Source organism: Adiantum capillus-veneris, chromosome 15, assembly GCF_014529385.1.
Source record: "Adiantum capillus-veneris isolate H3 chromosome 15, ASM1452938v2, whole genome shotgun sequence".
Lineage (NCBI taxonomy): Eukaryota > Viridiplantae > Streptophyta > Polypodiopsida > Polypodiales > Pteridaceae > Adiantum > Adiantum capillus-veneris.
The window spans coordinates 26,554,019-26,626,107 of NC_140945.1; the positions used below are offsets into that span (position 1 = coordinate 26,554,019).

The 72,089-nt window shown below is 44.8% G+C and overlaps 1 protein-coding gene across 1 annotated transcript; it reads left to right on the forward strand.

The window, feature by feature from the left end:
- The first annotated feature begins 10,225 nt into the window (after nt 1–10,225).
- Nucleotides 10,226–49,724, forward strand: LOC147440417 (uncharacterized). The gene is made up of 12 exons (XM_086530154.1): nt 10,226–10,529; nt 10,662–10,838; nt 22,036–22,149; nt 22,259–22,363; nt 22,896–23,008; nt 23,084–23,190; nt 23,295–23,507; nt 48,614–48,666; nt 48,767–48,870; nt 48,947–48,992; nt 49,056–49,069; nt 49,190–49,724. Exons 1-12 carry the CDS (start codon nt 10,384–10,386, stop codon nt 49,447–49,449), a joined length of 1,452 nt encoding a protein of 483 aa, XP_086386280.1. The 5' UTR covers nt 10,226–10,383; the 3' UTR covers nt 49,450–49,724.
- Nucleotides 49,725–72,089: the final 22,365 nt, after the last annotated feature.

The following is a 72,089-nucleotide window of genomic DNA, read 5'->3' on the forward strand; positions in this document are numbered from 1 at the left end:
GCATAGTGAGTTCTTATTAGGTTTTTACAAAAGAATATGTGTACATACCTGGTGGCCCGCCCACTTACCTGGGCGACCACATTGGGCTTTATACCCCAACAACCTCCCACTTAAAGTCCAATGTGGTACTTTAAGTGTGAGAGAAGCTACTATACAAGCTAATATACAAGAGATGTAGAGAAGTGATGTACTACCCTACACCTAACTGCTTGCGAAAATGCGCAAAGCTCTCTGAGGGAAGTCCTTTTGTAAGTAGATCAGCAGGATTTTCTGTGGTGTGAACTTTGACAAGCTGAAGTTGCTTATCCTCGAGCATTTCCCTGATGAAATGATACTTCACATCCACATGCTTTGTCTTTGAGTGATAAACTGGATTGCGAGCCAATTGTATAGCACTTTGACTATCACAATATAACACAGGCATCTCTTCTTTGATTCCCAAATCTGTTACTAGTCGATTAAGCCAAATTGATTATTTGCATGCCTCTAATGCTGCAACATATTCAGCCTCTGTAGTAGACTGAGTAACACAATCTTGTAATCTAGAACGCCATGATACTGCTCCACCAGCCAATGTAAAGACATACCCTGATGTAGACCTTCGGTTGTCTAAGTCACCTGCATAATCTGAGTCTGTAAAACCCTTTACACTTAGCTCCTGACTCCCATAGCATATACGCATACTCTTTGTAGATTTCAGGTATCTCAATATTCCTTTCACTGCCTCCCAATGTTTCTTGCCTGGGTTTGACATGTATCGACTTACTACTCCCACTGCAAATGCAATGTCTGGGTGAGTAGCAATCATTGCATACATCAAACTACCCACTGCAGACGCATATGGAATCTTATCCATTTCAGCCTGTTCTTCCTCAGACACAGGACAATCTTGTTTGCTAAGTTTCACATATGGTGGCAATGGAACACTCAATGCCTTTCCCTTCTCCATATTGAAACGTTGCAAAACCTTGTCAATATACTCTGTTTGAGATAACCAAATCAACTTCTTTGATCTGTCTCTCTCAATGTGCATACCAAGTATATGACTTGCCTCACCCATGTCTTTCATGTCAAACGATTTTGCCATCTTTGACTTCAAAGCTGAAATTTCTTCCAAGTGCTTGCCAGCAATCAACATGTCATCCACATACAAAATAAGGATCAGCCAACTGCCATCCTTAGCCTTCTTTGTATATAGATAGTGATCGAACTCACTACGTTTGTAGCCTTGAGAAAGCATAAACTTGTGGAATTTATGGTACCATGCCCTCGGTGATTGTTTTAAGACATAAAAACTCTTTAACAATTGGCATACCCAATCTTCCTTGCCTTTCTCAACAAACCCTTCTGGCTGCTGCATGTAAATTTCCACATCTAAATCACCATGCAAGAACGCTGTCTTGACATCCATTTGGTGCAACACCAAATCTAATATGGTAACCAATGCAAGAAAGCATCTCAATGTAGTCATTTTGACCACCGGAGAGAAGACTTCATCAAAGTCAATGCCTTGTTCTTGCTTAAAGCCCTTGGCAACAAGCCTTGCTTTGTACTTTGGCTGACTATCATGAGCGGTGATCTTATACCTGTAAACCCATTTACAAAGTAGAGCCTTTTTGCCCTGTGGTAATTTAACTAGCTTCCATGTCTTGTTTTTATGCAGAGCTGTCATCTCTGACTGCATGGCCAATTGCCAATTCCCGGAGTCCTTCATTTGCCCTGCTTCCTTGTAACATGAAGGCTCATTGCAATCAGTCAACATGACATAGTTCATAGATGGAACAAACCTATCAAGAGGTCGCGTGACACGTCCAGATCTACGCACAATAGGTGGCTCAGGCTCGGCCACAACCTGTGGTTCCACTCTATCCTGTCCTTGCTCCTCTTGAGCCCTGACATTTTGTCTTGCACGTGCAGGTCCATCTTCTTGGAAGACAACTCTTCTAATCTCCTCAACCCTCTCTGGTTTAGAATGATATTTGGATTCATTAAAGTGAACATCATTGCTGCAGACAACCTTTCTAGATTCAGGATCCCAAAGTCTGTACCCCATCTCACCAGAATTACCATAGCCTAGAAAGATGCACTTTCTACTCTTTGGCTCAAGTTTGTTCCTAAATTCCTTTGGAACATGAGTATATGCCTCACAGCCAAAGACTCTGAGATGCTTGTATGAAGGCATTTTGCCTGACCATACCATCTCTGGCACTGAATCCTTCTGCAAAACCTTGCTAGGAGATCTATTTACAAGATGAACAGCTATTGATACAGCTTCAGCCCAAAACCCATTTGGCAGCTGTGCATTAGACAACATACTTCTGACCTTCTCTTGTATGGTCCTATTCATCCTCTCAGCAACACCATTTTGAGGAGGATTGTAAGGAGCAGTAAGTTCACGTTTTATACCTTTTGACTCACAAAAGTCCTGAAAGGCCTTTGAAATATACTCTCCACCATTGTCAGTGCGTAAGCATTTAAGCTTCTTGCCACTCTAATTCTCCACAAGTGTCACAAACGTTTTGAAAACACTAAACGCTTCATCCTTGTGCTTGAGAAAGTAAACCCATACTTTCCTCGAGTAATCATCTATAAATGTCATAAAGTAAGAAGCTCCCCCTAGAGATAGGTTAGGCATAGGTCCACACAAATCACTATGAACAAGTGCCAACTGTGTATCTCTTCTACTGCTTCTATGCTTATGTGGCTGTTGTGTTTGCTTACCATACAGACAATGTTCACAGAATTCAAAATCATTAAATGAAAAGCCAGACAAATAACCAGAACGAGACAAGATTTCCATTCCCTTCTTGGACATATGTCCTAACCGGCTATGCCACAAAGAAACGTTCGGCTGCTCGGTTACATTGATTACATTTTTAGAGACATTTGATACATAAATCATGTAAAGTCCTCCAGACTTTACTCCATGTGCTACTGTCATAGAACCCTTGGATATCTTCCACATGTTCTGTCCAAAAGTGGTGACGTAGCCAGCATCATCAAGTAAACCTGTGCTGGTCAAGCTCTTTGTAATTGCAGGAACATGTCTCACATTCTTCAGCGTGAAAGAAGAGCCATTCTGAAACTTCAATTGAACATCTCCAACACCTAAGATCTCACATGTCTGCCCATTGCCTAGCCGAACATGATCTTTAGTGGTCACATAAGAGGTAAACCACTCCTTGTTTGGAGACACATGAAGTGATGCCCCTGAGTCTATAATCTAGTCACTCAGTGCATTTCCATCATATGCTGTCAGAAGAGCTGAGTCCATTGTATTCTTCAAGAAGTAGATGTCTCCTGACACTAGACTGTCATCTTCTGCAACAGTGTTTGCCACATTTATTTCTTGAATCTTCACTGAGGACTTGTTCTTCTCACCATGGTCTTCAGCTTTCTCTTTGCCTTTTTCTGCTTTCCATTCTCTGCAGTCTCTTTTCATGTGACCCTTCTTGCCACAATGGTAGCATTCTATGTCACTCTTGCCTTTAGCACTGTGGGACTTGCTATGAGACTGATTCCTCTTTCCACCTTTGTACTTTTCTTTGGTCCTTCCCCTGACAACTAAGGCTGTTCCTTTGCCTTTGTCCATTGTCTTTCTATTGGTTTCTTCAGTAAGCAGACTTCCTTCTACACCTGCTATGTTCAAACCATCTGGAGGTGCAGAATTACTCAAAGCTGTGCGAAAAGTGTCCCAACTTTTCGGCAATGTGATCAACAGGAACATAGCTCTAACAGGTTCATCAAACTTGACACCTTGAGCTGACAACTGACTATAGATTGTGTTGAATTCATTCAGATGATTGGACATAGGTGTCCCTTCTTTCATCTTCAAGTCAACAAGCTTCTTAAGCCAGTATACCTGTGAAGCTGCACTCTGCTTCTCATAAAGATCACTCAGCTTTAACCATGCTTGATAAGCCGACATCTCGTCTGCTACATTGAAGTAAACGCTTTCTGCCAAAGTCAACATAATGGTAGAAAGTGCCAATTCATCCATTTCGCTCCATTCATCTTCGTCCATATCTTATGGTTTTATCCCCTTGAGCTTTATAGGTTTTATCTGCTTCTTTTTTACCAACACGTGCCAAATCTACTTCTTCCACAATGGGAAATTGGTTCCATCTAGCTACTTGATATTGTAAAGAGCAGTGTCCTGTGATCCAGCCATAGCTACGCTTCACAGTAGTTTACTTTTCTGGGAGAAATTCGGCAGAGTTTCCCCTGTAAACTGACCTCTGAACCAATATCAACCTGTCAAATGAACCAAGAAAGCTTCAGATTCTGCAGAAATTTTGGCAGAGTCTCCTTTGTAAAATGGCTCTGGTGTACTAAAAACAGACCAAAAAACAGCTCAAAAAACACTGTCTCTCTGACACTGTAAGCTGCGGGTAAACCTGTCCTGCACCTGTACTGTCTCTCACTGTCCTGTCACTGTCCTGTAAGCATAGACTGTGACAATGCCTCAACGGCAGTAAAGCAAAGATGCAATCCCAACTGTCTAACTCACAGTCAATACATCCTAGCTGCCTATCTAAGGGTGCTTGAGGAATCGCTCCAAGACCTGTATCACCGAAAGGATCTCAACATTCGAGAATCCCCCAGCTCAATAAAACCTCACTCGACCCTCAACAAAGACTGCAGTAAATCTGACAGTACATAGACTTCCCACAAAGTCATACATCCACAAATTTCCCACTGTATGCTGTAACCGCTGTGGCGGTTGTTTGCTGCGTGACTCACAACCAGCAAACCCTCAACAAACATACATCATCTCTGACAATACATCCCATGTGGAAGTACCTGCAATGTCAAGATGAAATCTGGAATATCAAGCAGCAAACACAAGCTACCTGATGAACTAGTGGATGCCGCCTACAGTCTGTGTGTAGATGCGCCTGTGTCGTATGTGACACGCCTCCAAGAACTGTGAGTCGTCCTTCGATGTGTAGACATCCACAAATCAACACTCTGGGAGTGTCGATATCCTCAGCACCTGCAGTCGTAGGCTGAAAACCCCAAATTTGCAGAGTCAGATCTGCACCCGCTGAGACCACGTAGTCGAAAATGGCCTGCGCAGACCTTTGTCGAAGCCGAACGGTGGCCGAGATGACCTCAGAATGAAATTCTGACAACACCTAGCCCGGTCGGGTTCCCGCGCCTCAAGCTCAGCCCTAGCTTAGCCCTAGCTTACCTAAGGTCAAAGGCCTTTTACACACATTATTGGAGGTCTTCAATGAAGCTAACCCTAAGGTCTTATGCTCCATTTGTTAGCCTTGCTCTTTGATAGACCATCTCTCATTTGGGCCCCTTTACCATTGGCCCCGTGTTGAGATAGATCTATAAGCACATGTCTATATCTTAACACTTGTTCCCGTTTATTCTCCCACATTAAGTGATCAATTTAATATGAGAAAATCATTTGGGTTGGTTAGATATTAGATTTTATGACATGATGTGTGTGAACACACTTAGGACTGCCGAGACATTTTTCCCCTCACTAGGAGGTTTATTTCCCCGTGCATTGTATATACGCCCATCACTCTAGGGATAGCTCATCTTTCCATTGCACACTAAGTAATAAACTCTCTGTTGTGTGCCTTGAGCTTCTTTCTTCTTCTCCAAGCTGTGTGTGTTTTCCTGCAACCCTAATTCCAACAACTAATGCACCATAAGAGATCCGACAAAACCCTCTTTACTACCTAACACTTAGAGTTTGGAGCTAAAATTCCCACCAAAGACTAATCAAGACAAGGATCACCTGGCTGAATTACCCTTAACTACAAAAACCGGAAGATGGGCCACTCAACAAGGACTATATGGCGAAAACCCTAACAAGCACCATATGGATCTAAACGAGGATCCCCGATCTTGCCTACACAACGCTAGTGAAGATAGCTTGAATGCTTCTCACATGCCTAGAGACATTTTACATAGCTAAACAGACAAATGCACCACGGATGTCCTTCCTCAAAAATAGCAAGGGTTCATGTTATGATCACTTAGCACAAGTGACATATGAAATTCTTTATGTGTTCTATGTCGGAGTCATGTTCCTACCCTCCTCTTTCATGCAAGCCTTTGAAGAGGCCTTTTACACTGGGTTTTTTACATTGAGAACATGATTACTAGCGCTTGTGTTGAAGAAGCTCAATGCCAAATTTGTAGGTTACTTAGCCATTCAGTTTACAGAACCTTATCACAAATGAGATCATGCTAAAAAAAGACAAGAAGCTCTACATCAAGTATCAAGAAGCCTTGGAACAATTTTAAAGAAGGAGCTCACCATTTGAGTGCAAGTCACGAGACGACATGACCTAGGAGGGTAAGAATGTTAACAACAAAGATAACAAATACAACCTAACGGAAGATCAATAAGCATTTTTTATAATACTCCATGTAATGTTTCACTAATTTATGATATCATCAATTTGCACCCAACTTATGTAATTTTGATTATTTTGGATGTAATTATGAGGCATTGTAATTAAGTCAAGGCTACAAGCTTCCAAATTGTAATGCTCATTTTTTGATGTAAATTTTGTACCAAGTGTGAGTCACTTATGGCCATATACCAAAATTTAAAACTTTGACCCGTGTACAAAGGTCACTTTTGTAACCTTTTTGGATAAGTTTTTTCAATGAGAAAACGGTATTGAGTGTATGACGCTGTGTCTGTGTATCTCTATCTACTCTTTATTCCCTCAACAATTGTCGCATTTTGATTCTGATTGCTTCTACACGTTGTCAGGTGAAGGCTCTTCAAGTAGATGTAAGTCTTTAGCACTATTTCATAAGTTTGTTGACGAGCACCTACAAACTAGTTGATGCTATATCTTGAGCTTTTGGTATTAGATTGACGAGCCGTTAGCTGCATAGGATAGCTCTCTTCATTCCTAAGCTGTAGGGTTTTTTAAATGATGATTTTGAGCTATCAAAATTAGTGTTAGAGTCTAATATTGTTTTTCCATTTGCTCATTGTTTGGATGACTTGAGACCATATGATTGGCGTCCTAGTCCTCTTAATCATTCATATGAGTTTGGATGTAATTATGAGCCATTGATAATCAAGTCGAGGCTACAAGCTGCCAGATTGTAATGCTCATTTTTTAATGTCAATTTTGTACCAAGCTCGACTTATGTAATTTTGCTTATTTTGGATGTAATTACGAGCCATTGTTAATTAAGACGAGGCAACAAGCTTCCAAATTGTAATGCTCATTTTTTTATGTCAATTTTGTGCCAAGTGTGAGCCACTTATGGCTGTATACCAAAATTTCAAACTTTGACCCATTTCTAAAGGTCACTTTTGTAACCTTTTTGGATAAGTTTTTTTAATGAGAAAACTGTATTGAGGGTACGATGCTATGCTTGTGTATCTGTGAGTTATATCTACTCTTTACTCCCTCAACAATTGTTGCATTTCAATTCGGATTGCTTCTACAAGTTGCCAAGTGAAGGCTCTTCAAGTAGGCGTAAGTCTTTCGCACTATTTCATAAGTTTGTTCATAGGGCCTACAAGCTGTTTGATCATGTTATATCTTGAGCTTTAGGTATTAGATTGACGAACCGTTAGCTACATAGGATAGCTCTCTTCATTCCTAAGCTGTAGGGTTTTTTAAATGATGATTTTGATCTATCAAAATTAGAGGTAGAGTCTAATATTTTTTTAGCAGGTGCTCATTGTTTGGATGAATTGAGACCATAAGATTGGCCATCCTAGTCCTCTTAATCATTCCTATAAATTTGGTTGCATTTAGATAATGTTTGGCCATTGAAATGGTAGAGATTGACTAGCAGTATGAGATTAGCCTTTGGTGATTTGGGACCAACTAAGTGAGAGTATTAGATGGTAGCTTGCATTGATATTGTTTTCCAGGGATCTAACACATCCTTGTTGCCTGCATGCCCTAACTGGGTCTACTATGTCCCTCATATTGAAAATTAATATGAGGTTCTCGTTAATCCTACAAGAAGATTAGAATAGGTTGGGAAGCCGTTTAACAACACTATATTCTTTAGTACACTTTTCACAACCACATTAGCGTGTGTCCCCATAGGTTTAAAAGGTGAGAACTTGCTCTCCCCCCCCCGGCTCCCCTCCTCTCTCTCTCTCTCTCTCTCTCTCTCTCTCTCTCTCTCTCTCTCTCTCTCTCAAACCAGAAAATCTAAAATTGCATTTAACTAGTAGATAAGTTGCTCAGTAGGGGGGGTGATCCAACCATCCCCCTAAAAGTGTTGTGGTCCTTCATCTTGTCAAAGGAAAGCCCATAATATATTTGAATGCTAATTTGTCATTGCATACTATCTTTTAGTGTATTGCTTGTAGAAAGCAATCCATTTTCTGGAGGTCCTTCCAAACTCTTTCTAGATACACTTTTGAGGGCTCTATGGGGAGGATCTTGAAGCTTTGAATGCTCAACTATCAACGCTTTTATTTGAAGAGCTAAAAAAAACCTAGGTTTAGTATTATCCCACCTACAAAATATGAAATTACCTAGTATTTGTTAATTTGAAGGCGAGAAAACCTACAAAATCTAGAGAAATTTAGTGTAAATCTTTTTGTTGATTTTTTTCTAGAAAGGTTTATTGGCATTGCCTCCTTGTAAGTAATGATATAGGTGTGGTGCCTAACAAATCTTGTACACATTTTTTAGGATTTCTTTTAGGCTATTTTTAAGGCTTTGTAAAAATATAGCTTATCTCTCTCTCTCTCTCTCTCTCTCTCTCTCTCTCTCTCTCTCTCACATATGCTCTGCCAATCAAAGCAGTCAAGAGTAGCTTTCTAAAAACTTTCCGAATTCCTCACTTCATAGCCTTCTCTTGACTGTACTTCCCGAGGTCTTCTTTCTTCGTGCTCCCTACACCCTTAGCATTCTTCAACTGATCCTTAATGTTGGCCCAACCTCCCTCTGTAGAGCATCAGCCACCAACACCTCTTTGAGCTCCCTCTCAACCGATGCACGGGTTGCTCCTCGAAGCCCTTCATTCGCTGTGCCCGACCAGCTTGCCCTCCCTTTGCACTACTCAAGCTGCCCCTCTCTATTTCTCTATGGTTCTTACACGTTGGCCACCCTTCTCCAGGTGCAAGCTGCAGTCTCTCTATTTCTCTCTAGTAGCTTCTCCCCCTCGCGAGCTCGTCGTGCAGCCTCACCTCCTAGCTAGTTATCATGAGCTCCCTTCACATCTTACAGGTTGACCACCCCTTCTCCAGATGCTCTCTATTTCTGAATCCATCTCCTTCTTCTCTTCTTTTCTGGCAAGCTCGTGGCTTTGATCTCTCTCTCTCTCTCTCTCTCTCTCTCTCTAACAAAGCAGGATGTGCCGCCATCTGCACGTTAGGGTCGGCCTTATTTTGAGCATTGTTTCTAGTATAAGTTTCCTAGTTAAAAAGGAAGATAATAGGTTATGTTTTGGTTGGACGTTAATCTTCAAGGTCAAAGCTTGGACATCATCGCTTGGACATCAGCTATGCCATTTAAATAGCCCCTCAAATTTAAATGTAGGCTCCCGCTCGAATCGTGAGGCCATTGGAGAGTGCAAACAAATTCAAAGACGTGTACTCCCCCCGCCCTCCTCACGGTCGGCTTTTCAACCCATGACCTCCGCTTTGAGAGCCTGATGCCTTAACCAAGCGCCTGCGTGAGTTTCATTGATCCCATAGCCATTTCACATGTATATAAGGTAAACCAGCATAGGAAAAAGTTAAACTCGGATCATCCGATGGGCCAAGACATTGCGAGAAATGTGCGCTACTTGTCTACCGTCGATCCCACCTCTCTATCTTCATTGGAGACCCTAGTGCTGAGGCTTTCCTCAAGACTAAAGAACACGAGGTCTTCAATGAAGACCTCGTCATGGGATACATGGCGATCACCTACGTGCGCAAAACACGAGGTAGGCTCGGCTGTCCGATTTTATATGGACGTGTCCGAGTTTACTTTTGCTGTCTTAGTTTACTTTTCCCCGTAGGAGTTATGTTGTGTAGTTTATTTCTCGCCTTGGTGACAATGAAATGCACGCGCGTGCGTGGTTAGCTCACCAAGCTGTTATGGCCGAGGTTGTGGGTTTAGACAACGGAGAGGGCGTTGACTTGAGGTTTTCGCTGGACGTCGATCTTCCTCGAGATTCCCGAGTGCCATGCCCGCCGTCCATCCCATGATGGGGCCTTCATTGAAGACCCCCTGCCCTTTAGTCACGTGGTGAGGCTTTAGCGCTGCTGAGAATGTCTTTGTTTTGATGATAATGATAATGGTAATCCACTGCTAACTCTAACGAGGATGACTGTCCTCCCATTGGAGCAAAGTGCGCTGCAAGATACGCGACAGCTAATCTGTCGAGTACGGCGATTGAGGCCATTTCGTCAATGAAGCTCACCCGCAAATGATCGCCATGGCCAGCTTGTGGAGCACTGCATTCTCATCAATCCCCACTCTTAGCAACTCAGTGCGCTTTACCAGTTTTGCTCCTTCCATCTCCTTCTGCATTCTTTTACCTTGCCGTCTCCCTCAGCCCTCATACATAGTCAGGTAGCTCATTGCAAAGCTCGCATTTTTTCTGTCAGTAAATGCTTGGGAAAGAAAGTCCAATCAGGTTCTAGCTCTTTCTTTTCCGACATATGTAAATTCTCTGAATCTATGCTTTTTTGTGTCTCCGAGTAGATGCCTGAAAGCCAATGTGGATACTACATTTGTAGAGTCGCTTGCAGGCATTGATGCTAGCTTCACCGAGACAAAGAAAGCAGCTGCAGATGTTGGGAGAGGTTCCGACCTGGTGGCATTCTACTCAGATCACTACGAGGTGCCTGTAAATGTAGAAAAGGAGGCTTCACTTGATAAGTACTTACCTCTCTCTTCGTTGTGTATGAAAGCTATATTTTGTCAAGTTTGTGTTAAGGGCATTTTGCAAATGTACACCCCCATTTAGTTTTTCTGCCTGTGTAAGTGCAAGTAGCCCACGATTTTTGTAATTAGATTTAACAGGGCCATAGTTTATGGACTACGAGTTACATGTTAAGAGGTGCAACAGAAAAAGAGAGAGAGAGAGAGAGAGAGAGAGAGAGAGAGAGAGAGAGAGAGAGAGAGATGAAAAGTTGGCGAGCCCAAATTTAGAGAGAGAGATAGATGGATGAAAAGTTGGCAAGCCCAAATTCTAATAACTGTAGATGGCAATCTCTGCGAAAGAAACAAGATAAAGGTCATTGAGATCCCTAAGCCACATATATAGTGACTATCTTTAGATGCACTGGCTCCAAAGATTGGCATCCCTTTCAGTATTACTTTATTACTGCTTCGCAAAGGTATAACTCCCGAGGGTCCGACGCTCTCTGAGATTTTGCGCCTAGATGCTCTTTGAATAGTGGCCTCCTGGGAACTTATAAATGTACAAGGGATGCCCAAGAGCAGAGCCCCACAAGCACCAGTTGTAAAAGCTCTCATCCCCAAAGCTTCTGCGCTCGCGTAAATCTGCCAACAGCTATTGACACAAATCGCAGAAATCCGTATAGCAGTGCCACGTGGCATGTCAACGCAATTTGCAGAAATCAGCGAAGCTTTTGCACTTTTTAGGTTTTAAGCCCCTCAGTCGGTGCTCCATAAGTTGGTAGAGGTTAGGTTTCTATTTTATAACCCTAACCCTTTCTTTTAGGCCCCTCGGCTACACTTTCTAGGTTTAGTTTCTCTATTTGCCAGTGTCCACGTTTTGGAAAGTCACTTTGAAGGACTAGATTGAGCTGTGTTGTTGTGTTTTGCCGAAAGAGATTCGACAGTAATGTCTGCTATAGAAGTCTAACTCCATTCAGAGACCTATGGGACATGCCAAGCAAGGTTTCGGTATGCATGCTGGCTCATTGACCTATCCTACGGATAAGGCAGTGTCCACCTCAATGGGGCAAGACTCTTCAAAAGAACCAAGGAAACCGGATAAAAGTTCATCAATAAATCCCAAAAAAGTCAAGGAATTAGCTGATAGTGCATCCGAGGCTTCTAATGAAGCAAGGGAATCTACTGATGGTTCATCAAAGAAATCCAAAGATTCAGATTGAGGTGCCAATGGACAGGGGAGGCCAATGGGGCTACCAACAGGTCACAAGGCATAGGAAAAGAATAGAAAGGTAAGCTAGGTCCACTGGATAATTTGGTCAAGGACACTTTTTGGCTCTCGATGCAAAGTGGATGGGGGAGGAGAACATGCAAATTTTTTCAGTTTTGAGTTGTACCTAAGCTTTTGGATTATCAGTAGTGTCTATGAATAATAAAGAAATACCGAAAGGGGTGCCGGTCTTTGGGGCCAGTGCATCTAAGGACGGAACTCAGACGTTTCGTGTTGACTCTCTCTCTCTCTCTCTCTCTCTCTCTCTCTCTCTCTCTCTCTCTCTCTCTCTCTCTCTCTTCAAGTTGAGCGATTTTGCATTTTCTGTTTGTGTGTCGCGATTGATTTCTCGCTTGGAGTGTCCAAGCCTGTAACACACACACACACACACACACACACACACACATTGTGCGTCGCCACTCTCCCTACTCATTGCCCGTGTGGTTGCCCCTCCCTAGTCGCTGGCATCTTGCATGGGCAATTTCCTCCGGCTATCAACACTTGGCCTATTTGAATGTTATTCCCAGCCTTTCAATCACCAAGATAACAACTATAGTGTGCATCGGCAGTTGCCGGATGGCAGTCCGAACGCAGCTCGCTGAGGCAACTCTCTGTTAAAGTTTTGGCATCTCAAGTGAACTGCCCAATGTGATCCCATTATTTAGTTTGGCTTTTAGGTATTTATTTTACTTATTTGTCAAAGTCTTGGGTAGGGGAATTTACTGGGGCTACTACATAAGCAACCCCTTGCCTCAATTGTATACACATTCAATTATTCATTGCCAAGATTGATTGGTTCAGGAGACTCTCTCTCTCTCTCTCTCTCTCTCTCTCTCTCTCTCTCTCTCTCTCTCGCGTGCTCACTCCCCTTGGTCTCTATGCTTTTGCATCATCGACTTTGACATGGTATCAGAGCTTGGTGTAGTTCGGTGATCGAAGAAGCCCTTGGCGTGGAGGAGCAGCCCCCAAAGAAGAGAAGAAGAGTATCTTGTCGCTGCGGCAACACTCTATCACCCTCTACTCGCTGCATTCTAAAACGCAGCCAACAGCGGTGCCGTTTTTTTCCCCTCTGTTGCAAGCGTTTTGAAACGTTGCCTTGCAGCAGATTTGCATCCATGGCCTCCCGTCAAGTGGTGCTCTTGCGACAACGTTTTGAAACGCTGTATTGACAGCGCCTAGGCAACTCAAAGGCAGCATGCGACCCACCCGCCTCAGACAGCGTTTTGAAGCGCCATCCGATTTCTCCCCCCTGTTACAGCATTTTGAAACGCCGATTGGTGGCCCAACCTCCCCCCCCCTTCCCTTCTCCTTGATGTGGCAACGTTTCAAAACGCTATCCCTAGGAGTCTTTGGGGTTGGACGACTAGAGCGAGGAGATTTGGCTAGAGAGGGCTCGTGCCAAGCCTTAAGGAGCAACTTGGAAGAGGCTTGGAGATCTAATTGGACGGGGAGTGCTAAGCTTGGAGTGGCCAATTGGTGGGAGTTTTGAGCGGTTTCGAGCTCCAAAGAGGGATAGCGGTTTGTGTGGAGAAGCTTGGGAGCAGCAAACGAGTGGAGTGGCTTGGATCATTTGCGGCTTGGTTTGTACGACCATTTTTTTAGGTGTGAAGGTACCCGATTACGAGATCTTGCAACTTCAATATGTCCCTCCCTTGCCCGAGCGCCCACGACGACATCGACCGAAACCGACCAAAAGCTATGGATAACGGATCGTCAATCATCCATTTAGCGGCCTATGCACCGGCATGGTTCTCAAGGAACTCAACAAATTGTTTGGCTTGAGTTTGTGAAGTCAAAAGCAAATGGAGGAGTTCGCTAGAGGACAGTGGCAAAGGTCGGTTGGACAAGGATGGCAATACCAGTACTCAGTTAGCTGCCTTGGTACCCACGAGGTACGATCACAGCTGTCATGAATGTGACTTGACGCTTTGTTTGGCTCTAGAGTTTGAAGCCAACGTTAAAAGCAAGAACTCAAAGGAAGACAAGGATAAAGGCAAGCTAGACAAAGATTACGGTAATAAAGATTTGACAGAGGAGATCGGCATGGAACACGTGGCGGTGGCCACAGCGGTCTCGACGTGAGATTTCTAGGCAAATGACAGGTGTCACCACTAGCTTCAGCCAGAGAGAGGCTTGTGAGTGGCAGAGAGGGGCAAACAATGCTCCCTATAATTAATTTGGACCCTTTTGTTGGAGCTCAAGTTATTGGTGTTTGGATCCGTAGGTTGGAGTTCAACGCACATGCATCTGACAGGGAACCGATCAAACGTCTAAAACACTATGGATGGGCGCGCCAATTCATTGTTGTTGGTCGGATTATGGATAGGATGTGTTCCAACAGTTCATTATCTTGGAGTTTTATATTTTGGACGTGATGTGTTCATAGTTCACGAATAGGGATCCAATAGTCCAAGGCCTTCTATTGGGTTGTCCATGGTAGCTTCTTCATCAACTTGGTCTCACTATTGATGTCCACTATGAGCTGCAAAGAGGGTGTTAAAGTTTTGGCATCTCAAGTGAACTGCCCAATGTGATTCCATTATTTAGTTTGGCTAATAGGTATTTATTTTACTTGTACGTCAAAGTCTTGGGTAGGGCAATTTACTGGGATTGCTATATAAGCAACCCCTTGCCTCCATTGTATACACATTCAATTATTCATTGCCAAGGTTGATTGGTTCAAGAGACTCTCTCTCTCTCTCTCTCTCGTGCTCACTCCCCTTGGTCTCTACGCTTCCGCATCGTCGACTTTGACACTGTCTTGGGCGACTGGCTTTGATACTAGTATCAATATATCATAAGTGATCATTGATCCTAAGTATTACACGTTGTAGAGACTCAACACACCCACATCCACACCCACCCACGCACACTTTTTTAGTAATGTCACCTCCCCCCCCCCCCCCCCCCCACACACACACACACACACTTTTTTTTTTGTAAATCTGCTTTGATTAATTTACAAGTGGGAAACCTCAAAGCGTGGAAAACCCACCAAAAGCAAGGGATACAAAAGACAGAGCACTATGAGGCTCCGAAGGCTAGAAACAGTCAAAGTAAATCCTGTAGGCATCAAGAGTGATGTCAACAGCTTCATAGGCAAAATGTAGCGCTTGACCAAGAGATAATTTGAAATAGGGAAAGGGGTCAACAAAAGTGCCCTGGAATATCAAGGAGTTCCTATGATGCCAAATGGTCCACATAGTCCAAAATCTGACCCAGGTGAAGAAGACCGCAAACTGAGATTGTGGTGACCGAAGCACCCTCCAAAAAGCCAAAAGCGTCTGTGAAAAGAAAACGTAGTCGAAGAGCAGTCGACACTTGCCGAATGAAGGCTCTGGAGTGACGACAACACCACAGCAAGTGTGGCACGGTCTCCTCAGCTTCAAGGCATCTGGGGCAACGGGAAGGCGCAATATGCCGAGCATGCAACACACTGTCAACAAGTAGAGCTCCCACCAAGCCTTGCCACAAGAAAACACGTTCCTTCAAAGGCAGATGACTTTGCCAAATGCGAGACAATGCGTGTTGCCACCACAAGGATGACTCGGAAAGCGACCACAGCTGATTACCCCGATGCACAATCCATCCATCAGACTGAAGAATGGCATAGACACTGGCGCTGAGATGCAATCCAATTTAGTAGTAGCCAGATTCCAATCAGAGAAGCGAGAGTCTTCATCCAGAGGAGGAATGGGCGAATGAGCAGCAAGCATGTTTTGAATCTCCCGCCAGAGAGGAGAATAGTGAAGACCTAGCCAGAAGCGGGAGACGGCATCAACAAAAGAAAGAACATAACCCGAGTCATCAACCACCTGATGCACCTGACAGATTCCTTTTTGGGAAAGAAAATACGCTTGGTAAGGAGACCGTTGAACCAAAGTCGAAGCAAAAACCCTGCTCCAATGCAGACTCTCCAAGCGAAGAGAGTTACCCCCAGAGGATTGTCGCCCATCCCAAGCCAAATGCGAAGTGACAACCTTCCAATCAACAATTAGAGAAGAAGTAAAGGGACATCCAGGAATGTGTTCTTCAAGCTTCCCAAAAACAACATCCGAATAAGTCAGAAATAACCAAAAGAAGGAGTGACAATGTGCGCACATAAGTGTGTGACCATGAGAGCCCAGGGTTGCTGCTGCTCCACCAAAACTGGCAACAACATAGCTTTCCGAGCCAGAAGATGACGTCTCAAGTCCAAAATATTCAACCCTCCAAGCCGCTTGGGAGAACACAGCTTGTCCATAGATAGAAGCCGAATGCCCCTCTTGGTAGACGAGGTCCGCCAAAAATGTTCTAAAATATTGGACATGAGAGACTGTAAGCTCAACCGAGGCCAGGATAACAAAAGCAAGTAAAACTGCACATAAGCCACAAGGATGCATTGGACAATCCTGAGACGCACATGAAGTGGCCACGTGGACAATTTCCAATAGTTCAACTTGGAATGTAGACGTTGAAGCACCCAATCCGTTTTCTTCATAGCCGATACATTCCAACCCAGCGGATAACCCAAATGGCGAACCAGAACATGGGGAGGAACAATCTCCCCAGGCCACAATATCTTATGCCAGTCACACTCTTTTAGAGGCAATAGCTTGGATTTGCAAAAGTTAACTTTGAGACGTGCTACCAATCCAAACAAGTGAAGAGTATGCATAATCTGTTGTACATCATCATAGTTATTACGAGGCATGAACAAAGAGTCATCCGCATAGGCCTGACCAGCAAACTGTCGACCAAAAGGTAAAGTAAGGCCAAATAGCCTACCAGTGGAGGTCAAGGAATCCAAATACATAAACAAGGGATGAGTAGCGATCGCATAAAGCAAAGCACTCAGAGGGCAGCCCTGCCGTACCGACCGTCCCAAAGGCCAAGATTCTGTGAGAGAACCATCCAGCAAGCTTGCAGAAGTACTGTTTGCATACAAGAAACGCACGACACGCGATAGCCTAGACCCAAAGCCCAAATGTCGCATGGTATTTGCAATGTAATCCCAAAGAACAATATCAAATGCCTTTTCAATGTCAACCTGCATGACTAATACATCCTGTCGAGTATATTTTGCATATTCCATACCAATAATGACATTTGTGAGGTTATCAGTAATTTGACGTCGCAGAATGAAGCCGTATTGAGATTGATGCAAGCCTTCATGCAGAAAGTATTTGAGTCGTTTAGCAAGCATTTTTGCCATTAATTTATATACCACAGGCATAAGTGTAATAGGCCGCCAATGTGAAAATTCTTCACACAATGCATGCTTAGGGATCAGCTTGAGCAAACCTTCTTTCCAAGAGGAGGGTAGTTCCTGTTGTTCCCAAGCTGTATTCATCATGAATAACAGAGGCAACTTCAAATAATCCCAGAAAGACGAGAAGAATTCCACAGAGAGACCATCCCAACCGGGAGCTCTCCATCGACCTAAATCAAGCAAGCTGGCATACAATTCTGACTCAGTGAAAACAGCTTCCAAGTCTTGAGCCTGCCGCGACAAGAGAATGGAAGTAACATGCGATAGAAACATGTGACGCGCTTGGCGAGCTTCTCTCGTGGGATAAGAAGGGGCCTAAAAAATCTTGCCATAATGAGAGCGTAGGGCTAGTGCTAGCTCTCGAAAAGTGGAGGTCCACTCCCCTGACGGTAATTTAACTCTCCGTATAGCTTGAGACTGCCTCGAGTGATGCAAATGCCGAAAGAATTATTTAGAAGCACATCCTTTATCTGCAAAAGCCTGTTGACAAGCTCGAGTCTGCCATTTGGCCAATTTCCTCTCATCATTGTGCCTTAATATTGCACGAGCAGAAAACAACTCGGTCATTTGAGCATCAGTAAGAGAAGAATGATTAGCCAAGTGCATTAATCGGCTACAAGCATCCTTTGCCTGGTTAACCTGTTCCCTTAATTGTGACAAATAATCCCTGTCATAATCTTGTATAACTGATTGAACACGCTTAACAAAACAAAACCATGCTATGTCCATGTCAATATACATTTGGGAGAGCAAAGGCGGGATGATATTCACAATCATAGTGCGAAAAGGCTCATGCTTAAGATAAGCATTATTGACATGCAGAAGTCTTTTCTTGGGTAGGCGATCATTGACATCAAAAGAGCCAAAACGAAGTTTCAAGCATACGGGAAAATGATCCGAGAGACACATAGCATAATTAATCCTCATCTCGCATACAAAGTCATCATATTGTTGCATGTGAAAAAGATACCAGCGATCCAGCCGAGCACGATACATGGATTGAGCATTGTGCTGAAAAGTAAAGCCTGGATCAATCGCATGCAAAAAGGGCCACAAATCAAGCCCATTACAGGTCGACATAAATTGGTCCCAAGATTGCCGTTCCATATGAAGCATGTGAGAATGGCCAGTAGTATTATCCGCAAGGTTTGGTGCATTATTAAAATCCCTGCAGAGAAAGGCATTGGAACGCCAACAATAAGAAGAGATAGCACTCCACAACCGTGCTCTATCTGCAGAAGCTGTGTATGCATATACTCCTCCAAATTCGAAAACTTCTCCATTAACAATACATTGGATGACCATCCATCGCCCAGCCGGGTCATTAAAGACCAAGGTCGGGAAGAGCTCATGTCGAACAAGCATAAGCACTCGAGAATGGCTAGCTGATTCTGCATAAGCTATCCAGTAGCCCGCAAAGTAAGAAGTCTGTCCTACGAATTGGTGTTGGTTATGCTCTTGAAGAACCACAATGTCTGCTTTATATGTATGTACATAGTGCCAGGTAAGCCGCCACTTGTCGTGATTGCATAACTCACGCACATTATAGGAGATGCAATTCAAAGAACTATGCATTCTATATGGTATATACAGTGGACGAGGAAACAAGGAAAGAAAAGGGGGGAATAAAACTCAAGTACCCGTGCCTTGGACCTGGATAATTGAAAAGAAATGCACCTTGCGATGAAGAAGCTTCTCCAGTAACAACCTCCTTGTAAGAACGAACAACCTTGTCTCAAGCTTCAGCCAAAGAAATGTTGTCATTACAAGGGAGTTTTTTCTGAGCAACATTCTTCAAAGGAGGCACATAATTACGAGAAGATGCCGGAACACAAGGTGTAGCAGCTTTGATTGGTTTCTTGGGCACTATCCAAGTTTGAGAGGTCGAAACCTGTTCTTTTCCCTTGTCTTTAATATTTGGAGAAGCAGAAAGTGCAGACAATTGTACTTGTTTCCCCTTGCCTTTAACCGCCCCAACTGAGGGGGAGGAGGTTGAAACTCCTTTAGTTTGAACCTCAGTAGAAGGTTTCGGAGGCGAGCGAGGTTGAGGAGCAGGGACGGCTGAAGGAGGTGGTTGCAAATTTGGTTCCGGACATTCAGACTGCATATGACCAAATTTGCCACATCGGAAGCAAGAATTTGCAAACTTGCCCCATTTAAGCTTAAACGGGCGCTTTCCAACCACTGTATCCCTCGAATCAGTCGAAATACTTGCTGGTGTGGGGATATCCGTGTCCCACAAAATACAAAAACGGTTTGTGTTTGCCTCGAGCTTAGGAGGGCAAATGACTTTGCCTAATTGAGCCCCAACAAAGGAAGAAAATGACGCCAAGTGCGAGGAAAGTCTACCACCTCAACCCAGACTGGACACTTGTGATGAATGAGACTCTGATAGTCCTTGGTAAGAGCCTAGGGCAGCACATGAGTTATCTGCGTATTGAAGAAAAGAGGAGACATTTCAAGCAGAGTATCCCGAGCATCCATGTCAGCCAGCAAGACTTCGTAGAACCCTCGCGTACCAAAGTAAACCCCTCGGACTACTTGCCTTTTGAGTAGGAAATCAACCCATTGCCCTACATCCTGAGCAGTAGGCATTCGACCCAAGAAAAAAAGAATCACAGCGTTAAGTGCATATTGAGCAACAGGATCCATGAGCTCTTGTATAGGGATGCGCACTTCCATAACAAGAGCGGATCCTTCCGAGGCTTGACGTGCATCCTCGAAGTCCTCATGCAAACATTCTTTGATAAGATTCAAAGCATCCATCTCCGAAGTTTCCATAGCTTTCCGACGCTTATATATACACTGATCAGTGGAATCCATGTGAAGTTCTCACACACACACTCTCTTCTTTTGTCTTTTTTTCTTTCATTCTTTTTTTTTTCTTTTAGGAGTTTTTGATATATGACTGTTATATACACAGGCAGACACACACACCGGCTAGCTGTACAAAAATACACACCCCTCTCTCGCACACACGACGATGGAAGGACCGCGTGCAGGCGAAATCAAACTTCCACCCCCGATGCGCTGTGAAAGGCCTACACAGGGTAGATGTTGTGCAGAACAGAGTCGCGCGACAGACGCGGCCGAAGGATTCACCACACACCCAAATCCCCCCCAAGCGTCCACACACATGCGCTCGACATAGACACACACGCACACACACGCAAGGCGGCTGTAATGCGACACACCACACCACACACCCAACTCTCTCTCTCTCTCTCTCTCTCTCTCTCTCTCTCTCACACACACACACACACACACACACACACAGACGCCTGAGAGAAGTAGGGTTCACGCGACTGTGATTCGCCACCAGTGAACAGGTCGATGTTAGGGTAGCTCGTCAGCTGCGAGGCTTCAAAAAACTGCGGCCTTGCAAACGATGTGTGCTGCAGCACACTGCTGCTGTGTACCTACGACCTGTGAGGCTTCAAAACCTGCGCACCCGCAGGCTATGACTCGCGAGGCAGTGGACTTTGGGGCTGGGAGACCTTGTACAGTCGCAAGGAAGAGCCCGCACAAGCTGTAGAAGCTCCTGCGCAGGGCTGAATCACGCTGAGGGTAGAGGCTCGCGCATGCTTCAGATCCTCAGCGACACCCACGAACACACACGAAATTACACCACACACACACAGTGCACACACACACACACACACACACACACACACACACACACACACACACACCCCTGTAGGGCCGCCACTCCCCCTACTAATTTTTTTGCAATGAAAGGGGCTGATTTCTATTACTTGAGAAATCCCTTAAAATGCCCAAATGGTGCAGATTTTGAGGGCGAGTACTTCGCTAATTACAAAGCTAGCCTGAAGGCAACAAACTGGAAACTGTGTACAAACTAGCCACTTGGCAAACTGTAAGAACTGAAAACTAGGGAAGAAACCTCTCCTAAAGAGAGTAAAAATGCCCTAGTAAGCTAAGTGGAGAGAGGATCGCAACAGCCTCTAAAAGATGGGCACTTCCACCAAAAGCACACTATGCAACTGGGTATCACAACCCGAACCATCAAAAGCCACCAGCAGTGAAAAGGACACTGAAAACTAGGGGAAAAACCTCTCCTAAAGAGAGTAGAAATGTCCTAGTAAGCTAAGTGGAAAGAGGATGACAGCAGTCTCTGAAAAGATAGGACCAAAAGTGTACATCCACCAAAAGTGTACACTGCAACTGGATATCACAACCTGCACCACCAAAAGCCACCAGGGTTGAAAAGGACACTGAACACAGCAATGCTTGACGTCGGGCAAATGCCCGTCAACTGGTAACATGGCTATGGGTAGTCAATGACGAAAATGAAGGAGAAGAAGCTGCTGACATCACCAAAAGACTGCTGGAAGGTGCCACTACCCCTACTCATGGCCAGCATTGGTCACCCCTTCCCGGTCGCCCGCCATCTTGCATGGGCAATTTCCTCAGGCTATCAACACTTGGCCTTTTTGAATGACCTTTTAATCACTAAGAGGAAGTTCCTACTCAGCCATGACCTGTTGCTCAATTATAAGTGTGTCCGTGTGCCCAAACTATAGGATATGAGAGAGAGAGAGAGAGAGAGAGAGAGAGAGAGAGAGAGAGATCTGAGAGAGAGAGAGGATGTTTTGTTCTCTATATGGCTAATCAAAGTCAATAATGTTAAAATCAGGGCTGCTTTCTCCTCACATTGTGATCTATGTCTTCAGGTGCCATGCGACCAGATTGTTACTTGAGGGCGACCGTTTCTTGGAGGATATTTTTGTAGATTTTCCTGCTCCACTTGCAGTTTCTGAGGAACTTTGTCTGGTATATGAGGAACGGTATCCATTAGCGAGGAAACTCTTTATATATATATTTTAAAACTCAGCAACTCTTCGATGAGGAAGATTATTTAAATTGTACTTGAAGCTGTATGGTTTTGTGCTTCAGATATATGAAAATGCTCCTCAATGGGGAGTGGAGTGCGAATGAACTACCACCTGCTGGGTTCCCATGGAGTCACGAACTCCTAACACGTTCTTGTGCATCAGCCGGGTACAAGCTTTAATTTCACTAACATGATACATTTTGTCCTCTTGGGCAATTCTGCCAGGCAAGATCTATTCTCAGGTGTCCTATTGCTTGAGGTTTATGGCCTACTTGGTGCATTTTCCACAAATGGTGGAGTCCTGGTCATCACTTTTGAATTTCAAGTGTGCTTTTCAATCTGCGGGCCTTCTGTACAAACTTGTTATGTGCTGAACTCTGGCTGTTGTTACCAATATTACGTACACATAGAAAAGTCTAGCATCACATATGAATGTGGTCCATCCGCCTTGTCATGCAAAATTAAGATTGTGAGTGACATCAGAGTGAGGTTTACGTAACTTGACATTTGCATAGGTTTATGTATGGCATGGAAGCACTTTTGTTTCTTGAGGGATCCTAAAGCAAAGGGAGCTTCATAAGTTTTATAGGTTATTAGCTTTGCAAATTTAGATGCTGATGCAGTCTTACTGTCTTAGGTTTTGGTTATAAGGTGAACCTTTTAATTGGAAGCAGTGAATCCAATAAGTTTGATATGCAGGGGAGCTGTAGCAGCCATGCACGTCGTGATGCTTGGGTTACGCTTGGTTGCAGCAAGCATCAGTGGATATGGTTGTTCAAGCCATGTGGAAGGCTTTCCTTTGGTTCCATCTGGTATGAAGAAAAACAGGAAAACATATTTAATGTCTTCCAGGTAAAGTTGACGTCGGGCTTGCTTCTTTTCCGCAGGTGTTTTCAACGATGTTGCCATAGCTGCATCTGTGGCCTTGCAGAGTTATCCCAACTTTTGCAATGCCAGGAAGCCTATCCTGGTTGTTGACCTGGATGTACATCAGGCAAGGTTCTTAACTTGTATTCAAAGTTCGTTTTGCATGTTGAGATTGTAGGCATCAAAATTTGTCAATGTCCTCTCAATCTTTTTCTCTCTGCTCTTTGACAGAGGACTGACACTCGAAGGCTATTTGAAAATGACAACCGAGTGGTGACATTTAATTTGCATGGATCAAACAATGCTCCTTGGTGTACGGACATGAGAGCAAAGAGTGACTCCGGTTTGCTTGACTGCACAGGAGATGACTATTATCTTGCGGTGCTCTCTGATAGGCTGCAACACTTATTTGACTTCTGCAATCCAGGCTTGGTCTTTTTCCAGGTTTTAAGAAAAACTTCTTTACTTACATACGTTTTGTTCATCATCAGCAAGAGTTGATACACTGATTTGATAGAGGATGCAGTACAGTTATTCACTAGGTGATACCACATGGGTGAAGGTTGAGATCTTTGATCCGTTTTATGTTGAGCTCAGCAATGACAAGGCTGGCTTAAAAAGTGAGATACTTCTTCCTTCTTCAATATGAGCGCATATTCTGCATGAGGTCCCCAATGATCTCTTGCTGTCAGTACATAGGTCCAGCTGGCCTTTAAAAAAGGGAAATTCAAGTGCATGATCTGGTGTAGCAGGCATGTTTTGGGCCGAGTGCCCCAGCCAGCAGGGAACATCTATGTATGGAGCAATGGCAATGCTTCCCACCTTCTAGCTTTCCAGCTGCATTCATCCGCCTCCTTTCATGTGCTCAAAACACTTCCGCAGACGACCAGCACAACAACCCTTTCCAGCCCACTGGTCATCGGCATCATGTGCTAAGGGTATCTGTTTTAACATCCTGAATCTGGCCACACCACTCAGGGATACTCAGACGGGACAAGGTATCTCCACTTTTACAGGGAGATTCTTCACCAATGGTGGTCATCATTGGAGGCTACTCGGTGTAAGTGGTAATGAGCCTTTCAGGTTCTATTGGAGGCATGCTGCTTGTTATGCAAGGTATTGGGAGAAATGCTGCTGGCTATACAAAGGCAAGATCCAAAACTGATCTTCTCTGTAGAGCCTCCTCCGCCACCAATGAAAGCCTCTTGATATGAAGTCTGAGTCGGCCAGCTCCACGAATGCAAAATGGATGTTGCAGATTCAACCGTTGTGGGTGTTTGGCCGTTGTGGGTATGAGGTTTAGGAGAAAAGATCTGTTGCAGAGATCTCATGTCTCTGATAGAGAGGAGGCACTCGAATTGGAGCTGCCCCTCCTCATGCCAAAAATGCTGCAAATCAACCCATTGATCTGAAAATAGGAAGGCAACCGATGGGTGAAAGGGGCTGGTAATGGGCTGCCCTAGGCTGCCAATCAGCCCTAAGGTGTGCAAAATCTGTCTGTTGAAGAAACAGCAGCATAAAGTTCAGCCACCTCAGTGTAGCGTTCTGAGCGAGAGATCTTTTTACCTCTATTAGAGGGCGAAGTCAGCCTATGAGACAAATCAAATATACGTGTGTGTCATCCAAAGGATGAAAGTACAAAGTAACAAAATGTGGTCTTACAGTAGGGGGGAGGGGGTGATTAATGGGGTATGAGGGAGGCTAGGATACAAGATCCATGGTATATGGGGGGATGGGTGTGTGGAGCTCTTTCTCTAGGATGTATGGGTGCACACTGCACATCTATATGCTGAGAGAGAGAGAGAGAGAGAGAGAGAGAGAGAGAGAGAGAGAGAGAGAGAGAGAGAGAGAGAGAGAGAGAGAGAGATGAATGAAATGAAATGTTATATTAACGTCTTCAGAAGGCCAGAATGACCTATGAGACCAGACAGTTACAATGTGGTGGATCTGATACAAAGTCAGAGTAACAAAAATGACAAAATAAAATGACAGAATAAAATGCTATGGAATCTGAAACAGCTAGGTGTGATCTAAGCAGATAGGTGGGATAGCTAAATCACAGATCACAAACGATCCAGCATCGGTCGCTGGCGGATCTCATCAATCTCCTCCATGATCAATAGCCTGACCGGGCATCGTGCATGCTGGGCCAAAGCCAGAGAGAGAGAGAGAGAGAGAGAGAGAGAGAGAGAGAGAGAGAGAGAGAGAAGACTATATGTGTTCCATGAGAAAGACAGAACGATTACACCATAGGGACAATGGCAGAGACTGAAGAAGCAATCCATGCAGAGTATCCGTGTACCAGGTGTAGCTCTCAGAGGCTTTCTGGCTCCATGTTTGCCTCTCACTATGCCGCGTCGCTGAAGTGTGGAAGCTTGCTATTGATGGACAGTCTCCCCCTCGCCTCATCCCCAAACCTGCTCATTATTAGATCTAACAGCTTGAAGATGGTGGAGATTTGCACCTGCAGAGGGTGCTTTACTACCTATCTCCTCATTTATTGCTGCTTGCTCTTCTACCTACTCTAGTTTTTGGCTAGCTTGGGTGACTTTTTCCCTGCAACGCACGGAGTACTAGGTTGTGTTGAAGGCCCCAGGGTCTAGGCATTGGAAGGAAATTAAGAGGATCTTTTGCTCCTTTAGTGGCACTATGCATCTTGGGTTGTTTTATCCGAAGGGGGGATCATTGCTGCCCAATTTACATGCTTTTTCAGACTTGAATTAGGTTGGTTGCTCTGGCACATGAGTGTCCAATAGTGGTTTTTGTTTCGTTTCATGCTTGTTGGCAGCTCATGCATATATTTCTTGAGCAAGAAGCAGTCTACCATGGCCCCTTTGTTATTCCCTGTCCAGTGGTTGTTAGAGTTATGGCATCTCGATTCTCTTTAGATTCGTCCAGTTGGTCTGAGTTTCTCCCAGGGACAGGTGTTAGAGAGTGAAGGCTGTTTTGTGGCTGTGCCTGGCTAGTGTGAGGTTCTGGCTAGTGTGAGGTGGTTTTCTCATGTCGGGATGTGTTTAGCCATGCATAGCTCAGGGTTTTGGCTTTGTTCCATGGCCAGCAGGCTCCTCTTGCCTTAGGGTATTTTTCCCCAGCTATCCCTCCACTTTCCCAGAGCCCTATGGGCCTCTAGATCTTGTTTCTGGCATTTCCCGTATTTATTGGGGATTTTCCAGGTTGTTGGAGCTGAGGGCTTGGTCTGGAAGCTTGGTTATTTCCCTATATAGGGAGCAGGAGGGGTCCCCTATTCAGCATGCAGTTCAGCCCCAGAGGGGGGCGCCCTCCCTTGAGTGCCCCTGCGGGTAGCAGTAGGAGGCTGGCAGGCAGCTTGCAGATGGGGCAGCCCTAGCGTTTTTGGGCAGCCCAGATCTGTGTTTTTGGGCAGCTAGCTATGAGCAACCGTAGGAGAGGCACGTTGCAGAAGATCCCCAGTCAGATCCCCCGAAGGTTCTTGCACCCATGCTGTAGTGGGTTCTCCATGCACCCGATACAACAGTCCTAAATCCAATGATCCTCAAGGCATGTCTTCCTTTGCCAAGAGGAGATGTAGACTTGCTGTCCTTGTGCTTGCTCAGTGGTTTCCTAGCTGTTGCCAGAGGTCTCATATGCAGGAGCAGTTGGCAGTGTAAGTAGCGTTCGCAGTTGTGCGTACCTCGGGTCTATCCATTAGGCATGTCAGTTCTCTTCCGGACCACCGTTTGTCACTTGTATGAGCAGCTTGTTATTAGCATGGAGAGCCTTTCCCAGCTAGCTCTCTCTCTCTCTCTCTCTCTCAATGTTTGCCAACCCTAGGTTGAACCCTATCTCCCCCTAGGCAAGGGCGGCCCGGGGGGGGGGGGGGGGGGACGTTAGGTCACAAGCTCTGCCCTCAGCCAAGCTCATTGCTCAACGCTCTCTTGCGTTGTGTCACAAGGCGAGCACCATGTGCCAATAGAAAAGAACAGATTGAACAAACTTTTAGCACTTCAATAACAACTGAACTGAAAGAGAGAGAGACGACACACGACACGGAGTGGCGGAATTCCACCCTAGAGAGTATTGGCCCCAAACCTTGGCGCCCCTTTCGGTATTTCTTTATATTACTGTCGATTCACAAAGTACAACAGCCGAGGAGCACCTGCTCTACAATCTGCGTGTTAAAAAGTGCCAGAGAGGGCCCCCAAGGCTCATATTTAAAGGCCCAAACCCTAAAAGCATCAAATATGAAAAGCTGACCCCAAAAAATCACTTTACTAAAATTTCGGGATTTCCCTAAAAATCCGCCGCGAATTCCGGGACGTTCGTACAGGTGCCACATCATCATATTTTGATGTGCAAAGTCTTTTGAGTGTGTTCTGCTTTATTTTTAATGCCTTTATGCCACTTGGGACCCCATCGGACGGGATCCCCATAAGTTGGTAGGACTTCTTCTTCTGTTGCTTGTTCTTCTTAGGGTTTCTAGAATTAGGGTTTGCAGGTTTTAGGGTTAGGGTTTCCAGAATTAGGGTTCAGCAGTTAGGGTTTTTGGCAGAAATTAGGGTTTGCAGGTTTTAGGGTTAGGGTTTCCAGAATTAGGGTTTCAGCAATTAGGGTTACCACGTCCTCACTCTGTGACACTTCTTCTATTGCTTCTTAGGGTTTAGGCCCCTCAGCCGGCATCTGTAAGTTGGCTCCATTCTTTAGGCTTTGACACGTCAGCAGTTTGTTACACGCTGCCTGTCAATGTGACGTGCAGACTTAGACTTTGTCTCCCGCCTTTTGCACGGGCCGACGACCTACAGATTGTGTCTCTTGCCGTTTGCACAGACCTTTTCTCCCCATTTTAGCCACCTTAAGCCTCAAGCCTTTGATCTCGCCACATTGAGGCTTTGAGCCTTTCACCACTTACACAGAGTCCAGCTTAATAAGAGAACTTCCAGCCTTTGATCCCACCAATCTAAGCCTTCGATCTCACCACAATGTTAAATAGTTCAGAGTTTCAAGCAGGGTGGTCTCGTACGGTCACGTACGTTTTGTCCACGTACGAAGACGTACGGTACTCATCGAACTAGAAAATTTTATGTCGTACGACATGGTTACGTACGTTCAAAAATAAAAACATGCAATTCTTAACCCTAGATTTTACACTTGGGACAATTAGACAATTGGTTATCACAGTGGGGATGTCGTGGTATTTAGTCAATACTATGTAGGATGGAGCTGATGGTTATATTGTCTTGTGGGTGACTACCATGGGTCTATACCTTGCACTTTCCTTTAAGGGTGAATCTGGGCTTATCCTGGATTCATTGAGCCATTGAGCAATCTCTCATTACTCATGAGAGAGCTTGAGAATGACTCGTGAGCTTGAGCCTTGAGTTCGAACATAATGGAGAAGAACAGAAAGAGGGCATCCATATATAGATTTAGAGTGTAGATACTTGCCCTTGAACGAGAGAGAGAGAGAGAGAGAGAGAGAGAGAGAGAGAGAGAGAGAGAGAGAGAGAGAGAGAGAGAGAGAGAGAGAGAGGAGCCTAATGAAATCAAAGGTGAAGGACCAAAGCAATGAGAGAGAGGGAGAGGGAGAGGAAGAGAGACGAGTCTAATGGAATCCAAAGCAATGTGTGTGTGTGTGTGTGTGTGTGTGAGAGAGAGAGAGAGAGAGAGAGAGAGAGAGAGAGAGAGAGGAGGCTCTGGGCATGTGGGAGGTGGGGGGGGGGATCCTAGGCTAGGTGGGAGGGATCCTATGCCAAAAGGTAACCCAAAAACCTCCCAAAAAAAGCACAGTCAACGGACTAAAAAACCAGTGGCTCTGGGCATGTGGGAGGTGGGGGGGGGGATCCTAGGCTAGGTGGGAGGGATCCTATGCCAAAAGGTAACCCAAAAACCTCCCAAAAAAAGCACAGTCAACGGACTAAAAAACCTGTCAAACGTACTAAAAAACCACCGGACGCAACGGACGCCTTGACCGGACAGGACGCCACCGTACGCCTCGTTCCGTCCGACGGACGAGAACAACCCTAACTTTCAAGTAAGCTTGGCATTCGCAAGTCTTGCTAGAGAAGGTGTCACATGTGGCACCGATGTGCTCCTTCGGTACCCCCGCTTCACGCAAAAGCTTTCTTGCAGTGGCAACGGCACCAAGGAAGGACCGGACTGCCCGCCAAGAAGCAAGGATCACGGCCCTCGAAACCAAGATCCAAGAACTCATCGAGGAGAATGCAAACAACGGTTATGCAAACTTGAAGCCGCGAAGGAAGTAGAGAGCCAAGCTCTACTTGCAAAAGCCCACGAAGTCGAAGCCTCCCTCACCGAGATTGTCATGGCTGCCCAAAAGGAATTACATGAAGCAACATATAAGAAGATTGGCACCAAGATACAAGCGGTCGTACAAGAATGCCAATTACAAGAATCTCTTAGACTCAAGGTTAGGATTGGGGGCCTCCACCCACAATGGTGCACAGTGAGGATACCCTCGAGGAGGCCATCACCAAGCTCAATGACATTCTTCAACCTGTCCACATTAAGCCTGAAACTATCTCTGGGATCAACGACACATATAGGCATGTGCTATCCGAGCATTGCATACTCACTTTCAAGGACAAAGACGAATGGGTGAAGCTGCTATGCCAATCTCGACTTCTCAAGGGGAAAAAGTTTTGGATGACAGAGGAACTAACTACAAATTAACTCAAGAATAAAGCAAGCGAGCTCAAGAAGATGCATGAAGCACGCAAGCAAGGTAAATGGGAATTCTACCCAGGGGGCAAAGCCGTCATCCAAGAGTTTTGAACTCCCAAACCGGCTCTCCCCTTAGCTGACCCCCCTTAGGTTTTCGTTCTTTCCTTTATCTTATCTTCTTGATGGACCCTTAGTCCTTAATTGATATGTATCGATCATCCTCACTTAGAAGGAACCGTTCTAATGTTTTGCTTTGGTCCCATGGGTCATATATGACCTTCGCGGATGATAATTCAATCTCTCTCTCTCTCTCTCTCTCTCTCTCTCTCAATGTTGCATCTCTTTCTACCTCAGTGATCTCTCTTGTCCATAGGTGCCTTGTTCATGTATTTGGCATTGCAGGTGTTCTAGGTCGGAATCGAGGTGTCCACCTGATCACGAGCCAGTTCTTCAATTCTTGTCTTCATTGCATCTTTCGTTGCCACCTTTGACATGGTATTAGAGCCCTAGGTGACACGACCACCTTGGATGCTCGGATTTGGTTTTGGTGCAGTTTTGAGAGAGAAGAAGATTTTCCTCTAGTTTAGGGTTGATTTGGGTATGTGGAGGCTATTGTCCCTCGTCTATGACTTCCCGTCCTTTACCCTTGATTCTCCGTTCAGCGAGGGGAACTCGATGGAGCTTTAAGGATGTGCAACATTGCTGGATTGTTCCGGCTTTCCTAGATGGAGTTATGTTGCTGTGCGTTTCGTAAGGGGAGGAGCATGCATGCGGCCTTTGAATCCAGAGGGGGAACCACGTCATTTTCAGCCTTCTTCTTCACAGAGGGGCGGCGAGTAAACAACGGGAGGATCTTCTTCAACATTTCTTGAGCGAGTTTTATGGCCGTGTTCTCTTCGAGGAGATGGATTGACAGAGTTGCTGTGCCTTTTGCAAATGTACATCTTTCTTGGAATTGTCAACGGAGCTACCTATGCGATGGGTAGTAGGTTGATGATTTGGTGCACATTTCAATGTATGTGTTGGAGTTGGATATGAGAGGTAGATGGGGATACTCCTATCTCCATCTTCTTGTTAGGTGCAGCGGAATGAATGTTTGAACTTTGCTCAAGATGAGTGATCCATAATGTGCTCAAGGTTCCTTTTTGTTCTTATGGAAGGGAGAACCTTCCGTTCTTTTAGTGAGAGAGTGCAATGGACACAAACAAAGTGAATGGACACTGTGCGTGCAAGTGTATGAGACTGAGAGATAGAGAGAGAAGAGAGATACGACACCATAGACGACGTAAAACCCTCCTCCGAAGGCCCCACTCTTGTCGGCGAGAGTGGTCTACTTATGATTGCACAAACTGTGTGCATGAGACTGATGCAAGTCTAGGCTATGTCGGTGATGACGACGGGGATGACGACAACGACATAAGGGCTGACATCTGCAATCTTTGATCTGTCCAAAAACGCTATGGCTGAAATCTGCGGCTAGTCCAAAAACGCTGATTTTGGGGGTTGTTTCTGTAGGTCTTTGTCGTTGAAAATCTGCAGGTCTTAGGGCTGAAAACTGAGGTTTCTTAAGGGCTGAATCTGATGGTCTTTCTGGGCTGAATCTGCTACTTCTTATGGCTGAACTTGAAGGTCCTCTACTGTTGCAAATCGTTGGGGCTATGAACTTGCAAAGGCTGGAATCTGCAAGCGCTAGGAATGTCAAAAACGCTAGGTGTGGGATCTGTCAAAAACGCTAGCTGATGTGTCTCTGCAAAACGCTAGCTGTGTCTGCTTCTTCTGGCGATTGATGCTGATGCAAAACTCTAGGCTTGGCTGGTCTTTGCTCTGGCGACGATCTCCTTGATGAGAAAACTCTAGGGCTGATTCTTCTTGCTTGGAGGAAATCCACCAAGGGGTCTTGCTGAGAAGTTGCCTGCTAAGCTTGGCCCCTGTTGCCTCTTCTGCCATTTAGTGCAAGTTTAGGTTTGCTTATATACAAACTTACTCAATTTGCCCTATCTACTTTCCAACAAAAGTCACTTAAATTAATAAGTGAAAAATGTCAAAAATAGGTAAAATAGGCTAAATGCACTGGAAAATTCCCCTAACTGATTCTGATGGGAATACTAATGATCATGCTGTGTGCAACCAAAGGATATGCATCTACACTAAGTGACTGGGCATACACGATCTACGAATAGACTCACAAAAGTGCCAGATCACTTCTAATCTAGACTGACTGGACTGACTGAACCCTTGTCGTGCTGTAGCTTGTCCACGGACACATAGGGTTGGATGTGTCATGTGACATCCCCTCCTTTCCAAAGTGAGGTATTGGTACCGAACTGTATGGCGTCGAGGGAGATCGCCAATAGCATCTGGAATCCTGGAAGGGACTCTTCGCCGGCCCACTCTGATGTGTGGGTCGTGCGGTACTTGAACTTCATAAAGGTTTGCAACGCTTGCTTCTTTGGGCCGCGCCGAAAGCGACACAAAGTCATCTTCAATGCTTCAACTTCGTCGAGAGTCATGCTTCTTTCTTCTTCAAGAATCTCCATGGCTGAAAATTCCTGAAACCACTTCCAACACAAAAACATGAACATATCCATTCCATGTAAAGTGAGTGGAAATATCTTGTCTTTCTCAAAGACTATGCATGCAATGTAGATGAACAAATAGACGGAGTGCCAAACCGTTCACCACACACACGCAAACAATGAGATCGAATCTTTCTCTTCTGATCTAAAGCAATCAACTGTGGCGATTCACAATGGAAATGCCCATGCTTGGTGCTCATACTTTCATGTACTCGTTCTACGAATGTGTCATGCCAAGGAAGAGACATGTAATGTGACTTCCTTGAACCCATACTTTTCAGCTTTTCATGAAAAATCTGCATACATTCGTGCTCATCCATGAGTGAAACGTGCTCAACGTACAATATGTCATGCCTAGGAAAAGGGATCACATAAAGACGCCGACTAAAATACAGGAAACGATCACGAATGAAACACTCGAACAATGCGTGCGTATCAATCATGCGAACACATAGTACTTCCTGTGAGGGTTCTTTGGACCTAGGCTCGAGAGCCAAGATCGCTTCTTCTTGAATGATCGAATCGTATTGTGGGGGTTCTTTGGACCTCGACTCGAAAGCCAAGATTGGTTCTTCGTGATTGATCGAATCTACAACGAGGTTAGCTTCGCTAGAAAAAGCATCCACTAACACATCATCCTTGTGAACAATCACATCATCTTCATGCAACTCATCATGCTTGTGAGAAATTACATCTTGATCATGCAAATCATCATGCTTGTGAGAAATCACATCTTAATCATGCAAATCATCATGCTTGTCAGTGTCATCCAAATCATCATGCAAATCATTGTCATTCAAATCATCATGCTTGTCATTGTCATCCAAATCATCATGCTTATCATTATCATTCAAATCATCATGCTTCACATAATCATGCAAATCCTGTGTATCATGCTTTGGAGAAGTAGAGACTGAGAGAGTCTCCGTCTCGTGAATCTCTTGCATCTGTGCCGGCACTTGAGAAAAGAGTGGCAAGAACTCCTGTATGTGTCGGTCTCTCTGTTCTTGTCTTGCCTTTCTTTCTGCTTCTCTTTCTGCGTGCCTGCGATCCATTTCTGCTATTCTTTCTGCATTTCTTGCTTCGCGTTCTAAATTCTGTTCCAGAGACATTAGCTCCAACTCCTCCATTAGAGTTAGTGCAATCCTTGACGTAGATGGGAAAGGGGGAGGGTCGGAAAAACCTCCTGGTGGGGAAAATTCTTCTTCGCCTCTCTCATGCTCATCACCTCTAAGGGAAGTATCCATTCCGCTTCGAGTGATGACCATTTTGAAGTCGTTGGTTCTTGTGGGTTCTTGTAGTCTTGGGTTCTTAAGTTCACGAGGAACTTTGGTTTCGTGGGGGTCTTGGGTTCTTGGGTTCTTGAGGTTTTCTTTCGCTTGCAATCTGTGTTTGAGAAGGATCTTCTCTTCACCCGAGTTCTACTCCTTTCCGCGGGCGCACCCCTTGGCGGCCTTGCGCTCACACCAAGGTTTCTTTTTCCCACCTCACGTCGATTGGCCGGCCGCTAAGTGCACGGTGTGCTCTCAATGAGTGAAAAGAGGCACAAGGGGAGGCTGGACAAGCCCTTCTTTCTTGGGATTCCTGTCACTCTTCAAAAACACGATTAGGAATCGACACGCCCAAGCGAACTTGGGTTCGTGCGACCGCAACAAACAAAAAAAAATTCTTGTGATTCTTGTGGTTCTTTCCTTGAGTGATACAGAACACTGCCAAAGCTTTGATATCAATGTTAGGTACAGCGGAATGAATGTTTGAACTTTGCTCAAGATGAGTGATCCATAATGTGCTCAAGGTTCTTTTTTGTTCTTATGGAAGGGAGAGCCTTCCGTTCTTTTAGTGAGAGAGTGCAATGGACACAAACAAAGTGAATGGACACTATGCGTGCAAGTGTATGAGACTGAGAGATAGAGAGAGAAGAGAGATACGTCACCAAAGATGTAAAACCCTCATCCGAAGGCCCCACTCTTTTCGGCGAGAGTGGTCTACTTATGATTGCACAAACTGTATGCATGAGGCTGATGCAAGTCTAGGCTATGTCGGTGATGACGACGGGGATGACGACAACGACATAAGGGCTGAAATCTGCAATCTTTGATTTGCTGTCCAAAAACGCTATGGGCTGAAATCTGCGGCTAGTCCAAAAACGCTGATTTTGGGGGTTGTTTCTGTAGGTCTTTGTCGCTGAAAATTTGCAGGTCTTAGGCTGAAAACTGAGGTTTCTTAAGGGCTGAAACTGATGGTCTTTCCGGGCTGAATCTGCTACTTCTTATGGCTGAACTTGAAGGTCTTCTACTGTTGCAAATCGCCGGGGCTGAACTTGCAAAGGCTGGAATTTGCAAGCGCTAGGAATGTCAAAAACGCTAGGTATGGGATCTGTCAAAAACGCTAGCTGATGTGTCTCTGCAAAAACGCTAGCCATGTCTGCTTCTTCTGGCGATTGATGCTGATGCAAAACGCTAGGCTTGGCTGGTCTTTGCTCTGGCGACGATCTCCTTGATGAGAAAACGCTAGGGCTGGAGGAAATCCACCAAGGGGTCTTGCTGAGAAGTTGCCTGCTGAGCTTGGCTCTTGTTGCCTCTTTTGCCATTTAGTGCTAGTCTAGGTTTGCTTATATACAAACTTACTCAATTTGCCCTACCTACTTTCCAACAAAAGTCACTTAAATTAATAAGTGAAAAATGTCAAAAATAGGTAAAATAGGCTAAATGCACTGGAAAATTCCCCTAACTGATTCTGATGGATTCTGATGGGAATACTGATGATCATGTTGTGTGCAACCAGAGGATATGCATCTACACCAAGTGACTGGGCATGCACGGTCTACGAATAGACTCACAAAAGTGCCAGATCACTTCTAATCTAGACTGACTGGACTGACTGAACCCTTGTCGTGCTGTAGCTTGTCCACGGACACATAGGGTTGGATGTGTCATGTGACACTTCTTGTTTGATCATCCGACTTCTGTGGATGAGGTTTAGAGGTGGAGCATGTGGTGCTAGATTCTTAGCCGACAATGACAACCGTTCGAGGAGGCTTTGTTGGAGTGTGGACTACACCTATCTCCATGTTCTCTCTTCTCCGGTGGTAGTGTGGCCCTACAGATTTGGCTTCTTTTGCCTCTTGTGAGCTTGTCAGCACCATTTGTGCGATAGGTTTGCTATCTCTTATGGGCGGCTTTCTTGTTGTTCGACAACAGATTTGTTGAGATTTTTTCGATGACAGGTTTGCATGTGGTGTCGGCAATTGGTGGGGACATCTCGTTCCTACTCCCGCAGTTAGCAACATTTAGATGCTTAGAGCTCCAACCTTGGAGGCAGTTCATCGGGTGCAGATCTGGCCATAGTTGGCAGGCATAGGAGGTTCTTTCCCTAGCCGTTTTTGTCCAGCTTTCTAACATGTTACAAATCAGACCCAACGTTCTTCGTGGGCATGTTGCAGTTTCCCCGGGCGGTTCCTTAACTCTTACCTTGAGTATTGGTGTTATGTTGTGTATTGGATATTGACTGCAAAGTTGAGTGGTGGGTATATTCCCTTTAGCACAAGTGCAAAGGATTAGTTTGGTGAAGATTTTAAGGAAGCAAGTCACATCAGTGGGAGTTTATGTGCTCTTCTGAGTCTGATAGAGTTTGGCATATTCTATTGGATTTTACTCACAGATTTGAGGAGTGGCGGACATTTGGTTTGATCTCAAGGATTTTGCTTGAGTAGCTAGGTTCTACTGGACCCAGATGGCTTCTTTGGCAAACATGATCTTCAGGTGATGACCTTGTAGTCTTCTTATTTTTAGCAGTCTGAGCTTACCGATGGTGTGATCCTCTTTGAGTCTCAAGTTCCTTGAGATTCAGGTCTTGTTATTCAGTTATAGAGGAAGGAGTTTTACTCCAGGTCGTCTCCGATTTCTTTTTGGTGGTACTTAATTGTCACGTGCACATGGCTCTGTGTACCACATGTGGACATGCTTCATCGACTTCGAGAGCCAATTTTGCACCTATCCCTAGATAGGAGTGTGTAGAATCCTAGAAGGATTAGTACCGGCAATTTTGTGAGTGTGTTCTCAGGACCTGCATGTCTGGATGAGTCCATTAGATTAGGTTTTCTTGTTTTGAAACTCTTCTTGCATAAATGGATTGTACAAAGCGCTTTCACAGATGTTGTTATATTATGGTGGACATTTGTCATGACTTGCATATAATTTTAGGCTAGAGGAGTCCATCAAGCCATTCCCCAGGTCAATCGGATTCCCGGGTGGGCAGATGTGCGATGGTTTCACCGAGAAACTTGGTCTGGATAAGCTTGTCAATAAATCATTTCAAATGATTTATTTTTAATCTTTCTTCCAAATTTTTGAAGAGTTACCGCGGCAACATTTCCCTTTCAAGTCCGTAGAGTCCGCATTTTAGGTATTGCATGTATGTACATTCCATTCACGCAATCAAAAGCAAATACCACATTGGCAACTGTGTGGGGGCCCCTTGAGAGTGTCGGTTGGGAGCCCATCGGGTCTCTCTCTCTCTCTCTCTCTCTCTCCCCCCCCCCCCCCCCCCCACACACACACACACACACACACACACATCTCTACCTCTCTCGTTCTCTCTCTACAAGAAAATAAAAGGAATCGTCATTCGTACTAATTACCACACATTCAAGCAAGGAAAGAAGTAGAGATTTGTGGAAGTGTAAAGTCTAGATTTTGTCACAATTTCAATTCCGCTGCACTTGACATTGGTATCAGAGCTTTGTGACTTTGCACTAATTTGCTAATCTTTGATTTTTTTTTTTTCTCTCGAGTGTTTGAGTGTGTTGTAGCATTTCGCCGAAGGACACTTCTCTCACTCAGGGAACTGCACGACCTGCCATGCGCCTTGAGCGTAGGAAATGCAAACACTGTATACCGGGGGCTAGAGTTGTCGTGCGCCTATGAGAGGGTAGTTGACTTGGTGTGTGCACTCGACCATCTTGACATAAAGGAATCCTCGCATGGATATCTACAATTATAACTTCTTTGACATGACTCATGAGGGATTGCATCATTGAAGACGTGCATTGTCAACATGAAGATATTCATAATTTCATTGTGAGTATCAAAGGATTTGTTAGCGACCTGTGACGACAAATGAAGACGCCGTCCGGATCAACCTATTAGCTTTCCATGTGCTCGGAGAATTCCATCATGTCAGAAGAGGCATTGCATCGTCATTGATTTGTACACGTCTTTGGAAGCGCATCAGGTCCGCACAATCTGCATCTTCTTAGCAATTGGTAGTCATCAATACGAAGCCAAAGGGTTGCAAATCGACGCAACGACGGTGGGAGTTTGTACGCATCGTGAGCCTACATTTGCAACCACATCCATTGTAAAGATGAGGATTCATGTAGAGTTTCCATCATATGGCAATCTAGTCGAAGCCCCGAGAGGAGCCTCTATTTTTGAGGAGTTACTTGGTTGTTTCATGAGACATCATATAGAGGACTTGCCTTGGTTCGTGGGCATTCCAAAGGGCATATCTATCTTGTTGCTCTTGCCAATCTTCCCGCATAGGGGCAACATAGGCTGGCCGGTAACCTTCGTGGGCATCAACGTTCGCATAGCCAGCCATTCGCTTTACGAGTATCCATCCGGTCTGCAGTTTGGTTCACATCATCCAAGTTAGGGCAGCAAAGGCATGCCGCTAAGTTGGCAACCAACAAGGGATCGTTGATCCAGGAGGTAGTCGAGTGTCTACGAGTAGATGTATCATCACTATCCCTATCTTTTGGACATTTCCACATCACCTGAGAAGCCTCTCTCTCAAAAGTAGCCGTGGAGGACATCATCATAAGGCCATTCATTCGAGATCATCTTATGTCATGCATGGAGTTTGGTACCCGTCCCTCACCTTAAGCAAGAGGAGATGCCATGTACACGTGGCTCTGTGTGCCACGTGGACATGCCTCATCGATTTCTAGAACCGCTTTTGCACCTATTCCTAGATAGGAGTGTCGAAAAATCCTATGAGGATTAGTATTGGCAATTTTGTGAGCCAGTTTGCTTGACTTGCATGTCCAGACGAGTCCATTAATCTGGTTTTCCAGTTTTGGAACCCTCTTGTATGATTGGATTGTACGAGTGTTTTGACAGATGTTGCTACACTATGGTGGGCATCTGGCATGACGTTCATGTAGTTTAAGGCTAGAGGAATCCAACGAGCCATTCCTTGGGCAATCGAATTCTTGAATGGGCAAATGTGCGACTGTTTTACTTGTGAGAGTGCGTGCGTGTGTGTGTGTGTGTGTGTGTGTGTGTGTGAGAGAGAGAGAGAGAGAGAGAGAGAGAGAGAGAGAGAGAGAGAGAGAGAGAGAGAGAGAGAGAGAGAGAGAGAGAGAGAGAGAGAGAGAGAGAGAGAGAGAGAGAGAAAATAGACACAAAACACTGGAGTGGGGAAGAGGGGGGTGATCAGTCCCCCATGACTACCAAAACAAGAGGACCGTACAATGATCAAGTGATATATAATGGGTACCCCCCTGGCCCCATATAGATGAGATGAGTGCCCAGGGGAGTCCATACTGGGCGGGCGGCCGCCTCAAACTTGGGCAACCTGACAAAAGTGAAACCTATGCATGGGTGGCCAGCCTGGAGACATACTAGCCGTACAAGTATGCCGTAGACATATGTGAAGCAGCAGAGTGGTGTAAATCTAACACCTCTCTCAGCATCGGATGCTGAACAAACCGCATGAAGCTGAAGATGTGAGGCAAATGATGAAGATGTCTGCTGTATTGTCCATTGAAGGATACTCCATGAGTGTAGCAGCAATCTGGGGTGTCCCAACCTCCGAGAGATCTCCACGGTAAAGTGTTGTCACAAGCAGTGTAGCAAACTATTGTACTCGGCCGATACAGGGTAAAGGTACTGCGTGAAGGTCCCAAACTGAGTGTGAAAACTACTCCTTGTCGTGAAAGAAGTGCCAATAGACCTGCAAGTGTCCTGCCCAATAGGATCTGTGGTGTCTGTAGTCAAACTAGTCTGCAGAAAATAGGGAAGCCCAAGAACCGTCGTGAGAATGACTGGAAGTCTGTCAATGCTCGAACCTGCAGCCCAGTGTGGCCAGGTGGCTAAACTGTGTAAAACTCCAAAAGGGCCAGATGTAGAAATCTGCGTTGTAAACGTCCTTCGAAACAAGGAAAGCCAGACTAAACAATCTGCACTGTAGAAGCTGCCGTAAGCTGCAGCAGTCACCAGAGACCGATGGACCACCACCGGATGGTGTTCTGTCAAGAGGTAGGGTAATCCAAGATGAGGGAAAAGCCAAACTCAACAGTGTGCGCTGTGAAGGGCCTTTGAGAAGAGGTGTGGTTAGATCAAGCTGTCTGCACCGTAATCATCCTGCAGAAGTAGGGAAGCCAGATTAAACAGTCTGCACTGTGAAGATCCTCTGAGAAGAGGAAAGGCTAGACCAATCAGTCTGCGCCGTCTTGCCTGTATCTCCTATCTCCAATCCTCCAATATCAACCTGTCACAAGACGGGCACAACGTGCCAATAGAAAAGAGCAGACTGAACAGACTTTTAACACTTCAATAACAGCTGAATTGAAAGAGAGAGACGACACGCGACACGGAGTGGCGGAATTCCACCCCAAAGAGTATTGGCCCCAAAACTTGGCGCCCCTTTCGGTATTTCTTTACATTGCATCAACACAGTACAAGCCGGTACTCTAGACTCTACACCTTCTCCATGAAGCATGCCAGAGAATGAGCCCTTAGCACATATTTAAAGGCCCTTGGCCTAAAAAGCAATTACAGTGAAAAGCCTTCAAACTCAAAAGAATTTGGTCCAAAAGCAAAGCCAAAAGCTGCCAGCGTAAATCACGGAAATCTGTACAATTGCCACGTCATCAGCCAACACAAAATGTGGAAATCCGTACAGCCTGCCACGTCATCATGTCGGTGCAATTTTCAAAAAATCTGCCACGTCATCAGGAGCTACGCAATTTTTAGTGTGTGTATGGATCCTGCTTTATTTTAATCCTTTATGTCACTTGGGGCCCCATCGGACGGGGTTCCCATAAGTTGGTAGGACTTCTTCTTTTACTTGTTCTTCTTAGGGTTTAGGTCCCTCGGCCGGCATCTGCAAGTTGGCTCCCTTCTTCAGGGCTTTGATACGCCAGTAGTTTGTGACACAACCAAAACAGAATCCGCGCCAACAACGCCACCAAACCGCAACTCGGCGTGGCTCTCTATGTGAATGAGCTGGGAGTTGCCTACTACCGAGGTCGGGGGATAAGTCTACTGTAAGGTTACCGAGGACGAGTGTAAGCAACTCTGAAGGTAGAAATCCAAACGATCAGGAGTGTAGAAGAGTAACTGCACTGCCAAGCACCGGGTGACTCCGAATGTAGTTGCGGGATGCTTAATCTCCCGATCCTATCAGAGGGGTCCTCGAACATGTTGAAGGCACCCCCTATGCACCACTACTCTGCTTGCGGAAGAGACCCAACAATCTGTGACCAAAACTCTGCTCGTGCACTCGCCACATTGGGCGCTTAGATGTTTAGCAAGCCCACAAGGCAACCCTGAACCTGCATAGTGATCCACTGAGCCCTGCCTGACACAATAATCCCTCTGCCCACAATGGCCTGCTGCAAAGAATCCGCAATAGTCATACATACCCCACCCTGGATGCCTCCAGGTCCAAAAGTAGCTGACCAAAAAGTATCATATCGTCCACACAAAAGCTCACCACAACGTCTAATGTGGCTCACACAGATGATGCTGCTGTAGCATAAGGAGGTCAATCTCTCCTCCCACAAGGCATCGTTGAAGCTCCTGATGCAAACGGCCCCTCTGACGCTGAAACTGGGACCCACCTAATCCGTGCACGTTCCATGAGACGATCCTCATGGGGAGCGAGAGAGAACAGATGCTGCCGCAACAACTAAACGTGCTATCTTCGAGGCTGGCTTGGATGGGGAGTAATCCGTATCCGAGCGTCCTCTAGATAGGCGTGACTACAAAGAGTGCCTGGCCTAAGCCCAAGTAGACCGAGCCGTGCGTAAAGCAACCTCCTCTGTCCAGGAGTCCTCATGAATGTGTACATAGCATGGCGGGCACTGCGTATCAGCAAAGAAGTGAACCACAATGTGTCTACATCCTGCTGCATCTGGAGGGGTCATAGCAAACTTGGCCAATGGCCAGAGAGTTTGAAGCATGTCTGTAACTCCTAGGTCTCCCGTGTGGTGAGAGAACTCTAGAGTCTGTGTCTGTAGCCACTCCAACACTCAGTCGAGAGTCCACTCAGTCTGGTCCCTGCCGCAAAGGGGAAAAGAGAAGCCCATTGCCGAGTCCAAGGCCTCTATCCCCCTAGCTGCAAGGAACAGAACATGAACTCTGAAGCAGGCTGTCTCAATGTCTGATGAGGAGTCGCCAAGAAAGTGTGTAAAGTCGTAGGCAAAGAAGTCCCATCGGCGCCAAAGGTTGAAGCTCGTCAGATCACGAGGGACTGCTGCAAAGGGAGACATCTGTACCAGAAGAGGGGGTCGCAAGAAAGGCTGTCCCTCTCTCGCCAAGCGACTTGTGGCAAAGGTGTTGCCAAGAGATCTCCTAGCAGTCGGGGATGGCCCTGCCCCCTGAACCGGCTGTGGGACTGGAGTGAGAGGGGGGGGCGTAGGAGCAAGGGGAGGTGGGGGAGAAGAGAGGCGAGGGGGATCGTCAAAGGTAGAGTGGCGAGGAGGAGAGGCGTGGGAGTAGAAGGCGCGGGGGGGGGGGGGGGGGTTGGGGGTTTGAGGATGAGGGGGGGAACTCGGGGGGAGGGGGGGCTCTCGAGGGTGAAGCTGAGGTGGAGGCTGGAGCAGGGATCTCATCTTGCTCAAGAGGACCGAATCGGTTCCCCGTGGGAACCCACTATTGCTGGGCAGGCACCTGAGGACCACTTTGAGTTCCAAGCTGTCGCTATGGCCTCTACCGTCATCGTCCACGAACCTGCTGCCATCCCTCCTCCGTTGGAGCCCCACACTCGGAGGGTGGCTCTGCTTGTGTGCTCTGTGTCTTTGCCAGTGGCTGTTGGCCAGCCCTTGAAGTTTTGGGGCAGGGCCTGAGGTGTAGGTCGGGGCCTCCTCCGTGGACAGGCCTTCGCAAGATGGCCCATCTGTCGACAAATGAAGCACTGATTCGGGAGGCCGGAATGCTCCACGCTCTGTCTAAACCAACCCCCACTCACCCGAGGAAGTAAGATAACCTTCGGAAGAGTGTGAGTGTCTCTAACCAGAACGCGAACTGAGGGAATGCCGGCCGCCTTGGCAGCTACTGAGGCTGCCGTGCAAGGTGTCTCCAGGACAATCCCAATCGCTGAGCCTATCCTGGACAAAAGCGGTAAGTACTCCCTCCTCAAACCAGGAAAGCAGACGGAGATGGGGAGGTCTGCCTCCTCTACCAGAACATCCGAAGCTGGATCAAAGCCATGCCTCCACTGTCGAAAGTGGGCTCAAATTGCTCGAATGGTCAAAGGGCTCATCGCGATGACCTTGGACGCCATCTCGGAGAGGTCTCAAACTCTATCTGGTAGTAGCCGCGTTCAAGGAACTGAACGTCCAAGATCTTGCCCACCTCTGCAAGAAGGCAGGCCTGGAGGAGATCACGCAACTCTCCTCTGCTAGGTCTCGTGCCGAGAATCTTGCAGATGACGGAGGTCGCCTGCAGGCACTCCACCTTTGCGGCTAGGCTGGCTTGCTCTGTCGGTGAAAGAGCAAGTCAAATGGTGGGCTCAGTGGGGTCGGGCGAGGGGACTTCACTGGAGTTCCTCTGTGGCGGAGCTTGAGCCTCCATCTGTGTCTGCTACTGTGGAAGAGAGGTGGAGAAGCGTCGACGAGGAGGGAAACTCCCGCTGGACTAAGCACGCTGAAGGTGCTGGCGAGGCCTGTCAAGCAAAAGAGGCTAGGTGGCGGGCGGACAGGGAAGCGGCAGGGGATGGCCGGGCAGCGGGCAGGAAGCGGGCAGAATGTGTAGTGGGCAGCGGGAGGGGGTGAAGCGGGCAGAGGAAATGCAATGGGGCGGGAGTGTAGCGGGCGGGCGGGCAGGGGTGCAGTGGGCAGCGGGAGGGAGTGCAGGGGGCAGGGTGGGGAGGTGGGTAGGCGGGAGGGACAGTGGGCAAGGAGGGTTGCGCGCAGGGGGGAGAGCAGCGCGAGGGCAGGGGGAGGGAGGCCGGGGGGGGCAGCGATGGCGAGGAAGAGGGGGGGGGGGGGGGGGGGGGGGGGGGTGCGGGAAGCAGCAACAAGCGCGCATTATCTCTTTATGCATCTCATGTAAATGCATTTCATAGGCCAATGGTCTTTAAATATGTGCAGAGGGCTCATACTTTGTCACTTTTCCAAGTGAAGGTGCAGAGTGCGAGTACCGGCATTGTACTAAGTTCAAGCAACATAAAGAAATACCGAAAGGGGCGCCAAGGTTTGGGGCCAGTGCTCTCTTGGGGTGGAACTCCCCCACTCATCTCGTGTATCGTGCATCTCTTTCAGTTCAGTTGTTATTTGAAGTGCTTAAAGTTGTTCAGTCTGTTCTTTTCTGCTGGCATGTGGTGCCCGTCCCCATGATAGTGGTATGAGAGCTTTAGGGGTGTGCTTTTCTGAAAGCATAACGGTCCTACCAAAGAGGAGATAGAGCAAATTGGCGCTTCGAAATTTCTATAAAGAATATTCGTGTCCTGACCCCGGGCTTATTAGCCACTCTCACCCTTACTCCATCACGGATCGGGTGTGCTCCTATCTTCATCGCTCTGTCTTACAAGGCATAAGCCATAAAGTGTGTGGCACAATTTGAGAAGAATTTCCCCCCTCTTGGATCTATCATCGCAAAAGAGTGTGATGTTAGGAGATATGAGAGAATTTAGAAATAGTCTTGGGGTCATTCGTTGTATATTTGTGGGCATTTTTGGGATCACACCTGTGGTTAGCGGCTTTTGTAAATTTTATCTTGAGGCTGTACCCGATGTTTATTGCAATAGAAGATTTTCTGAGAGAGAGAGAGAGAGAAATGAAATGTTATATTGACGTCTTCGAAAGGCCAGAATGACCTATGAGACCAAACTGATACAAAAGTGGTGAATCTGTTACAATGTCTGGGTACCTTAATACTAAAGTACTAAGTGTGAAAGTGTGAAAATGAATGTGAAAAACTAAATACAAAGTATTAAATAAACTTCTTAGGAGCATTCTCGGTGTCTGGCTAGAATGCTTCTAATCCTTTGTTGTATTCTCCTTTGGTGAAGTGTGCTTCTGCATCTCGGTCGTGGTTGTCTTGATTTCCTAAGCTCAATCGCCTTGTCAATGAGGGTGCCTTTGGTATGAATGTGGGTACTCTTTTGTGCTGGCTGCTGGCCTCTTGCTTCTCCTTCCACTCCTGCTTCTCTCGATCCGAAGAAATCTGTGATCTGCCTCTGAGGCTGTAGTGCCCCTCCGCGAATTTATGTAATGCATCTAGCTGCCTCTGCATTCCATCTGGTGATTCTGCTATCAATACAATATCATCTGCATACAACAACAAAGGGATCCATGACCCTGCAAGTTGGGCACCTCTGTTACCCTCTCTATCAATGTAATCTGATACCTCATCTATGTACATACCAAATAAAGTAGGGGACAGTGGGCATCCCTGCTTTACTCCAACGGTGGACTGAACAATGTCGGAATCCCCTTCTGGAGTACGTACATAACCAGTTACTGGCCCGTATAAGGCCATGATCCCCCAAATAATCTCTTTGGGGACCCCTAACTCTTGCATCCTGTGCATCAATCTGGCCCTTGGTATTGTATCAAAAGCTTTCCGAAAATCCACAAAGCAACAATACATCCTTCTCCCGCTTGCTCTTCCTTCCTCAATAATGGCTCTGAGCGTAAGAATATGATCTAAAGGGAATAACCCCTCCTGAATTCAGCTTGTCCCGTTGCCCTTATGCCCTCATTCTTTGCCCATCTACTCAATTTTTGTTCAAGAATGGATGCGTACATTCGGGTCAATGTGTGACCTACCATAATGGTACGGTAGTTCCCGGGTATCATATGATCCCCTGATTTCAAAATTGGTACGATAGTAGATAATTTCCAAGATTCAGGTAATCCTTCACACATGACCCGATTAAACAGACGAGCAAGGACTTCGGAAAGTAGATCCCTGGCATGGATCAAATGTTCTGCTACTAAACCATCATGATCATATGCTCTTCTTGTCTTCATCTTATCAATGGCTTTTTTCACCATTTCCGTAGTAAAGAAAGTACTAGTAGCAGGGCATGGCTCTAGCGGATCTGGTAATGGAGGCTGTCCAGATACCATATATAATGATGTTACATATTGACCCCAAATCTCAAGAGAAGTAATCGTCGGAGGCGGTGAGTGCTCGTGAAATAAGCGCCAGGCCTCATGTGAGTCCTGACTCAAGAAGAGCTGATATAAATCCTTCTCCAGTTTGGCTAAGAATGCCCTTTTCTTGCGACGTACTATACGCCGAAGAGCAATCCGAGACTGCTTATATGTGATGATCCCAAGTGTAAGCTCTTTCTGGACCTGGGTTCTCGTCTCTCTGCATTCCTTGTCATACCAACTGTTTTGAGGCATGTTCCCAGATCCTCTCTTCTGATCAGGTTGAGTATGTGGGTATGCCTCTTGTGCTGCTCCATGTAGTATCTCTGTTAACTGAGAAGTAATCTCCTCTACAGTATATACTGGCTCGGCTGCCCACATCCTATTATAGATCTTTTCCACATAGACTGAATCAGTCTCTGGCGTGTAAGTATATCTTGTGTGTGTCTTCTTCCTTTGTGCTTGAGAGGCATTGTATAAGAAGGAGATTGATAGGGTCAAGAGAGCATGATCCACTGAAATCCCAACCGGTCTGGGTCCCACCTTAAAGTCCTCGATACTAGAAATAAAGCTTGGTGAAGTCATGACATAATCCACTGTACTGGCCCCATGCCTGTGCGGGAAGCATGTGAATCCCCCAGATAAAGGGAAATTCTCTAGACCATTAAGTATGGCCAAACCATGTATAGTTGCCATCTCCATGAGATGTCTCCCATATTCAGTGTGTTCTTTATCCTGTGAGTTTCTAGTAAGCCCCCTCTGTGATAAATCCACTTCTCTGAGCATTTCCTCAGAAGTATCATAGAATACTGCTTGAGAGTTGGCCGTTCTGGCATTAAAGTCTCCTAAGAGAACGATGTCTCCATCTCTAGAGAACTCCCATATGTCATTATTCAATATGGAGAAAGGGGACTGTCCTTTAGGTGAGGAGTAGACTGATGTACTTGGAGGGAAGTAGCATATAGCGATATATAGAAATCTACCTGTCTCGGCTCTCATTCTCACCCACATATACCTTGCTTGCTCATCTTTCCTGATAATCTGTAGTAGTGGTTTCAGCTCCTCTTTAAATAAGACTGCTACTCCTCCTGAACCCCGGCTACCCTGTAGAGATCTCTTGTTTGGTCGACCAGTTGTTTCCCATAAATAACCCTTCACATGTGGCATAAGCTGTCCCGGTATCTGGTGTGTCTCTGAGTAGAAAACTCCCTAAAGCTGTCTTCAAAGGCACCTACATCTAGCCTATATGATCCATTACAATTCCACGCCGCTATCCGGAGCGTTGCCCCATAGGTCTCACATCGTCATGATGAGCGCTTTTCCAGAACCACTACTTTCCCTCCTCTATAAAAGGCGATTTTCCCCTTTTCTCTTGCTGCCCTGATCTCTGGCATCAACTCTTGCATGTGTGCCAATGTAAGGTCATCTCCCATGAAAATACCGGTTTTCTTAAGAGTTGGCCTCTTCTTTAGAAATTCTTTCCTTATTTCTATATTCAGGAAGCGGAGAATAAGTGCCCTATCCTTTACGTTTCCCTTCTCATCGATTCCTTTCTTGCCCACTCTCCATGCACTTGTGTGAGTAGGCTCTGTGATGTCCATGCGTTGTAGCAGTTCCTTCACTTCTTCATCTACATTCTCTTTGTCTTTGACTCCTGTGACCTGCACATGCAGAGCCCGATTCTTCCTTTTTTGCTCTTCCTCAATGGTCATATTAATAATGGTGGAGTTAGGTGTGGTGTCGGGCATCTGGGCCTTCCCTTTCTTCGCATCCTCAATCCATTTCTCTGCTTCATCAACCTTTTCTTGTGTCTTAAAAAGACGTTCCACCCATGAAGATGCCGTTTTTTATTTTTGTTCATCTCCTTCCCGTAGAGCTTTCATCTGATCCTTCATGTCCTCGAGCTCCTTCAGCACCGAAGGTTGGTCGTCTCCCTTCTCCTTAGTTGCAGATTTGCAAGCCGCAAGTTAACCTTTTAGCTCCTTGATTATTGCATCTTTTTCCTCCATGTGCTTTTCCATATTTGTTCTCCATGCTTCAAAACTTGCTACTGCCTCATCGAGTTTATTTTGCATAACACATTCTGATACATTTACTAATTCCGTTTTCATCGAATGCGTTATGTAAAATAAACTCGTAACGCATTCCCTTCGGTAGGCAGATCCATCGAATGTGTTCTGCTTGATTAGGTTTCGTAATTCCGTTTTCAAGATCTGAATTTCCTCATTCTGTATCCCCCGGATCTCTCTCCTTAGTTCTCTCATCATGTCTCCATACATGGAGTTCCTGTAGCTCTCAGCGCTCGCGTGAATTTCCTTCCTGATGTCATCCCTCATATAGTTTAGCTCTGATTTGAGCATCACGTGGACCTTCTCCATCATTAGCTCATCATGTATCCTGGAGGTTTTCCCAACTCGTAAGGATCCTTGTGATAGTACAGTATCTCTGTTTCTCCGTTTAAATGTAGCTGTTGTTTTTTTTGGGGTGGTGTAGCTATCTACACCTGGCCCTTCCCCTTTGGTAGGCGGATCCATCGAACCCGAGCCACAAATGTGGGGTAGGGTACTAGGGTGAGGGACTGAGAATAGGGCAAAACTTAAAAGTTTAACTTAAAACTTAAAAGTCTTTAAACTTTAACGTAGGAGGTACTACGCGTAGATAAATGCAAGGGGTGCCGGGGCGCGCGTAGGAACCTTCTACGCGTAGAGGAGCTTGCAACCAACCCTAGCCTACACACGGGCTCGCATCCCTTTGCTGCCTTCGCTTCGTCGTCCCCTAGTGCACGCCCACATCGACATCCTCCCTTGCTGCCGCCAACGGCTGTTTGTCATGTCTGAGTTGCCCAGCTCTAGCGCCACCGCTGGCCTCGCTTCTTCTCTTAGTGCGGCAGCAGCTGCAGGAGAATGCGCAGGGGTTGGGTGCGCTGTCACAGCAGGAGAGAGAGAGAGAGAGAGAGAGAGAGAGAGAGAGAGAGAGAGAGAGAGAGAGAGAGAGAGATGTATGTGCAGGCAGGAGTAGATGCCTTAGCTGAAGACCTCTCTGGGAAGCTTTCCATGACCAGGTCATCAAAAGCCCTAGCTTATTGTAAATCTAAATCTGCATACAGGTTGTCCTTTTGGCCTGTGACTTTATGCTAAGCTAACATTCCAAGATGTTTGCAGACAAGGACTTATTCACAGAAACAACATTGTTTATACGGCTTGCTTTACACGAAAGATTCCTTTGGTTATCACCATGGGATCTGGATGCTCCAAACCTGTTGATGGTGAGCTTCAAGTTTTTTGATTTATGTCCATCAAAGTAGTAGTTTGGACTGACAAAATGTCTTGCACTGTTGGCAGCATCTATAGAGGCACATGCTGATGTGTATCGAGCAGCCGCCCTACGGTATGGGACAAAACTGCTAGAAGCTTAAAGCCGGGGAACCTCGAAGTTTTAAGGGTGTAAAAGGAATGTTCTAGGAGGTAACATTTGCAGTTATTATTGTTATTTTATCCTTTTTGGTGGTTTGCGAGCGCGAAGTGATGCAATGGCTCCGCCCATTAAATGCTATACTTGAGCTTACTTGCTTGTTAATTTCACAGGTAAGTGTGGATGGCAACTAATGCACTGGTGGGAAGAAAGCTTTTGGAATGGGTGTACACTTGTGAAAGCACTTCGTTATATGCCAGGCGTTTCCTGTGTCCAATCGGCCATCATGTGCTCTTGGAAGGATGGCAAAAAATTCTGTCCATGCAGAAGCTTGCTTCAAGATTGTTTTTTGCCGCCTGATGCCCTGTTGCTCCTGTCCATTCATTATTTTTTTGTCTTTTTAAAGGTCTCATTGTTGGCTCCTCAAGATTAAGAGGTCTTCGAAGAAGTGACATCTATTAACACATGCCATAGCCTTATTTATTTGATGCCTTTACATTGAAGGATGTCTCATCGATTTTGAAAAATTAACTTCATCATCAAGTGAGGATATTTTGAGGGAGAAGGCTGAATGCAGTCCCCCAGTTCGGCATGCGAGTGTGTCTCTTCTTGGTCTCTCTCTCTGCCCTCTGGAGTTTGAAAAATTAACTTCATCATTAAGTGAGGATATTTTGAGGGAGAAGGCTGAAGGCAGCCCCCAGTTCGGCATGCGAGTGTCTCTCTTCTTTGTTTCTTTCTGCCCTCTGGAGTCATGAGGGAAAGTCAGTCCATGAACTTTTGTGTTGATGGATGCTCCTGAGTGTGTGCATGTGGTGTGTTGTGTTTGGGTTAGTACCTAGTCCTACACCCACTATTGGGCACTGATGACGTTAGTGTGGATGTCGTGGTAATTAGTCAATACTATGTATAATGGAGCTGATGGTTATATTGTCTTGTGGGTGGCTACCATGGGTTTATACCTTTCACTTTCCTTTAAGGGTGTCTCTGGGCTATATCTATATCTCTCTCTGCCCTCCATGATGGAAGTCCCGCGATGGCCTCTCTCTTTCTCGCTCTCTCTTATCACATGATCCTTGAGCCCTGAGAATCACTGATCAACCCCACATTTAGTACATCACCTGTGTATTTGACCTCAAGGACGATGATAAAACCGATGACACACACGATTTTTGTGGCTGATGAATATCCTGAAAGCATCACCGGTTTTGTCCATGGCGGGGTGCTGCACAGATGCAAAGGGAAGGCCTATGGCCTTAAGCAGTAGCGGGCTCCAACTGTCGGAGAGTGTGGCACTTGCCAGCTACATAAGAAAGTCCATGATCCGATATGTCACGATTCTCAGAGAATTCACGCGGAGATATTAGGTGTCGTGAGGAGGGAATAATGTGATCCTGGAGGGACCTTCCCCTCGAACGCATCATGGGAAGCACACTGATTTTTGGCTTCCTAAAACAAAGTCTAAAACAAAGCCTAAGTGAGTTAGGCGTACATGTGAAGTACATTTGAATATTTTATGACTTTTATTATGCACATGTAAAGTGCATTAAACATATCATACATAATCAAAAAATAAGCACAAAAAGTAAACATATCATAAAGAAACATAAAATAAATGAACTTTCGCAAGGCTAAGCCAATAGAAGATAGAGTAGCCATCGCTCTTACCAGACTTGCTATTGGAGATGGACTCTTGGGCCTTGGTGACACTTATGGATGTGCCAAGAGTACATCTTGTGGAATTGTACTTGATTTTTGCAAGGTAATTGTGAAATCTAACCTTAGAGATATATACATCAGATGGTCTTCAAGCTCTCGACTTGCGACATTGGTGCGCGAGTTTGAGGTTGCAAGAGGAATCTCCTTTGTTGTTGGTGCGATAGATGGTTCTCACATTCCCATCATTGCACCAAGGGACAACCATGTCGACTACTTCAATCAAAAAGGTTTACACTCTATTTTGTTGCAACTTATCGTATCTGCTAATTGTTCATTATGGATTTTGATGTTGGATGGGCCGGATCAGTGCATGACTCCTTGAATTTTACTAAAAGTGAACTAGGACAAAGATGTGTAAAAGGGGAGCTAAGCAACTATTGCCTAGTTGGTGATTGCGCTTATCCGGCACGGCCATATATACTAGTGCCTTTCAAAGGGTGCAAAGAATGACTATCACGTCTCAAGTACTACTGGAATTTCATTAAGTAAAGTACAAGGATGCCAATTGAGAGAGCTTTTGGAATGTTGAAGGCAAGGTTTAGAATTTTATTATAAAAATGTGACATGAATCTACGTTATGTGCCAGATCTTGTAGCAACTTGTCTTGTGCTTCACAACCTTTGTATTTTTCATGGAGAATCTTTTGATATGGAGTGGATGTGGGAGGCGGAACCAGAATTGGCGGGTCACGATGGGCGTGCGGCAGAGGACTAAAGAGCAGGTGCTACATTCATGATGAAGCTTATGGCAACACGGGAAGTCGGAATAGAGGAGGCTATGGAGCGTGCTCAAGGCAGCGATGAAGGAGGTTCCAATGACCTTGGAGTAGGTTCCAAGAGGCGAGACAATATTGCAAAGACAATGTACAAAGAGCAGGCATAGATGAATGTCCAAGAAATTTTTGGAAATGAGGCTTTAGAGGAAGTAGATTCATCATCTTCAAGTTAGAGCTTTTGTAACAAATGCATTCAATTCAATAATTTATTGCTATGGTTTGTACTATTCTTTATTGATGCAAATGCTAAATGCTTCTTCCTTTCACTTTTTGTTCCGTCGCCGTCCAATGTTCACACAAGAGGGCGAAAGAAAATCGAGTGACTTTTTCTTCCACCCTATATGTGAACAAATGGGTGGCGGAAGTGTGCATTATGTAACTCTACCACCCGGAAAGCAACTTTTGGAGCCTCTCTTCCGCCTCCTCAATGTGAACCCAGCCTAAGAGAGAGAGAGATAGAGGGGGGGGCACGAGCGGCGCCGAGAGTCAGAGAGAGAGAGGAGACACCCGTTCTCAACCGCTTCTAGAACCAAAATAGAGAGAGTGGGCGTGCAAAAATAGGAAAGAGACGAGGAGAGAGAGAGAGAGAGAGAGAGAGAGAGAGAATCTACCTTACGTCTGAGAGAAAGTGAGAGAGAATCTATTGCACAAATCTCCTATTTTCTCTCTTTCTTTTTTTAGTGTGGTGCAGACATAATAACACATAATAGATTTTTATTGTTTTCTATACTTATTGGACTGACACACATATGTTTTTTTACTTGGGGAATGGGTCTCCTTATTAAAGACATTGACTCGTAATGTGGCCTCAGCCATATCTCGCACGAGCATGGGAACTTGGGCACTTGAGTATACATTTTTTCCTCAGTTTTCTTTGTTTGAAATCTACGATTCTCGATCTTTCTATAGTACATCCCATCCCCTCTTGATGACACTATCTAACATGGATCATTAGGACTCAGGGATGGTGGGATTGACGAGTCACGACGCATGCTACGCGTGAATGTCGAGGAAGGGCGATGGTAAAAAATCAACTTGGTGACCTTATCGGTTCATGCTCGTGATTCGAACCCAGGACCTCACACATAACAACCCAAATGGTGTAACTGCGCATCCACGTGGGGTCTTTTGTCCACAACCATTCCACTTCCTCATAAAGCGAACTTTGAACAGCAAAATAAGTAAACACAGACTAATCAGACGGCGTTCGAGCTTCATGGGAAACGTGCTTCACTTTAGCACTGTTGATTTCATTACTTGCACTTCATTTGATATCCCGTGTCAAATAGTGTGGAGGTCATGCTTGTGTAAGATATAGTTGAAGATGGGTTGGAAATCGGTTGCTATAGATAGTTCGGATTTTTGGAAATTGGAGCTCTCTCTCTCTCTCTCTCTCTCTCTCTCTCTCACACACACACACACACACACACACACACACACACACACACACACACACACACACACACATTTGCATCTGGCATGTAGGTTTGTAGTGGAGTTTTGAAAATATGCATTGATGTGCTTGAGGCAAGGGAAGGATGACAAGTGCAACCTTCAACTTCATGGCTCGATACCCTTTTTGCCCACATGCCCTTCACTCATGGCCTATGGGGGTTGGGACATTGCTGAGAATCATGGCCTCTGCCAAGCCTCTCTCCTCATGAAAGCAAGTATCATCTACTTCAATGCCAATAAACTGAGGACTTTATTCAACTAGAAAGAAGAAGGAAACACTATAAAATCCTTTCTCGGTTAAAATTCCAAATCCTTGCTAGTTTTTATATCAAAACATCTCCAAGCCAACTGAAAAACTAGCCATAATTTTGTAGTATTAACCAAATGAAAGTATAGTGAAGGTTGGTTTTTTCCAAACACAAATGAATAGAGTGGGAGGGATTGAGAGACAAAACGTAGACGCTACAATTTGTTCACCCCTACAGTCTTCACTAGTATTGTTGTAGTGCTACCCCGGGGGATTCACCATGGAAAACTTACCACACCACCTAAGTGCAGAGGAGGGGTTTTTTTTTACAAGTTACATAAGCTTATAAGTTAAGGGCAGACCCACAATAATTTATTTCCCAAGCCAAAAAATAAGCAAGGGGTTATCATATTTATGGGGAGCGGAGAACCTAACTTCCCCGGGAGTGCCACTTTGTTGAGGTATAACGGAGGCTCATCGACACCATCTATGGTAGAATCTTCCAAGTGTGAAATGTCAACTACAACACTAGGCATGTTAAAGGTGGTGGTCTTTGTTAAACATGACCATGATATGCTTTGTGTGACCAAGGTTTAGTTGACAAAGGGAGAAAAAGGTACAATTTGTGCACCCCTACCATCTTCATTACTATTGCCATACTGTCGGTAGAACCTTCAAACTGTAAAATGGCAACTACAACACTAAGCATGTAAAGGTGGTGGTATTTGTTTAAGATGGCCTTGATGTGCTTTGTGTGACCAAGGTTTAGTTGGAATCTCTCTAAATCTTCTTTGAAATTGTTATCAATGATCATTAGCCAAAACAAGCCAAGTCTAGCTTGAGGGTTTTTTGATAGCCCTTATTTATGGCATCAGAAGCGTGCAAGATGAGGCAGAATGAGAGACAATCTTTTGATGGGAATGGGATCGTGCTAGCTAGGGCGGATGAAAGATAAACATCGTGCACACAAGTGAGTGTGTGTTGGCTAGATTATCACTCAAGCAAATTAGGTTCCAAGATCAATTAACTTGGACTCATAAACACGATCTTGCGTATTTTCTAAGCCATCACAAGCTCACCATAAACAAGGGAGATGTAATGCAAAATAGACTTGTGTTTATTCATTCATATAATGAGCTTTAAGTAGCTCTACAACCTTGCCCCACTACATGTGGGATAGTTCCACCTTTTCTCTCCTTGACTCATACTTTAGTACGCTAGGACAAAGCTCACACCTTGCAATCCTCCCCTTGAGGTTTGGACTAGAAGAATACATGGAAGATTCTTTATCCACTAAGGATCACACATGGTATCCACTAAGGATGTCAATGTAAGAGGAATCCTCCCCTTGAACTTTGGGCTACAACTTGATGAACAAAGACAACACTCCAATCCTGAAGCACATACAACATACATCTCCAATCCAGGAGACAAACAACATAACACTCCTCCAATCCAAGAGCACCTTCATCTTCTTCAAAGCTTTGTCTTTAACTGCTTCATGGTCTTTGTCTTCTAGCCGCACCTTTTTGGTGCCAATGATGTCGATGTCTCCATAGCTGTGTCGAGCTTTATTGAAAAACAAGTGCAATGCAAAAATTACTAATGGGGATGCGAATGCTAGCCAAATTTCGTCCCCTCGAAGTGAATTTTTTGAAATTTCTCCATGGTGCCTTGGAGCGGTATTTGCACTTGGAGACTCTACAAGGCCAATGTCTGGACTTCGTACATGAGCATGACTAGAAAATCATCTCCATAAATGTAGATTATGTCATGCGTTGCAAAACGTGTTTGATTGCAAAAAACTAAAAAAAACTTAGGGTTTTGATTGAGAGAGAGAGAGAGAGAGAGAGAGAGAGAGAGAGAGATTCCCCTTTTTGCAAAGCTCATCTTCACCTTTGGTGAAGACCAGGTAAATTTATTGGTATGAAGCTTAAGACCCTTTTGCAAATTTTCGGGAGTTCGAAGTCGAAGTCGAACTCGAAGCTTGTTGGGATATTTAGGAAGCTCTTCAAGAAGGCCGACCTTTGGATTCCTTTTTTAAGGGTTGATGAAACTCTCTTGAAGCTTCTTTGCATTCCCTCTTGAAGCCCCTTAAGAGCAATTTTTTGGAAGCTCGGAATGAATGTTTGTTTTTCTTTGAGAAAATTTTCTTGCAGGAATAACTCCTCCTTTGCAGGAGATGATGCTTATTATCCCTTGGAGAAAATAGCTAGCTTCGCGGGAGCGGGGGCTTGATGAGGTCAAAATGGCCAAAAGGATCGACAATGGCCGCGAGGGTGATGATGCACAGCAGATTGGGATGGCTCAAGCGGATGACAATCTACAGGCGGTCAAATACAGCCACCGGGCGGGCGGGTAATGCTGCCGGTTGCAGAGGGCACGTAAGAAAGGCTATGTGTAGAAGCAACAGTTGCTGACGAAGCTGGTGACAAAGGAAAGTGTAGGCGTAGGTGAGCCCGCTGACAAGCAACAGTTGTTAGTGGGTTTGCGACCACTTCTTAGACAAGCAACTCTTGTATCTTGGATGGTAACGCTTGATGCTTGCTTTGAATTGGGTTTGATATCCTCATATTGTTGCGCACAAATTTACCATTTTGCAAAACACGACGGCGATCGGCACCCTGTCTGGTGACGGACCCAAACGGTTAATGAGATAAGATTGACCGCTTGTCTCAGTTCCGCCTAGCGGGCACCTTCGATTTGAGTGTGGCCCCTCCAAAAAAAAAAAAAGTGGTCATAAGAACCCTAAGAGCAAGGTGTTCCCACCACGTGCAAGGTTGACTCTGAGGCTATGTGAGCCTTTTTTTTTCACAAGGGTGTCATGAGCATTGAATGCTCTTTTAGGCACACACACACACAACTTTTTCAGACCTTCAATCGTGCAAAAAAAGTAGAGAATGGAGCTTTGACAAGCTTGAATTTTGTTCAAGGCATTACTTGATGAAGTCTAGCTCAAAATTTGTGTATGGGCTTGATTGAAAGCTCTCGAGACATGCTCTGCACACACACACACACCAATTGCAACTACCAATTTTGCTAAAATAAGGGGTATGCACTAGAAGAAACAATCTAATGGATCTAGCTAATGATGATTAAGGAATGCTAATTGTACTGACACACAAATGCATAATGACAAACCTAGCTAGCATACCCGAGATCTGATACCACTTGATGGGAATGGGATCATGCTAGGTAGGGTGGATGAAAGATAAACAACGTGCACACAAGTGAGTGTGTGTTTGCTGAATTATCACTCAAGCGAATTAGGTTTCAAGATTAATTAACTTGGACTCATAAACACGATCTTGAGTATTTGCTAAGCCATCACAAGCTCACCATAAACAAGGGAGATGTACTGCAAAATAGACTTGTGTATATTCATTCATGAAATGAGCTTTAAGTAGCTCTACAACCTATCACCATTGCATGTGGGATAATTCCACCTTTTCTCTCCTTGACTCATACTTCAATACTCTAGGACAAAGCTCACACCTTTCATCTTTGGCACAAGAAGCATTGAGTACCCATAGAGACCATCTCTGCCAACCTCTTCATCCTTACTTTTGCTTGAAAGCTCTTCTAGACTTAGTCACATGAGTAATGGTACAATGGGATATCTTTGTGAATCTCAACTTGGGGCTCTCCCATTTCTCCATTGGGGGAAACGTGGCCGTGGTCACAATTGTAGCTCCACCCCCTTTCATGGGCAACCTCTTAGAAAAAGAAACTAATTTTTTGAGAGAAGGGTTTGGCGGCTTTGTAGTTTGTCAACTACTATGCCTCAATGGCAAGTTGCATGTGTATGTGTGCACAAGCTCTAGGCAAGGTGTTGTCCACCCAGAGAGAGAGAGAGAGAGAGAGAGAGAGAGAGAGAGAGAGAGAGAGAGAGAGAGAGAGACTACAGAGCAACAGAGGGGGGGAGAGAGAAAAACAATTCTCTTAACGTGATGAGTGAGAAAAAAGTTTCTGTTTAATGAAGAAGTTGTTAAAATTATACTTTTTATTTATTTTTATGTTTGTGTGTGTGTGTGCGTGTGCGTGTGTGGCTCCCAAAGGACAAGCAAAGAAGTTAGAGGAATGAGAGCCATGACCTAAGCATGTATTGCAATGTTGGAATTGCGGGGAGTCTAGGCATGGAATGTATAATTGTCCTTGTCCCTGTGGGGAGCCGGGCAGGCCTAACTTGAACTACCTAGTATTGAATGCAGGAGAAGGTGTGGGTCAGCAATCTGTACTTTTGCAGAGACCAAATGCAAAGAGATCTCAACACAAGGGGGAGCAAAAGGAGTTCCACCATTGCTGGATCCAAATGTGCATGTGGTGGAATTTACAAAGATGGAACAAGATAGATTGAAGCAAATGGAATATGAGCGTGGAAAAGAGAAGGAGAAAGGAGTCACATCACAAAGTGACCGTGAGGATGAGGCAAGAAGGTGAAGGAGACTAAGAAAGCCAGAGAAGCTGACATCGTATCAACCTCCAAGACTTCCCTCTTGGATGTGGTATGCCTCCATACAATCTTTTGAAAGACATAAGATCTAAGGATCCCAACATCTCATGGTCCCAATTTCTTGCATTGTGTCCATAAGTTAGGAGGGAGTTACAAAGGCAATTAGCACTAGGAGAAGGATGAAAGAAAATGTGTTTGTTAGAAAGATTGCACACGTTGAAATGAATGAGAAAATTTCACCTAGGCTGGATTGTTACATCAAAGGAAAGTTGGTTACGAAGAGTCTAGTGGATGCGGGTGCACAAATTTGCATTGGCATACACATCCATGAGACATCTAAAATCAAAGTCAAAATGGCAAACACTAGCAAATCTAGTGGCGAGGGATTTGTAAAAATGTTTTTATGAGGGTCTTTGACATTAAGAAGGAGGTTGATTTTTTATGTTATGTCTATCTAGGAAAAAGGCTATCCATTTATTATAGGAAGACCATGGCTAATGAAAATGTGAACTTTGTAGGATGGAAAAAGTGGAGGAATGACAATCATAAGAATGTTTTTTTTACATGAAGGAGCAATGTCAAGAGGAGCTCCGTGAAGAATCATCTCAGAGTAAGATAGAGGAAGACTGGACCGATAGTACCTCAATAGAAGAAAGTAGCGGTAGCATTACTAAAAAGGAGTCTTCCATTGAAGTCATGGGGGCAAGGTTTATGCCAAACAACACGAAGACCTCTTTTCAAGGCTTGGAGGAGGTAGGTCTCCAAGAGAACCAAACTGTGCAAGATGAAGGGATGCTAGAAGGTACACTTACAAGGGAAGAAAGAGAGGAATTTAAATATGTGCTAAGGAAGTTTCCTACTAAAGACTACATAGACGTGCATGGAGTAGATGCTATCCAACACAAGGTCAAGTTCAAAGACTGAGGCCACACCTAAAGCACAAAAGCTAGAAAGGCTAAGAGTCATCAAGAAGCAAGATCTGCTCAAAGAAGTGAGAAAGCTTCTAGCTATAGGATTTATCTATCTAGTGGAGAATTTGAAGTGGGTCTCTCGGGTTGTGGTCACTACCAAAAAGAATGCGAAGTGGAGAGCATGTGTTGACTATAGGCCACTCAATGAGGCAACCAAGCAAGATCACTTTCCTCTTCCATTTCAGGATGAGATATTTAATGGGGCAAGTGTCCATGAGAAGTATATTTTGTGTGATGGTTACTATGCTACTTTCAAATAGGTATTGCCTTGGAGGATCGATTGAAAACAACCTTCATCACTCCTTGGGATTGATTTGCTTTTAGAGTCATGCCATTTGGGTTGAAAATTGGTCCTACAACTTTTCAATGCTTCATGAACATGGTGTTTCAAGAATTCTTTGGGAAGTCCATTAGAGTGTTCATTCATGATTGCTGTATCTATAGCTCTAAATCATTACACCTATAGAAGATAGAAGAAATTCTAAGAAACTCAATGACATGGGAGGCCAACTCAATCCTAATAAATGCCACATAGGCGAGGATAAAGTAATTTTTCTTGGTCAGAAAGTTACTTACAAAGGCATTGATGCGGATTCTTCCAAGGAAAAGGCTCTTATTGACTTTCCATCTCCCAAGAGTTTTAGAGAGGTCATTTCATTTGTTTAAAAGGAGAAGTACATTCCACATTTCATTCACTTAGCCTTAGAGTTACTGAGAGGCGGAGATGCAAAACAGACCCAGTGGCCTCTACACCAAGACTATGCACGATGGCCTCATCATGGGAGGTACACAATAGGGGCACCACCTAGCTTGAAATGTGGGTAGGACACATGGTAGGGGATTCGGCACATAACACAAGGAAAATGTGAGAGAAGGCGAGAGAGGGAGAGGAAGATATCATTAGAGCTTCATTCACACAGGCTTCATAAACACCATACAAAAATTCACGAGGGGAATTTCACATAATCAACATCTCACAAACTCATGTGTGCATGGTAACTCAAACCTCTTAGCCATTAAGAAACATATACACATACACACACCAAAACAAACAACCATGGCCAATACTATGTCATAGTAGAATTATTTGTGCGTAGAGGTGCATACACAAGGATCTAATGTGTGTTAGATCTTAGATGTTTGTTATTTCTAGTATTGGAAAGGAAATGATTGGCGCTGTTTTGTTACAACAAGATTCCCACACTACCAGGATGTGACCCATCTACATTGTTAGTAGGTTCATGAATGCTTTGGAGAAATGCTAGCACATTCTTTGATAGTTCTAGTGTTGTAAAGGAAACAATTGATGATGTTTTGTTACAACACCACAATACCAGGATGTGACCCATCTACTTTGTCGATATGGTCATGAATGCTTTGGAAAAAGTCTATAGAGAAGCAAAACTCATGATGCTTTCTCTTATGCTCGTGGCACGAGAAAATTTAGATCCTACCTTAAGTATTTCACCCTCCCCCTTTACCTCTCTCTGAGAGAGAGAGAGAGAGAGAGAGAGAGAGAGAGAGAGAGAGAGAGAGAGAGAGAGAGAGAGAGAGAGAGAGAGAGAGAGAGAGAGAGAGAGAGAGAGAGAGAGAGAGAGAGATAACAATTTAAGCCTTGTTTTGTAGATCACAGTCGTTGAGTCACATTTTTTGTTAAGACTTAAGATAGCCCCTTCCCAGAAATCTGATGCTGGAGTTTACGTTGAGTGGTTGCTATTCCATTGTAGTGCTAGAAGCATATGATGTCAAGGATGTTCCTCTCCCTATGTCTCTTCGATGAACGAAGAAATGATTACCTTGAAGAAGGCATGAAAGAGTCTTATTGTGTGGCCTAAAAGCGATCTGGTATTTTTTTAACTCTATCTTGAACTATTTTAGATTAGGTTCTCCTTGCGTTTAAACTGTTAAAGGACCAATACTTTTTTGTTTATTTACCAGAAAGTTTTCAAGACAACAAGGAAAGAACCACAAGAAATGTCTCCATCTGCTAGTGTCTCGCTTTCCAAGAGCATACAAATTAGCATTGTGCCATTGCCACCCATTGCGACAACAAAAACAACATCTAAAAAGATTGCAAAAGGAAAAGAAAAGTTGCGGAAGGAGCCTCTTCTAAATTTGTCTGATGTTGAAGACTCTAAAGAAGATATCAATGACAAGAAAATGGAGGTGTATAATGTCAGCAAGAGCAAATGCTGAAGGTGAATTTCCAATTAACGAAGATGTTGTAATTTGCCAAGATATGTTGTCAACACATCTTCAAAACTTGAAAGTAACACTAAATGGCTAAAACCATTGGCCAATACATTCTTATTAGAGGGGTATTATGAGCCCAAGGGATGCTTTGTATACTCCCTTGATGCATCGGGCCATCCTTTCGTCGATGTAGATGATGGCATCTTGCAAACATGGGATCCATTGTGGCAAGCAGCTAACGATGAGTTCACAGGCGAATTCAAAGATTCTTGCTGCACTGACTTGTCTGAAAAAATTTTGTACGCCTGGGATGGCAATCATAGACTGGCTGCATGGATGGGAGTTCTAAAATAGAGTAAGTAATATTGTTAGTGGTTTAAACTTTCATATGTGTTCCCTGCACTTATCATGTGTCCTTTTCTTTGGTTTTAGGTGTTGCTTACGAAAAAGATGTCAATCTTCATCCAAGAGTTTTAGTTGGATTGGTGACAGTAGACTCTTCGAATGAGGTTGATATATTGAGCATTATTATGCATATAAACAAGTAAGATCCTTTGGTTGTTGGTGCATGAGAAGCTTTGATAACATTTTGTCGTGACTCCTTCTTTGTCATCCCATGTAGATTGAACAAGATAGTTTACATGGCTACCTCTTACACAGACATGTTGTGTATGGTGTGGGCAATGGGCCTTGCTTAGAAAGAGGATACCATGGAGAAGATATCGTGTGTTGTCTATAGCTAGATGCAGGGAGAGATTAACATGAGAGTTGGAAAGAAATCATGGTACAATGTTCATGTCACTCTGATGTCACAACTTCTTCATCTTGTAAGTAGTATCAAAGTATTCAATTAATAATTAGAACAACTTGTTTCTTTCAAAGAATTGAATTATCATTGGCACCATGTGTGTAGAAAAAGTGTACCCCTACCCTGAAAAAGATTATGGCAAAGAAGGATACAATGTTGCTCTCAGACTTTCAGCCCAATACAAAAAGACATTCTTTGAAACGGATGGGCCATCCAAAAAAATGACAAAACATGCATTGGCCATTGTTGATTCGGCCTTGGGAGAAAATTGGTGGAGGTTGCTTATGGCATTATTGATCTATATGGACATCCATGCAGGACGCTGCGCATAATGGAGTGGACCAACCATCCAGAGTTGGTGACGGAAGAACAATTATATGGGTTGGCTTGTGTGGACCTCCTCGCTATTAAAAAAACCTACTTTCTCTGTGTGATGGCTTCTAGTGATCTAGCAGATGTGAAGACTTTAGACATCCCTCAGAGTAGTAAGTTGATTAGCTCGTTACCTTCCTGTTTTCTAATAAGGTAAAGACAATAGTTGAAATGTACAATGTTTAATTGAAATAGGATAATCTGCCATCTTTCAAGATTGGTTGCAAATCGAGGTTTTGTGGTTGTCTATTGTAAAAGAAGCTGAGAATATCCATAGCTCTATCATGAGTATACATTTGAAATCGATACTTGGTATGGACCTTGATTTGCTCCTTGAGGATGCCAAAGAGCAACACATGGGTAAGACCTTTGCTTATGAGCCAGGTCTTATGAAGAAAGGACCACCATCTGTGGTGTGTAAGGCATTGGAAAATGCAAGGAAAAGATGTCTATGCAGGTATGTAAATTATATATTTACATTAAGAATGAGCAAGTTAATTTTGATGCTTACAATACACCACATTGTGTTAGATGGTTATGGAAGTGCAACTTCAACATTAGAAGTGTCAAAAATTTACAGACAATGGTTGAAGTTGAAAAAGCAGACCATATTTTCAACCCAATGGAGATAGCACGTAATTTCAAGAGCACAATTTACAAGGATTTTCCATGGTTCTTGGAGTATAATGAGGGGTACTTCCCTCCCAACGAGGAAAAGGAACACAATGACATTGTAAAGGATAGAGAAGAGAGAGTGGGTGGAGGTGCACAAAGTGCACATCACCAAACCCCCCCAATTTCCACAGCAGCGGAGTCTAGTGTGTAAGTGTTTCAAAGAGAAGAGATTGCTACAATATCTCAAGTAGAGTGATTGGTAGTTATATAATAAGACTTTATTTCCAATTTCTTTATACACGTTGTTTTTTTATAGCGATTTCTTTTTTCTTTTTTTGCAAATGAAGCATTCCGAAGAAGCTGCAAGCTCGCAAGGGCCTATCCATAAAGTTTCCACTCTCCTAGACAAAGAGAATGCCCGGGGGATTCACCATGGAAAACTTATCGCACCATGTAAGTTCATGGGAGGGGTTTTTTTTTTAAGTTACATAAGTGTATAAGTTAGGGGCAGGCCTCTGATAACTTATCTCCCAAGCTTAAAAATAAGGGAGGGGGATATCATATCTATGGGGGAGGAAGGGGGGGGGGGGGGGGGGGGGGGGGGGGGGGGGGGGGGGGGGTTGACCGGGTTGATTACTTATAGCGATTGGTCACCAATGTGCACTAGAACTTGGATGAATTTTGGTGAAGTTTTTTATCAAGTCACACATCAAATTTTGCGGTCATAGATAAGGGCTGATTTGGAGCAAGTCAAGGGTTGCTTTACGCCAGCTTTGGATGGGTCAGCCGTGGTGGTTCACGGGAGTGGCGGGACCAAGGTTGTCACATGGAGGCCCGTGGGAAGCGTGGCCGCGGAGAGGGACAATTTCACCGAACGGGGCATCGGGGACCCGGGGTCCCTCCCAAGCAAGAGGGGAGCCCCCTCCATGTTGAGGCATGGGGCTGAGAGGGGCGTTGTTCTCCCGAGGCGGTCACTTTTTAGGACGTGTATGATATCACGTGAGTTAACCGGAGAGGATTATTAAACGACCAAAATGTATAAAAATGTATACATACAGAGGGGGGTGGGGGTTTTTAAATAGGCTCACAGTGTAAGTATAGTATGTATATTGGGGTATTATTATAGGGGTCTTTTGATAAGTGACTGCCCCGGGCCTGCCCTTCCACATTGAGATGGGAGGGTGGACCGCCGTGGAACATGGAAGGCTGTCGGCCATCGGGAAATAGACACCCCCCCCCCACGAGGATCCCAACATTCTCACCCCTCTTAAAGAACTTGATGTCCTCATCAAGACTGAGGCAACTGACCACACACTGCTTACATTGCATAATTGACGCGTCTACATATCTGTTTGCTGAAAACTTGTGCATAATTGTTGAAACTAAAGCATCCTACTGCTATTTATTATTCTTGTTTCCTTTATCTCCTGGGCATGTGCTTGAGCTCCGGTATATTGTAGTACCGAAGTAACAACTACTTGTCCATTGCAATGACTCTGTCTTCTGGCACCCAAGTGCAATCTAACATAGGGCACCCTCGCCACTTTACATAGAACTCAAGGAGTTTGCCTATAAAGTGGTGTTTGATGATGATCTCTGGTTCAAAGGGATTCACTCCTTTGTCTAGTAAGGGTACATGGCGGCCATTTCTTGTCAACTTGAAATCTTTTGAGTAGGCTGATGTGGAGCACATTGTGTATTCTGACATTGGATGGTAGCTCCAGTTTGTAGGAGACATTGTTGTAGTCTTGAAGAACACAATATGGACCATAGTATCGGTGGTTGAACTTAGGTGTTAAGTCTCTGGAAGGTTAATGTTCGGTGCACTGACCAATACTAAGTCACCTTTCTGAAAGAATTCTGTTTGTGCTTTCTCATTGTGCATGGCTACATAGTTGTCCTTATACTTTGTCAAGTGTTTTTTGGCTACATCCATGCGCTTGTGCCAAGCCATCAAAAACTGCTCAGCATCCTGATCCTTTGCATGCATGGTGCCTGAAGCAAGAGCCATGGGCGTAATCACTTCTTTACCCGTGGCAAGTTCAAAGGGGGTGTACCCCGTTCCTGAGTGAACACTGCTATTGTATTGAAACTCAAGAACTTCCAAAAAATCTGCCCAGTCCTTTTGATATGCTTGTACATAGCAGCCAATGTAATCTTTGATGCCTTGATTGATTCATTCAGTCTACCCATCTATTTGAGGGTGATAAGCCGATGAGAACCTGAGTTATGTACCCAAGAGTTTGAACAATTCTCACCACATGTCACTCAAGAATCCACCGTCGCGGTCTGACACGATTGCTAGGGGCAATCCATGATTTTTGAAGACATGTTTGAAGAAGAGTCGAGCTATCTGGTAAGTTGTAGGCGGCGGCTTAGTGGGAATGAAGTGTGCTTGCTTTGAAAAGTAGTCCACTATCACAAAGATGGTCATGAACCCGTGACTTTCTGGTAGATCTACTATGAAGTCCATGCTGATTACATCCCAAGGTTGAGACGGTGTAGGCAGAGACATCAACAACCCTGTTGGCTTTATGCGTTGTGCTTTGACTAGCTAGCAGGTAGGGAAAGTTCTTACATATTCCACCACATCCTCTTGCATCTTTGGCCAGAAGAAGTGACGACTGAGTTTGTTGAAGGATCTCTTTTGCCCACCATGACCTGCAACTTTGCAGTCGTGGGTCTCCTAGAGAAACTTGACTTTGAGTGCCGAATCATCTGGCACATAAATACGGGTATGAGCATACCATAACCCATCCCGCAAGTCGAACAGCCCCACTAAGGTTTTGCCTTGTCGATAACTATGCATCATCTATAATACTGCGGGGTCTATTTTACTGGCACATCTTTGCTTCTTATTATGCTGACCGCATTGACTTCAGGCATGTGGCTAAAAGCATCTGGCATTGCATTCTCCTTAGCTGGTTTGTGAATGATCTCTAGATCGTATTTTGCTAGCTGATCTTGCCATCGGCTCTGCTTGTGCCAGAGCTTTGGTTGCATCTGAAAATACTTCAGTGACACATTGTCGGTGTATACTTTTGTGTGCTTATCCAACACGTAGTATCGCCATTGATCCAGTCAATACACCATTGCATACATCTCTTGCTCGTGCGTAGCCCATCTCTTTTGAGGATCTAAAAACTTTTTTGAGATGTATGCCATTGATCTCTCTTCTTGCATTAACACACCTGCCAGAGCAATACCTGATGCATCGGTGTGAATTTCGAACTCTGGGAGCTTGAGTACTGGAAGGAAGCACATCACTCGTTTGATATGCTCAAAGGCTCATTGGGCTTCTTCTGTCCACTTGAAAGCTAGTGAGCCCTTGGTGGTGTCTGTAATAGGAGCAATGATTTTTGAAAAGTCTTTGATAGACTTCCTACAGTATTGGGTAAAGCCTAAAAACTCGTGCACCTGTGTGACGGTTTGGGGAGTAGGCCAGTTCACTACAGCCTCAATCTTTTTAGGATCCACTCGAATACCATCAGCAGTGACCAAGAAGCCCAAGAATTCCACTTCCTGTACTGCGAAGACACAATTTTCCAACTTTGCATACCACTTGCATTCTCTGAGCCTACGGAGCACTTGACGTACATGTTCTACATGCTCTTCGTAGGTCTTGTTGTAGATCAGTAAGTCATCTAGGTACACAATGAGGAATTCATCCAGCATGTCACCAAAGTCTGTATCCATACCTGCTGAGAAGGTGACTACTCCGTTGGTGAGGCCAAAAGGGAGCACTAACCATTTGTGAGCTCCGTAGAGGGATCTGAAAGCAGTCTTGTGTACATCCTCATCTGCAATCCTGATTTGGTGATATCCAAAATGCAGGTCTATCTTAGTGAAAAACTTTGACCCCGCCAACCTGTCTGTAGATCATCCAGGTGTGGCAGAGGGTATTGGTTCCGAATAGTGATTTTATTCAGTGCTCTGTAATATACGCAGAGCCTAGAAGAGCCATACTTTTTTGTTACAAAGAGTACTAGGGCTCCATAAGGTGACTTGTTGGGCCTGATGAATCCAACTTCAAGTAGTTCCCCCAGTTGCTTTTTGAGTTCATGTAGTTGCGTGTTATCCATTCTGTATGGTGGTAGGAGGCTGATAGCGACTGGCCAGGGATTAGTTCGATTTTGTGATCCACCACTCGCTTGGGCGGAAGACCGGTTGGAAGTTGAGGTGGTACCACATGTTTGAATTCTTGTATCACTTTGATAATGCGGCTATCCCCTATAGTGAATTCCTCTTCTGAGTCGGTCAACGCCACTTTCATTACACAATAGTAAATTTGAGCCCCCTGTTTGAGAGCTTTTTCTGCTTGCTTTGGGGAGATCCAAATTGAGTCTTGGACTAGGTCATCCCAGCTAACGCGAGTCTTACCCTTTTTTGCTCTATTTGGTCCTAGTGTCAAGCGGCTCAAATTAGTCTGGGTTGCATTGACCTGCCCTCGGGTTGGAGGTGGTATCAAGGCTTTGTCGTAGGAGGAGATTTTTCTTGAGGTGGTTTGCAGGTAAAAGGCGTGTCCACCGGTCGAATGATTGGGACAATCACCCCTTTCCCATTCATATCTAGCATAAGTTGATTCATGCCCTTGGCATACAACCCCATTACATAGGAATCATACCAGGCCAGACCGAACATCATGTCATAGGAATCCATGGGACGATGAAATCCAATCTTGCCCACCATTCACCTACTTGGACAGTCACATTGAAGGCCATTGCTGTGTTCGAATCTTCACCTTGGACAAAGCCTACTCAGATGCTTCTTCCTCCTCCTAGCTTGTAAGATTTTACCCCCAAGCATTTGGTGCATGACGGTGAGATGAAATTGTGGCTTGCTCCAGAGTCAAGCATTGCTAGCTGTGACTGACCATTGATCATCGTCTTGGCATACATGTTTGGAATGGGTTTTATGCGTGCTCACAGGCAGTGTAGGGAGGCTTTGATGGCTCCAACATGCACCGTGCCTTTGGTTGGCTCTTTGGACCTGCTTTCTGCTTCCTGATCCATGATGTCTGTGATCTGTACTTGCGACGTTCCTGCTCTGTCCGCATTGGTTTCATTAGCCCAGGTGGAGTGAGCTCGTGATTGTGAGCTAACCTTAGGGCAATCATTGTCCCAATGAGCACCCCCACACTGACGACAGTCTCGGGGCAGGGCTCTCCAAGTCAGGGTTCGTTGGGCAGCCCCTCCTCATTGGTTTACTGAGAAGTTCCTGCTAACTGATGACCTTCTAGTACTACTCGGATTGTTACTGCGGAAACTTCCATATGGTCGGTTTTGATTCGTCGTGCTTCCTATGGGCTCACTTCTTTGAGAGCCAGCTGAAGTCTGATTTCTGTTTGAATTTGCAGTGCTTTGTAGTGTGCAAAGTGTCTTCAAAGACTCCTAAAGAGGAGGGGGCAAGCCCTTTTAGTAGGGGATGAGAGAGAAACACACACACACACACACACACACACACACACACACACACACACACACACACACACACACACACACACACACTCATGCAAGCCCCTTTACACAAAGGGCATAGTGGACACATGTCAGCTCCCTAGCCCAATTGCCCACAAGGTGCATTCGAATCCTATTGGATGGCCATAGAGGTGGACCAATGAGAATTAGTCTAGAGTAAATCTAGTTTAATTCATTTAAAAACACTTAATAAAAAAACCAATTGGATGGCCATAGAGGTGGACCAATGAGAATTAGTCTAGAGTAAATCTAGTTTAATTCATTTAAAAACACTTAATAAAGCTCTCTAGAAGACTATTGACCAGTCTCCCAAGTGGTCCAATGAGCATTCATCAGCCCAATGGCTTGCTTGATTCCTATTGGCCAGAAGACTAAGGGGTCCAATGAGAGTTTAATTGCATTATTTAATTCCCTAAAGCTCTCACAAAAGGGTAAAGGGGGACACGTGTCACAAGGCTATCACTTATGCTTCTCAATTATGATTGGATAAGCTTTGAAGGATCCAATGGGATGCCAACATGAGTAAATTGCAAGAGGGGTCGACCAAGAGAGAGAGGGGGCTGATTTTGGCAAGGCAGTATCACACACACACTCACACAATCTCATGTGTGAAGCAAGAAGACTCTTTCTCTCTCTCTCTCTCTCTCTCTCTCTCTCTCTCTCTCTCTCTCTCTCTCTCTCTCTCTCTCTCTCAAGATTTAATGGAAAGCTCATCATCTACTCCAAGCTTGTGAGAAGGGAGGCCTACACCAACAACTCTTGGCGTTGTGATGCAAATCCAACCAAGAGCCAAGCTTCAATGCATGCTCATCTCCTCTACCATGCTAATTACTAAGCTATGCTAAGTTATTATGAGTGATTATGTGAGGAGATATACTCCTTTCTCGTAAGAATACTCCTTCTTCCTCTCAATCTACTCTCATACCCCGCTAGCTCTCACCATCTTCGAAGGTGTGTGAGGTCTTGGGTCTGAGACCATGAGGGAATTGATGTTGTGTTTTATAATTGTGTGCATAGCGCTTGCAACTTCCATCTTCATTGCACCAGCAAGTTATTGAAGGAACACAAAGTATTGTATTGTAAAATGTCCCCTTTGATGGGGGAAACCTATAATACAAAGCCTTTTGGAGGGGGGACCGGCTCCATATAAATCCGGTCCTTAACTGTTATCAATAGCTTAATTTCTCTCTCTTTTGAAGTATTGTTCATGCCTATCTAACTAGGTGTTATGCTTTTTGTTGCTCTCTCCATCCAAGCACTCTTGCTATGCTCATTAGGAATCTATTCTAATGAAATTCTCACTATGTTTATGCTGTTTTCCGCTACACACAAGTTACTAGGCCATTAAATTTTACGTTGGTATCAGAGCACAAGATTTCTCTTTTCTTGCTCAAGAAGGGAGGTCCTCAAACTAGCTATAAATGGTTGGGATTATTAATTTCAATTGAGTAACTAGAATAAGAATTTTTCAGCCTTGCAGTGCGCCTGCTTTGTGCAGATAACGGCGCATCACCGTCGAGAGATATGGTCTTAATAGTGGAGTCCTACGGGGCTTGCCTACGGCTTAACCAATATTGAGCTATTAGAAGCTTAACAGGATCCGGTACTGTTTTGGTGTTGAAAGACCCTCTCTTGTATTCCTTGCAATTAATGATATTCGAGCCACAGGTACAGGAAATTGAGTGCTTTTCTAAAGGGGTATAGAGGAGCAGCAACTAGGGCTTGAAGTGCCAAAGTACACCTAAAAATATTTCACCTAAACCATTGTTAGAATGGCTGACAATAGTAAAGAGAGTGAAATTAATGTTGATAGATTTTATTTTGCTAATGAGCAGGCTACTAATGATGCCCCTATGCTTGTTAACTACCTTGTTTCTAGGCTTCAACAAGCCATGGGCAATCCATCCCTCCAAAGTGAAGTGCAATGGCAACTACCTGCTCATGGGATTCTCCAAACTCTCCACCATGACGAGAGAGTACCTAGGAAGCCTCCTTGTGAGACTTCCAAAAGAGGTCTCTCTCCAATTCGGGAAGAAGAAGAGGAACCATACGAAGGGTGCAAAATTTTTCTACTTGTTGACGCATATCCTTCCCAAAGGAAAACTCAAGAGCCCCCACCAAAAGAACGAGAAAGAAGTGAGTCTCCTGCCACCTCGATGACCAGCAGGAAAAACGCTCTGTTCCACCTCCTAAACGGAGAAGACCATCACACACCTCTCCACGCCATAATTCAAAGAGGGATGATAAAAAACAAGAGAAGAAAAAGGTGAGAAAGAGGTCACCATCTTCTCCATCTTCTTCATCCTCTTCCTCTTATGAAGAAAGTGATGGTGCAGACAAGGAGGACCAAGGCAAGAAAAAGGCGAGAAAGAGGTCACCCTCTTCTCCATCTTCCTCAAATCCTTCATCTTCTGAAGAAAGAGATGGTGCAACTTTTGAACCACCAAAAAGAAGAGGCCATAGGAAATCCTATGCCGCATGGAAGAGGTCATCCAAGCTCAAGAAGTTCAAAGAGGGAGGAAAGAACATCTCTTTCCTTACCTACGATGGCACCTTTGGTGCTACAGACAAAGTCTTGGCTTTCATCCAACAATTCAATGCGGCGTTTGCAGATGAGGGCTTCACGGAGTCCTCTAAGCTACGCCATGTAGCTATGCATTTTCAAAAGTCCTCCAGGCAATGGCGGTCTAGACTAAGGGCCAACGGTGAAGTCCCATGAACATGGAAAGCTTTAAGAGCTTCCATCATGAAGCAATTTCTGGCCACCGATGCCAAAGACAAAGTGCTCACCGAATGGCAAAGCTTGAAGCTCTCTCCCTACGAATCCATTCACAAATATGTAGACAAGCTTTGGGACTTATATCTTAAAGCCACTGTCTTCAAAAAATGGATTTTGGAGAGCAAAAACAACAATTTTGTGTAGGCTTCAATGAAGATATGACGGAGTATGTCAACTCCCAAAGGCCACGCACCATATCTGCGATCATACACCATACCATGGTGGCTTCACAATTCAATTTCCAAATAGGGGCTAAGAGAAATCTTAAGCCCATGGAAAACAAGGGTTCCAATGAGTCTAAGGGGAAGGACAATGTCCAAAAGTCTCCTAAGGGAAATTCCAATAACAAGAAAGCTAAGGAGAAGGGAGTTTGCAAAGGCAAAAACAAACTCTCTCCTGAAGAGCTTGAGTGTTATGGCAAGGATAACCGTTGTTCCAAATGCGGCGAGCAAGGGCATGCGTATCGTGCTTGCCCCCAAAAGAACACCCGCTATGAGCCTCCTAGAGCTACCTTGGCCAAAATCCAAGAAGAGGAAACTCACCACAAAGGATCTCCTCTATGCTGTGCTTGGGAAAAGGTAAGAGAACATGATGCTTTTATTCTCTTTGACCCTGGTTCTACTCACGATTTCATATCCACATAGTTGGCCACCAAGCTAGGCATCCAAGCCTATGAGATGGGAGATGTCCTACCCGCTGATGGTGCTTTCAAGGGGCAAGAAGCTTCAGTCACTCCCTTGATTGGGAAATTGAGGCTCCATGTCCAAAGCTATGTGGACAAAGAAGACTTCTTTATCTCTCCTCTCAAGCATGAGGATGTAATCCTAGGGGCACCATGGTTTGATCGCATGGCTGCCAATTTTAAATTCCCTGAAAGGAAAATCTACTATAAGTTCAGGGAAAAGGATATGTACATAGATGCCAAAGAGATGGGTAACACCATACCCATTGTACATACACAAGCTTTCAATAAGTCAATAAAGAGCTCTATTTTTGTCTACATGATTTTTGTTAAAGATTCTCAAAATGAACCTAATGCTTTAGCAAAAGAAAATATAAACAATCACAAGGAATTAAAAGTTATCCAATTTTCTCAAGGGATTTCAAGATGTTTTTATTGACGACATCCCTTGTGAACTACCTCCTAAACGAGGCAATGATGACCATGCAATTGAACTTCTTCCAAGAAGTTCACCGCCTAATAAACCTCCT

What these genes read in the sequence shown, in the direction of transcription:
- LOC147440417 (XM_086530154.1), top strand. Translation starts at nt 10,384, where the DNA reads ATGATCGCCATGGCCAGCTTGTGGAGCACTGCATTCTCATCAATCCCC. An exon ending in TTGACCTGGATGTACATCAG is followed by an intron (nt 23,191 to 23,294) that starts GCAAGGTTCTTA and finishes GCTCTTTGACAG; the next exon opens with AGGACTGACACTCGAAGGCT. An exon ending in GGGAAGCTTTCCATGACCAG is followed by an intron (nt 48,667 to 48,766) that starts GTCATCAAAAGC and finishes AGATGTTTGCAG; the next exon opens with ACAAGGACTTATTCACAGAA.